The sequence below is a fragment of the Pleurodeles waltl genome, chromosome 12 (genome assembly GCF_031143425.1).
Source record: "Pleurodeles waltl isolate 20211129_DDA chromosome 12, aPleWal1.hap1.20221129, whole genome shotgun sequence".
NCBI classification, from domain to species: Eukaryota; Metazoa; Chordata; class Amphibia; order Caudata; family Salamandridae; genus Pleurodeles; species Pleurodeles waltl.
The window spans coordinates 419,745,864-419,817,952 of NC_090451.1; positions in this window are offsets into that span (position 1 = coordinate 419,745,864).

Consider the following 72,089-nt stretch of genomic DNA (forward strand, 5'->3'; position numbering starts at 1 on the left):
CATTTGTTTAATTTAGCAACCTTTAATGCTTTTATTGTGTTCAAGGAATGTTCCCCTGAGTCAAGGATGACATTTGTTAAATTTCAGGAGTCAGTGATAGAGGGCCTTGTTGTGGTGGATCATGCAAAAGTTCCTAGAGTAGCAGTGGTGGAGGATCTGGCTAGATTGGAAGATCGCCAATTTCCTGATCTGATTCCTCCTACTCCCTAAAAAGACTTTCTTGCTAAGAAATAGAGATTCTGGCCCTCATTATGACTCCGGCGGACGGCGGAGGCCGCCCGCCAGAATTCCGCCCTCCGTAATACCGCTCCGCGGTCAGAAGACCGCGGAGGGTATTGTGAGTTTTTCCCTGGGCTGGCGGGCGGTCTCCAAAAGACCGCCCGCCAGCCCAGGGAAAAACTCCCTTCCCACGAGGATGCCGGCTCGTAATAGAGCCGGCGGAGTGGGAAGGTGCGACGGGTGCTGTTGCACCCGTCGCGTATTTCACTGTCTGCAAGGCAGACAGTGAAATACATTTTGGGGCCCTCTTACGGGGGCCCCCGCAGTGCCCATGCCGTTGGCATGGGCACTGCAGGGGCCCCCAGGGGCCCCGCGACTCCCCCTCCCGCCATCCGGTTCCCGGCGGGAGAACCGCCAGGAACTGGATGGCGGGAGGGGGAGTCGGAATCCCCAAGCCGGCGCAGCAAGCTGCGCCGGCTTGGAGGATTCCTTGGGGGCAGCGGGAAACCGGCGGGAGACCGCCGGTTTCCCTTCTCTGACCGCGGCTAAGCCGCCGCGGTCAGAATGCCCCGCGGGGCACCGCCGGCCTGTCAGCGGTGCCTCCGCGTCCAGCGGCCCTGGCGGTTACAAACCGCCAGGGTCGTAATGAGGGCCTCTGTGTCCAAAGAGGTACCCAGAGGAAAAATGGGATGTACTGCCCCGATTGCCCTTCAAAGCCTGCGCTGTGTGTGGCCGGCTGTTTCAGGAGTTACCAAACCAAATAAAAGAAAATTTGGGGGAAAATACCAGGGCCCGTATTTATACTTTTTTTGCGCCGCATTTGCGTCGTTTTTTGACGCAAAAACGGCGCAAACTTGCAAAATACCATTGTATTTTGTAGGTTTGCGCCGTTTTGCGTCAAAAAGCGGCGCAAATGCGGCGCTAAAAAAAGTATAAATACGGGCCCAGGAGTGCAAACTGCCTGTTTTATATTTTCATATGTTCAGTTTCATGGTTGGCATTACTGTTATGTATTTAGTTAGAGCTTTTGTGTTTGTAATTTTGTACTTACTTATAATTAGTTAGTGTTTCTTTGTTGATGGTGATGTGCGTGAAGTGGCGCTTGGCTGGCGGTGTAAATAGTGACTTGCTGTTGGCCAGTGCAACATACTGCTAGCCAAAGGCCAGTCCACACACTCCCATCAGCTGGTGTGATTGCTGTGTCAGGCATGTGGGTGTATGAAAGTGATGGGCCCTTGAATGGTGCTGTCTGTTGATGCAAGTGTGGTAATGTGCTGTGCCTGCGGCTGGCGGCATGAATGGTCTTGTGCATATCATGTATGAAAGGTGTGTGAATGGACTGTAAAGTGGTTGGTGCCTTATCACGGCTTTACAGCTAACAAGCTGTGAGTCATTGGGTCATTTTTTTGGCATTTCAGTTATTACCAGTGCATTTCATTTTTGTAAAATCTTTTGTTTATAAAATCTGATCTACTGAACCACCCTTGTGTCAAAGCCAACCAGTATGTGTGGTAAAAATGAAAAACATGTGCTCCGCTGTAATCAGGTGTTGAAGCACACCCGTCACATGCTAGGTGTATCGGTTGGACCCCCGATGATGAAGCATGCCACCAACTTGGTTGGTGGGTGAGGGGTTGTTTTAACATAACCCAAGTGCATTTCTTTTAACAATTGTAGTGTTTGGAACATCACAGAAGGACGTGGACACATCAAAATGATCTATTATAAAACTACCTGTGTTTCTAGGGGTGGGAGGCGCCTGCGTTTTTAGTCCCGAAAGCGGCCTTCGTCTAGGGAAACCTACCAAACACAGATATTTTTTAAAACCAGACAACCGGAGGAGTCCAGGGAGGTGTGGCTTGTGTGGACCCAGTTTCTGCTGCAAACCTCAACATTTGCTTAAAAAAGCATATTTGACTCACTTCCCAGATACACCTTGCCAGCCCAGATCAGGCTAGGATTCAGACTTATAAAACAAACAATGGCCAGAAGTATAGACTTTGTCATCATGTGCAATAGGCTCAAGTCAGCTGAAGGGAACTCATTAAACTACAACATCTGGCTGGAAATTAATAAAACCCATTCAGCAGCTGTGAAATTTCTTAGAGAGTCCATCAACCGACTTGAACTTGCTCAGTTATGATCCACATCATCCACATTTTAGTCACTTAAAAAGACAACTGTCTGAATATGGAGAATAGCCTCACAATACAGGACAAGGCTTCCCTCACAAACCTCCACCACACATGGATGGTGTCAAACATTTACATGCAGCTAAGTCCACAAGCATACCTGAGCGAGGCTTTAAACAGTAGAATTGATGGATCATTTCTAAAATATCACCTAGGTGCTCTCCCAAATAACATGTAAGCAGCACCCTGGGTATGGGTTCTATCTGCAGAGGCAGATAAAACCTCCTGCAGGTTATGTGACCACTCAAAGGAAGACATCCACATCCTTTGCCTCTGCAACTCAACCCTTAATCTGTGGCGCTGCTGGCTTAGGACCTTCTGGAACCAGGCAGGCATTCGCTCCTGCAGACAAGCAATAATAGTCTCCCTAAACACAAAGGACCCAAGTGTAATATCTCAAACATCAAAATAATTACAGGGCGTGGACCAGGCCATAAAGAAAGCAACCAGCCAACCTGCACACACTCAATAACCAAGGCACTGGCTCCATAATGGAGGTGCTGCCCTGCAACCTTGCTGTAATTATGTTTATTACCTATGCAGGCCCCTTTCTTTTTATCCCCACATTCTGATTGACAGTATGCCAAATGGCCATCTGTTCCCCGCTTAAAACAGGCAGCAAATATCATCGTGGAACTCTGAGCTAGAGCAAAGGGTCCTTCTCACAGCATCACATTAAGAAAACTTCTGTTATATGTTTTAATGACTTGTATTTTTTATTGCTCTTAATTTGATTTTAATTAATCAAAACAATAAAGGACTACTTACTTACTAACACTAACATGACCTGGACTTTACCTATTAATAAGCATACATGTCAATCTCTATCAGAATAGATACATGAGCTGCAAACTTTAAAATCACAATTAGTGATAATACATTAATTGTCAAAGTATCCCCTGTTTTCCTCAATCCAAATATGTTTGCTGCTGTCAATCCTTTTCCTATCTGACTAAATAAACCTGTCTATTGCAGATTTATTTACCGCCAAGACAACTTCCCCCTTCAATATCAATGAGACACAATGGCCCTCATTCCGAGCCTGGCGGGCGGCGGAGGCCGCCCGCCAGGCTTCCCCCCTCCGAAATACCGCTCCGCGGTCGTAAGACCGCGGAGGGTATTCCGAGTTTTCCCCTGGGCTGGCGGGCGGTCTTCACAAGACCGCCCGCCAGCCCAGGGGAAAACTCCCTTCCCACGATGACGCCGGCTCGTAATAGAGCCGGCGGAGTGGGAAGGTGCGACGGGTGCAGTTGCACCCGTCGCGTATTTCAGTGTCTGCTTTGCAGACACTGAAATACTTTTAGGGGCCCTCTTACGGGGGCCCCTGCCGTGCCCATGCCATAGGCATGGGCACGGCAGGGGCCCCCAGGGGCCCCGCGACTCCCCCTCCCGCCATCCGGTTCCCGGCGGGAGAACCGCCAGGAACTGGATGGCGGGAGGGGGAGTCGGAATCCCCATGCCGGCGCAGCATGCTGCGCCGGCTTGGAGGATTCCTTTGGGGCAGCGGGAAACCGGCGGGAGACCGCCGGTTTCCCTTCTCTGACCGCGGCTGAGCCGCCGCGGTCAGAATGCCCCGCGGGGCACCGCCGGCCTGTCGGCGGTGCCACCGCGTCCCACGGCCCTGGCGGACTTGTTCCGCCAGGGTCGTAATGACCCCCAATGAATCTTGTTAAGCTGTAGTTTTCCTATTAAATTGAAAATAAAAGAATAATTACTCAACAAATACATCAGAAATATTTTCATATCCAAATTAATATTTAATTTAAATAATATTGCTTGTGAAGATCATACCAAAAAGATTATGATATTAATATTTTTCCATCACCTTAAATACTTTGCACTTTTGCCAATATATCTTGTGACAATCAGTGATGTCCTGGTGGAGTGATCAACATGGAACCTAGAGCGGTCACATAAAGCAGAGCTCTGTGGCCCTGTAGCAAGATTCTGTAAATATCTTATGGCCTCCCTGTCGAGGGCTACAGATGGTGTGTGGCCAGGGCTGGAAATCCAATGGATTTGACATAGGGTGCTATCAGCTGAATCTTGCGTAGGCCGATTTATGACCTCTCAACCACCCCTGGACCATGACTTGGCAGGTAGGACCCCAATCGGGGAATACCAGAGGCAGAGAAACCTAGAGAATGTCCTAGCTCAAGTAACTGATGAAGAAAGTGGCATTTTAGATGTGGTGTGAAATTCGCTGGTTAGAGTGTGACTTCTTCCGAGGGGGTGAGTGATGAAGGGGATCCTGCTTCTTTGAAAGGCCTCAAGGATCAAGGGCACACATGCAGCATTTGGCGGACCTGACTGCCTCACTAACTTCAGTGCCAGTAAGGTGCTTTAAGGGTTGGCCATAGGTGCTTTCTCATTCGAGACCTGGCTATCACAACCCGTAGAGTCTGGGCGAGCGACTGGCGGTCAGTGGTGTGGAGATGGACTCAGATTTACACTCAACTTAAACCAAGACCTTCTATGGTGAAAGACCTAATGGGTGAAGATTGAGTAAAGCAATGGTAAAACCATAGAATGCTAAAGTCAGGGAGGGACACCTTCAGTCATCAGTCAACATGTCAAAGACTTAATTGGGACCCCCAACCACTACCAGGGAGAAGACGTTACAGGAAGAGTCTGAGAAATTCTCTGAGCTCTTGCAGGCAATACTGGACAACCAATCCTCCCTGGTGTGACACATTGGTGGTAAATATGGGCGTTCTACAGAAAGACCACAAAAAACTACAGGACAGAGTAGACACAGCAGCGGAATCCATGTTAGCTGCTTTCGCTTTGCTTTTCCCTGGACTTCTTTGCAGCACAGTGCGACAGTCTCAGCCTTGCCCCATTTTAAAGTCACTATGCACCACTGCTGCATGGGTGGGATGGTGCTCACTTTCCAATGCATTGTTATACAGTTCTTGCCGCTGTAATCCTAGGTCAATGAATCTATTGGTGGCTTTTTGGGTTTTCCATTTCTTGTACAGGTTTAACATAACACTCTCCATGGTGAGTATATCATCCCACCCCGTTATTTTGGAAAGTGCTTATGTGACCTCTCTCCATCTTGATGGCACCTCAGGGCAGCTCCAGAACATGTTGACCAATTGCCGTTTGGCACCCAGCACCTACGGCAGTGGGAGGGAGAGCCAAACATTTTGTGCAAATTTACTGGGGTGGGATAGGCTCTATGCAAAATGTTGTGCTGAATATATTGGAACTTAGCATTCATTCAGTATTTATGTGGGTAGTGTAGTGCTCTGTCCCACTCCTTTGCTGTAAAGTACTGCCCCATATCTCTCTCCCATAATGTCTGCATTGCCAAAAAAGGATCTTGGGTATTATATGTCAGTGCTTTAGTAAGCCATGTATCGAGCCAGCCACCATTTCCCGGGTGTGCCCCAAAGCATGATGCTCCAGCTGCGTGTCTGTTATAAAATCTTAATAAACAAGTTGGTGTCCCTCTACAGTATGATTAGCACATGAGTACAAGGAGCTATCTTCCCCAAGATATCTTACAGTACTATACCACATACAAGATGACGTCTCCAAGATCCTGCCACAACATAGATTTTAGACTCTCCAATGGTTGCCTTAGGTCACAGCGAGGTGAAATAAAAGGCACAACTGCTTCTGCAGGTTGTGAATACACTCTTCAAAATGCGTTAGGGACTATTCACAAAGATAAATTTACAAGTGAGCAAATATACATGTGTAAGTTAACTTTTATACTTTGTAATAAATTTACCATGTTTGGTTATTCACCATTTACAAGTGTACATTTAATACAAATTGTAGACTTACATGTCTCCACCCCCTGAATTCAGGTGTGGAATCTAATTTACAAGTGTACAGATACTACTAATAACTTTTCACATGTAGGCAGGTGCATTAGTTGGTTGAAAGTGGAGTAGAGAATTGATTAAATGGAATTTAATTAAAAGGTTAATGAAGTATCTTAAAATTAAATAATTATTGTTTTACTTATTTTTTTAATATTCATTTAGAAAGTATTTATATTTGTAAATAGCTTAAATAGTTTAGTTTAGTTTAACATTATTTCTTACAGGATTTTATTTTTAATTCCCTTACCATATTTATTTCTAGGGTAGGGTGTTGCAGTACCAGTGATTGTTAATGTGTTGTGCTGTGCTTACTTCAGCTGCGAGCTTGCATACATCTCCTACATTTTTTGGGACCCTTTTATCTGAAGTGACTATAGAAGAACAGTTTGTGAACAGCAGTTGGCTTGCTGGCTTGTGGGTGGGTGTTTGTCCATCCTTAAACCCATCACTAACCCTCCCTCAACACCTCCTTCCTCCTTCCTTAACATTGCCCCATAAGATGTGTGTATCCCCATTTTCCATCCACTCCCCTCTGTCCCTCTCACATTTACTACCAGAATGTTTACTTAAAAGTGCAGAGATCTCTGAAGTGGGGGGCTAAAAATATAGAAGAATATAGAACGAGAGGAGACCTATGCATGTAGGGATATGAGCATCATCTTATAAAATGTTAGGAATAATGCATTAGTACTAAACATACTACATACCAGACCCCATTGTGTTAAGAGATTCTGACCTGCGGTGTGCGGTGGGAGGTTGGTTCATTTATACAAAATGTTCTTGCATCACTTGATAATGTGGCTCCCCAGGTATATGGGTCCAGGCAATGGTATGTGTAGTTGAATTTGGAATAAACACTGTTAAACATAAAGGCCCTCATTATGACCCCAGAGATCGGTGGTAATATGGCGGAAAGTACTGCCAGGTACTTCCACCATATTATGACATTGGCAGTTTGGCGACCGCCATGGTGGTAACGGACGCCGGACTGGAGATACCAATCTCCAGCCCAGCGGCCATCACTGTAGTGCCTGCAGGATCATGACCCGCCTTCTGCCACGGTTTTCGTGGCTTCCTTACCAACACGAAAACCATGGCGGTAGGCACTATCAGTGACAGGGTCTTCCCCACCCCCTCTCCAGATTTTCCTCCACCCCCCTCTTCCTCTCCAGACCCCCCTTCATTCACACCCCTCCCTTCACACATGCACACATGCATACACACACCCATTCCCACATTCAGCCACGCCTGGATACATCCATTCAAACACACATCTGCTCACACACTTACATACATACATACACGCAGACACGCATTCACACAACTCAACATACAAGCACTCACACCGACAGACAAGCACACACATACAACACGTAACACACATCCGCATATACGCATGCACAGACATACACACACACCACCACACACAAACAACACCCACTGCCCCCCTCCCCTGTCAGAGCACCCACTTACCTGTGTCCAGGGGGTCCTCTGGCAGGAGACGGGACGGGCACTGCTGCCAGCTGCAGCATCCGCCAGCAGAACACCACCAGGCCATATTATTTCTTATAATATGGCTGGCGGTGGTCTACTGGCATTGTTCTGTTGCTGGCAGCAGTGCCACCTTACCGCCACTAGCTGACATGGCCACAGCCATATTTCCGCCATCCTTCTGGCAGAAATCTGGCTGTGGTCATAATCTGGCAGATGGCTGGTAGCCGCGGCGACAGTCTTTAGCCAGCTGTCACCGCGGTGGCAGGCGGTTTTTACTGCCAAGATCCAAATGAGGGCCAAAATGTCTATTCTTTACTGTTGAGGAGTCACAATTTCCTCAGGGATTTGTCTCCTGTGATGTCATTATTCAAGTGTTGATAATGCCATGGTGGGTAGAATCCTAGCCTGTGCTGAGGATAAAGTTAAAAAACAAACCCCAGTAATAAGACTGAAGTACTCAATAGCCGTAGGACCAGAGGGTAATTTCGTATGGCAATCACCACGACTAATTGTGGAAGAGAGATTAGAAAGTTTCATGAGTGGATAAGTTAACTACTCGTAATGAACTGAACAAATGTCTGCGTATTATGCATATTGATGGGTGATGCCATTAACTACTAAAGGTTGGATCCGTGTGTGCTCAATTATCTGAAGAAAAGAAGAATGGTACAGTCATGGATTATAGCCCCATATTGAACGTGCTTCAGTTGAGTTCCCCAGTACAATGCAAGAGCATTACAGAGCTTGTTGGCAGTGAGCAAATGTTACTGTTCCAACCACATTAAGAGTGTATGTGAGAGAAAGAATACAGTAAATTGCTATCTCATTTTCTCTTCTTACAGGCAGAGAAGAAACCCCCATTAAATTTTAAAATTGAGATATATATTGGGAAGTTGTAGGTCTTTTTTGCTCGGTGAGAGGCTGGGTATTACAAGAAAACACAAGGGACCTCATTTATGAGGCCCTTGCACCACCAAAGCATCACTTTTAGTGAAGCTCCAGTGGTGCTGTGGCCTACTCCATCTTTACAAGGTGACATTAAACCACTTTTTGTGGAGTAACACTGACTTGTAAGTATGGGCCGCCCCACTCAGTTCTCTGAAGCCAATGAGCATGCAGTGGGTATTGCTGTGGGCATACCCACGCAAGACCCATTGCTTTTTGATGCTGCCCCAGATTTACAAGAAATCATAGGCCTGAGGCAGCACAAATAACTAATGCCTCCCGAAGGGTAGGATTAGAGTGGTGTAACAAAGATAAATACTTTTTTTCTTCTCGTTTTGTGCTCTTTCTGTGTGCACTGCATTGTGCAGCACACATAGAAGGAGCAATCACCATTAATGACTGTTTATGTGCAGGAAGGTGTCCCTTCCCACACATAAACAATCATCCCTGCAATGCATGCATCCTTCCACCATGGCACAAGGGTGCCTGCATTGGCACTAGGCAGCTGATTTAGCACTGGCGCAGGGGTAAACACGGGGATGCGCCATATTCTTGAAAATATGGTGCATTCCTGCATTTTGGGAATTACTCAGCTTGGCGTAGAAATATTGCTTGCGGCACCGCGCTGCGCCAATTACTAATAAATGAGGCTCAAAGTCCTTACAGTTTGACAAGCAGCACTGAAGGGCATTACATTTATGAAACGGTTTTCTGTTTCTAAAGCATTTTTAAAAATGGATAAAAATGCACGGCCGGGCACTGCCTGCAATCTTAGTCCCATATTTTTTTCTTCTATGAATGTAGGCTAGAACAAATGTCCCTGTTTTATGTCAAAATTATATTTTATATAAGCCCTCGCTGTTAATGACAGTTCACTTATTTGAATACGAATGACTGTTTCAGGAGAAGTGATACTAGCAAATTGATTAATGGTTCAATGTTTGTTCGAAGCAAAACTAACCGCATTTCTACTGGAGGATGCTTAAAAGTCTTGTTTTCTTCACGGTTTTTTCACTGCATTTTCTCTGTATGACTGATGTATTTCGTGTACTGATGCACCAAAGTCTTGTGATGTTATTTTGGAGTGTTTCAGGTGGTGCTGAGATGAGATGGGGTTGACCGCCAGTCTGCCTGCGTGGAATGAATATACGCTCGAGGCTAGATGCCTTGATCCACACTCTAGCAGATAGCCATTTGTCTTCATATGGGTAGCCCCTTGGTAGGACGGTCAGGCGAGATGGGTGGGTTGTGGGGAATGAAATACCTTTACCTGGTGCCTACCCTCTTCAGAGAAAGGGCGTAGGGAAGCTAGAGTGCCTCCTGCTGTAAAAATATTGCCTGCAAAAAGATTAGTAGCCACTCCTAATAGTTATACACTGAAGTCTTATCAAACATATCTAAGTAAGACAGAATGGGGTATTCATTTCATGAAATTGAGAGATACAAGTTAGAAATAACGTTATCCATGAACTCATCTCAAATCAAGTACTAGTGTTGATTTCATCGGAGTTGTAAATCTTCATAAGGTGCCATTTCGAAATTATTATATAGAAGAAGAAAGGTGAATTAAGTTAGGTCAAGTAAAGTTATTGACAGGTGTATTTCAGTTGCCTGTTTAAAAAGTATATTAATTCAAAAGAATGTCATGCACTCAAATCAAAATTGCAGATTACTATTTATTCTTCAAAAATACAGCTCACTGTGTATCACTTTGAGCAATAATATCTTTGTCTGTTTCCATAGAAATTTTAAGTACTAATCCTAGTGATCGAAATTAGTAAGCAAAATGTAGAGACTAGTGATCGAAATTAGTAAGCAAAGTGTAGAGACTAGAAAAATAATAAATACAGGTTTAAATAACATCTATAAGTTAAGACTATGTTAAATAATTTCTTATTCAATGACTGAAGTTAAATGAGAATAAAATGAAACGTTACAACACTAATAACTTGATTTAAATTTGAAACGTAATTATTTTGAATGAAGTAAAGTAAAATAATTTTTCTGAAGTTTAAATGAAAGAATTCCCACATACAGTAAAAAAATATATTTGTATAAAAAGTAATGTATATAATTATTTCACAGTAACTTAATGATATTTTAATACCAATTAATGTTACATTAATTTTTAAACTCCATCAAGGTTACTAATATATTTGGAAATAAATACATTAAAATGTTTTATTTTGAGCTATTTTTAACATTAAATGAAATATAACTATATACTTGAATAGTTGAAATAAATAATTTAAAGTAACATTGCTTCCAATGCGTTTTTATTTTAAGTCCGCCCTCCAAATATTTTCTATAGCAGGATCTTCCAATTCCAGAGGTTGGCCATTTCTGGGGTTAGACTTACTTCAGGTCCGAGCTGGAGTACATTTACTCTTATTTTGGGTCTTTTTTACTCTGTCTGGCCCAGATTTGTGTTCGTTGAGAAGTCGAGCAAACTGCATCTTGATCATCAATAACCCTGCTTTTTTAGCTGCTGCACTGCTTTTCATGGTTAAACATTGTCATAGATCGAATTCTTATCGGTATTTTTTAAGTACTTAGCGGAGGCATAGGGACTGCTCTTTTCTCATTAACCAAGACCAAATGTCCCGCCCTGTACATTTAGAGACGAGTTAAACACCTTAAGAGATATTTTTGTTGCAGTGAATACTGAAACAATGTCATTTTCTTAATTTGCTCCTCTACAGGCAATGCTCTAGGGAAAGACATTCAAAACACGGTGCTTAGTCCTGCAGTCAGCATGTTTGTAGCACCTACATCTTTGTAAGGGGCAAGTATAATTACATGGGTCATTTCTGTCCTGCTGATTACACGATGCAGTAATTGTGCTCGGTGTTATTAACTCAGCAAGCTCCAGGGCGATGTTAGAAGAGCACACAGTCTGAAAACCCAGAGGTTAATATCATGCAGGTTATGTGGTAATTAAACTCGCATTACAAGACAAATTCAATTTTGTGATAGTGACTAAAGTCAACCCTCTTCACGTGATGTCCTCTTTGTCACAAAAAGCCTTCTCTGGTTCGGCGATTTACAAGTAATGTGCCTTGTGAGACAGCTTTCTATTCTGATTTAAGAGTACCATTTAAGGAAAATATGAGAGTCCGTGTGGATAAGCACCTTCCTTTATGGTAAACCAAAAATTCTTTCCTGTGTTACCTTTATTGATTAAAGTGAACGTGTTCATGCCACATCACCTTCCAATCACATATAAGGTGTTGCACTGAGGACAAAATACGAATAACAAAGATTTGGCTGTGACTTATTCTTCTTGTACTCCTGGTTTACTACTGAATTCCAGGATTAAGCCAGTTCTTCGGGCTTCTCCCTGGAAGTAGAGTACTCCTGGCTGACTTCTAAAATTCAAAAGTAATTGGGTCTCCATCTTTCTGCCCCAAAAATGAACGTCGTTCTGTTCGTGATTATACCCATTTTGCACGCAGTCACAATTTTACATGTATTTAAGAAAGAGTAATTATTCGCTGTTTGCCACTTGCTTGGTGGACTTTCCGCCTCCTCTCTACTTTGTCTCGTTTCTTTTTCCCCTTGACTGAATGTCTGTTTCTCTATGCGTGTGTGATTTTTTCCACTTGAATGTTGTACCATATCATATAATTATTTGTAAACACTCCGGTGTAAAGACAGCTCCTTTAAATATTTCATGACATAAATAAATATTTCATCAGCAATTATTACCAGAACAGTTTTTAACACATTGAAATGTTGGGAGTGCCTCTAAAAATAACAGAACTGGAACTACTTAATAGGCTTTCTGCCCTCAATAAATCAGTGCCCTACTGTGCATGCTTTGGGCGGAGACTGACTTACAAAGCTCTATTGCCCCACAGTGGGAAAACAGAGGAAGGTGAGCAAGTTACAGAGTGTAACATATTTTTACCTGTGAGTGTGTCTGCTGAGTGCCTTGTAAGTTTATGTCACGTTGCTTTTGTAAGCTGTCTTTTGAAACTGCCAGATGTCACCAGGTTACAATGCAAATGTGTAGATGTTGAAATATGAGGATGAAGTGTAAAGGTATGTCATTAGAAGCACCTCAGCAGAGGCACAGCTAAACCTGAACTTCAAGGGGCGTAACACTTTACGAAATTGGGGTGAGGCTAGCGCTTCAAGCAATGGAGGGCAGTACTTTGCTCAGAGCCAGTGTGGAAAGGATCTTAACAAATTGCGCATTGTAATAATATCAGACAATTCCAGTAGGATTAGAAAAAACACGATTTCTAGATTAGATACTTTGCAGGCTGATGACAACGATCTTTGAAGGGGAACATACCGCAATGATAAATAAAATGCAGCTTCTACAGATTTCAATTCAAAGCACATTAAAACTGTTTTTTACAAAGTTATATCAAGGAGACAGCTCTTTTTGCCAAGTCCATCTGTGCAAGTACGAGGTGTGCATGAAATATGTATCATAGCACGTTGATAAAGGCACTCCTGCCCAAATGCTGACAAAAGGTATTGCCGCCCAGCCAAATATTTTAATATATGCATGTTTGCTGATCACATGATGGAGTTCATGTTCTGAAATATGACACTTCGAAGTGTACCTCACCTGGCGTTGCGGTGTAAAGAAATCAGTATGTGAGATGAACACTTCCACTGACATGGTCTTAAGTAAAAGACCCACAGAGCAATGCCACCTTTTTACTGTGTCATGTAAAGGAAAATAAACATGCAATATTTCACAAGCTATCAAAACCATCCAGTGTAGAAACAAGGTTTCCCACACACCAATATATTTTTACGGCATAAAAAAATATAAAAAATGTATAGTTTTCAATGTCCAACAGGACCAGATTTGCTATTCTTGTGGGATGTTTTTCTGTGCTTTGCATGGACACACTTATTTCAGCTTCTGCCTCTGGCCCGTGCCCTTTTATTTAGTTCATTTCATTTATTCATTTTTATTATTTCAGCATGGCTTCATTTTAGAAGTGATTTTTCATTATTTTTATCAGTTGCCCTTTCGACACATAATTTGTTATTAGTTCTTTTGCACAACATTTAGGCCGTCATTACAACTTCGGCGGTCTTTTTAAGCCACCGGCGCCAACATCCCGCCAGTGCTGGCGGTATGTTTGGCGCCCTATTACAATAATTCCTCTAGGACAGTGGACGGAAACAGCGTTTCCACCCGCTGGGCCAGCGGAAAAGTTACCACAACATGAATGCTAGCTTGTAATCGATCCGGCGGCAATGTTGAAGTGCGTCTGGTGCAGCAGCACCCATTGCGCGTTCCACTGCCCGTACTTCAGGCAGTGGAATGCGCGATGGGCCTGTGCATGGGGGCCCCTGCAGTGCCCATGCCAAGTGCATGGGCACTGTAGGGGCCCCAATGGCCCCCCTGAGTCTCCCATACCACCAGCCTTTCCATGACAGTGTTTACCACCATGGACAGGCTGGCGGATGGGGACTCATATTCCACAGGGCAGCAGTGCCTGGCGGGTTACAACCGCCGGGACCGACATGCTGCAGGCTGACAGCAGCCTGGTGGTATCAGCGGTATTATCATTGCAGGTCCGCCACAGTCACAATGTGGCAGTAAGTACCGCCAGCCTGTTGGCGGTACGACCACCACATTATCGCCACCCACTGGGATCATAATGACCCCCTTAATCTTGTTCTCTGCCTAAGGCTGTACATGATAATTTTCTGACTATTTCCTGTCCAAGAGTCTACAATGTCTACCTACACAGAAAAGATGCATTATAACATCAGGGCAGTTCTCAGAGCAACAACACATTTTGTTATTTAACAACAAGCTTCCACAAACCAGGTCAGAGGGGATATTCCAGTCAGCCATCTCATGCTGTACCATGTTGTTGAAGCTCTGCTGAACTTGGCCTTGTTGCTACATCCACTAGGGATGACTGACAGCAGCCTAACAGGCAACCCCCCTGCTTATTATTAAGGAATGGGGATGGGGCTTCCTTGCAGAGACCAGAACAGAGCAGATGAGGGCAAACACTGCCAACACCATCATGTAGGATTATAGTAGTGCAGGTAGGGATTTTAGATTCATTAGTATGACAGAAAGCTGGGACTTTTATCTGTTTCATGTTCCATGTCACAGTGAAAATTGTGTTGTTTCATCTTTCTAATAATCACAATTCATGCTTCTTTACGTAGAATGCAGTTGCTTCAATAAATGTATTGAACCAAATCCTGCTTCTGTTTGCCTTTGCAGGTATGAGGCTTATGTAGCTGAGAGAAATGGGCCTGTTCCACCACGACTTCCCTGAGGAATCTGAGCATCATGCATCAGGCTGCCACAGATCACCTCTACTTTTGGGTTTGGGTTTGGGTGAGGTGCCGCTAGCTAGCCAAACTGGTTAGGCCGACAGCTACCAGATGGTGTGGGATAGGCTCAGTCTCCCACACATGCTGGTGTTGCTGCCCCAAAACAGCAGTCTTATCCACTTGATAGGAGTCCTGTGACACTATACATATTCAAATGAAAAAGGGACCATAATCGGTGATTCTGTTAAGACACACACTGATATTGTCAAATGTTAAAATAATAATCTAGCCGATCCTAAGCCTTTGAAAACCTGTGTAATTTGAACTTCTCTGACTGAACATGCCCACTATAAGTGTCTGAAAATTCTGTTGGTGCTGTGCCTGTTGCTTTGTGATTTCATGCTTTCATAATCCAGATTAACATGGCACTGTTTCATAGCAAAACATGGGCATAGTTATTTCACTGCCACACTGTAGGGAGTGGCTATTTTCAACCAGAAAGAATTTCTAAACAACTTCACAGTGTGCAAATTGTTCAATGCTGGCTGGCATTCTTGGTCAAGTTTGAAAACAAAGCTGTTTATGGCAGATTAGAAGAGAGTCATCTTTCATTGTGTGATGCTATGTATGCTATCAACATTTGAACTGTACAGATCAAACTTTGTTTGGTCCTGTAGTGCTATCAAAATACGACATGTATGTACCTACAAGGCGTTTTGTTGAATGAATGCAAAATTGTACAGATTTTATATACCAAGGCATAGGAACTCCAGCCCTGTATCCCCCTGCTAACTTCTGCTGACCTCTGCTTAATATTTAGTCTGACCTACTTCCTAAAGAACTCTGCTCTGCTATTCATCAGATAATGTGTTGGTGTTTTAATTAGCTCTGTATACAACACAAAGGTTTCTTCAAAGTACCTGAAACAAAGACAGAGATAAAGGCTAGTTCGGGTCTGCAAGGATATAGATGGCAGGTAAACTAACATATTGTGCACAGTCTGGTCCTCCTTCCCTGCCAGCAATCTACATATTTATCCAATCTCAAGTATTTATTTAGAGACATTTGTATAGTGTTATATTGTATATTGCGTTGTATTACAGCTACATTTATATAGAGCTTCATACCTTTAGCAAGATATTGAACAATGTTTGTAGACTGAAAGCAGGGGAACAATATCAGTGGAAGAGCATGTGGCTGCTATGTGGCCTATATTGGTAGAATTTTGATGTCATGCTTAGGGCCCAGAGTTGAGCTCTTATTGCATCCTGTGCTACACTTATATATACATCTGAAGAGAAAAGCAAGGAGAACTCAGTCTCTTAGACATTAGACTCCAGTGTGTGGATGGATTCATGAACACAGTATGTCCTATGTGGAAAGTATTTTGGTGTATGTATATGACAGAGATAACAGCAACCATGTCATAAATAAGTACGCAGCTATACTGCGCATATTAGTATGGATGAAAAACAATAAGATGGATGCAGTCACCTATGTCAACACCGACTTTCTTTGGAGAGATCTTTATTTACAGTTCAAACAACATAAAATGTGGCCTCAGGAAAGTTTCCAGAGATGAAAGGCACTACCTTTGCAAGGTAGAAACTTGCATCAACTTCAGAATCTATTGGAGCATAACACGAAGTAGAAATTACATAACCAGTCATTCTATTTACCCTGGAATCTTTCAGTAGCAGAATGGAACAATGAGCAATATACTAGTGAGGGTCAAGGTGATTAAATTCAGAGGCAGAACTATAGGGGGAAATGTATGTGTAATACGATGCCCCACAATACCCATTTCTCTGCTCAAGTCCATAATTATAGGTGCAGGACCCAGTCATCAGTTATCAGGGAAGAAAAAGACTGATTTGGAGATGCCCTGAAGGAAAAACATCAAATTCACAGGTAACAAGAGAGATTGAACAAACTGAGAAGCACCAAATCTATGCAATGTTGCTGTCCAAGCTGAAGCACTGGAAACAAGGCAAGTCTGTTTCCTGCACATGTTATTTTACCTTGATATGCCATTGACTGCTAACAAAGAACGTGAACGTTGTCAGAGGGGAATTCTACAAGCCAAGTTGGACACCTTCTAATGTAAACTAGGACGATCAAGGGTCCCTGTGATTTAAAGAAAGCTATCAGGCTGGTATGGATGGGTCAGGTTAGATAGAAAACAGGAGGGTGGGCCAAAACACGTGTGAGCCGCCAGGGCAGAAACTGAATAGGAGCTTCATCTCTCACCCACACAATCTGGCTAGCATCCGAACAGAGACCCAACTAGGACTCAACTAGGACTGTGAACTTTTGGAAACCTTTGAGAGCTTGAGAGGGGCTTGGCATGAGCCTCTAGTCAAACTTCTGGCTTCCTTCATCCTTTCAGGAATAGGTAGAATATGGGATTTTTAAAGACTGCATAATGTCTTCTTAGGGTGCCAACCCTAACTGCTCTTCAACTTTTTCCTTACTCATGAGATGTATTAATGCAGCGGTAGGCAGTATCAATGCCTTTACAACATGTCCCGATCTTTTATTCTTGCCAATATGGCATCATTTTGCTGATATGACAGCATTTTTGCATTCCACATAAATTCCTACTAGCTTTCCTAGGTCCATGTACAACTAGTTGATCCAGTCCAAGTTATTTTTCATTTTGGTAGCTGGAGTGTTGTTTAAACTGTTATTAAACCACAGGTCTTAGGCTGCAAAATAAAAACCATAACTGGACTATCTACTTTAACCATGGTCCTGAGAATCGTGGAAGCTATGCACATGTTGCTAAATGGATTACTGAGCCATTCATGATTGCTCCGTTTTTGGTATAAACTCGCACAATAACCCATTGCTCTTCTGGCAACCAAGGTGTAGAGTAGCTGCCTTTATATCGCAGGCCACACTATCATCATATTCTGCATTAATTTCTCTCATACCTTCTCCTTCGCCACACTGCTAGGTGCGGCTCGCCTAAACAAAATAGGAGCATCTCCTCTCACTCATGCATAACACCCGTAATTTTTCCCATATAGGTTTACAACAAATACACAACTTCCAATCATTAACACCCATGTAAAGTAGCTGCTAAACCATATGAAAATGAACTTTGATGCAATACAGAGTTATAAAGCATTATATAAATGTTGCAATACAAAACACATTTGGCCCTTCACCATAAAGGTGTGCCTATAAGCCTGTAATTTTACCTGTTAACCCTTTGTTCATGACAGTGTACACTTAGATGGGCACTTGGACCTGTAGCCACATTCATGCACCCTTTAGCCATTGCCCTGTGTCTATAACTCTTGTCCTTGTGTCAATAACCCTGTACCTTTAGTCCTGCACTCTTAATCCAGTTTTAATAACCACATACCCTTACACATAAACCCTTTAGACCTAACCATGCATCCTGGACACTTAAACCATAGTCCTGTGTCCACAGCCCTTTATCATTAACACTGCCCCCTGTACTTCTACCCTTGTTTATGTGCCCATTACCCTGTACCCTTAGCCCTTTAACCATACAAATGCACTCATGATACTACACTTTGTACCCATAACCATACATTATCCTCCATCCCTTGTCCTGTGTTGTTATCCTTTAGCTACAAACAATAATATTGTACATTTACCCCTGTACCCTTATTCATGTATCCTGTACCAATAACCATTTGCTTTGTACCGACAATCATATACCCTTTGTCCTATAGTAGTGCATTCACAACCCTGTACCTTTTACCCTGTATCTAGCACTGAACCATGTATACAAACCCTGCACTCATTCCTATGTACCCTTATCAATGTATCTTCAATCCTGTATTGCCCTGCTATACATATTGATTAATCTTGTACAATTAACCCTGTGTCATTAACCCTGTGTCCTTGATTTTGTTAATTCTGTGCATTGGATCCTTTTTGAAGCAGGAGCAGGTTATGCTATGCCACATGGCTGGGAAGGAGTAATTTTAGCCCAATCAACGTTGCTTGCCTGCACCTCAATATTCACCTCACCAATGCCCTCAAAAGTGGTGATCACCAGAGCCAGTCACAGCTAAATGTCAAGGACTGAACGTGGTCTACAGCCTAAAAAGTGATAGGGAAGTTCCTGAGTTGTCCTCTGCAGTCACTGAAAGCCGTTGACAGATATGGCAGGTCAAGTGCACAGCTATGGTTGCTTCTGGCTTTTACTTGAACAACTGCACTGTAGACAAAGCCTCAAGTGCCTCTCTTCACCTGCCTCCAAACTATGCCTTGACAGAGTTAACCTTCAGATCAATATTGTATAGCCTTATAGGGGGATGCAGTTAGCTACTGGGTCATTAACAACCTGTAGCTTTATTAAAGTCAGTTGAATTGAATTCATAATGTTAATGGAAGTTTAGTCTGCAGTGGCAGAATACAAAGTTACATTAATATGTCATGTAATTCAAGCTAGATTCCACTTCATAATACTTATAATAGTTCTGTCTTTGGCTGGGGCATGTGCGTAAGTAATATGCATGAACACAAAGTACCATAATAAAATCTAGTTATTTAGTTATTCAGTACTCCAGAGTCACTCAAACAAGACTAAATCCAAGTTGGAGGTAAAACATATAAAATCACCTAACCATAGTTGAGTAGCTTCAACATATTCCAGAACCCAGTACTGGCAGTATAACATGTAACTGTAAAATAAGAATTGACAATTGTACTAATTATTTACTATATTTCGCTCATAATATCCATTGATATATATATATATATATATATGTATATATACTGTATATATATATATATATAAAACCTAGTGCTGGTCGCCACTAGGTAGTTATAGTTAGGACCATGTTTCCATACAAAAAGCATATTTTGATATGCCTACAACTTTAGCACCATTTGATGAATCTTCATAAACTTTCCTAAAGAAGTGTTGCAGCTACAAGCCAAATCACTGAACAGAATTACACCAAATTTGACAGATAGCTAGCTGTCAGTACACAGATTACACTTTTGTTTATTTGGAGTTCAATAGTTCAGTTCATGGAACATGATGGTAAAACAGTGTCAGTGGATTCAATAGTTGTTGAGAAATTTAGGAAAATTCAGGTTTGTATATCTCTGGCCATCGAGTAGTTATGAACAAAGACAAAATAATCTAAGAAAAGTAGCACCCAGGGCACTCCAAAAACATGAGTCCAAGAATGGAAAGCTTTGTGTGAAACGTTTTAATCCTTGGTGATCGGTAGTAAATCGTAGTTATAAGATGTTCAAGTCCACATATAAAAAAGTATATACGAGTTAAAGAAACAGTCTGAATCCTCAAAATGAACAGGTATATAAGAGAAACAAAACAGCCAACACGTGTTTCGTCCTCACGGACTTTTTCAAGGCAAAAATGTGATTAAATATTGAGAAGTCCAAAATGGTAAAAGGCGCGTTCCATCAATGTAGGGGACAGGTATTCCTTATGCGTCATGATACTGTATCCAGTGGTATATCCATAGTGAGGGACATACAATAATTGTAAGGTCTAAGTAGACCCTGCCTGTAGAACTGTGCCGCCCCGTAGACTCCGAGAGGGCAAGCGAAGAAACGTGTATGTACTCTCCCGCAGCGCCTGATAAAGCGAAAAAGTCAGTGAGGACGAAACACGTGTTGGCTGTTTTGTTTCTCTTATATACCTGTTCATTCTGAGGATTCAGACTGTTTCTTTAATTCGTATATACTTGTTTATATGTGGACTTGAACATCTTATAACTACGATTTACTACCGATCACCAAGGATTAAAACGTTTCACACAAAGCTTTCCATTCTTGGACTCATGTTTTTGGAGTGCCCTGGGTGCTACTTTTCTTAGATTCTGTAATGTACAGCGCATGACATAGGTGTTTGTTTACATCCACCCCTGTTTGTGTGCACCCCGAAACCCGTGGTGGTTGGGTTTCTTGCACCAGGCTGGCACCCGCCACAGGATTTATTAATGACATACTACCTTTGTTGTTATTAGTTACAGATGTGCGTCGCTAGGCATCAACCACCTCTCTTTAGTATCATTGACGAAAGACAAAATAATGCAGGGAAATGCACAGCTCTGATTGGCTGCCAACACGACAGACTAGGAAGTATCGGCAGCCATCCTGGGGCTCCGCTTGAGCTGAGTCTCAGAAAATACAGCAAAAATAAAATAAAAGGGGCCAGGGTAGAGACACCCTGACCCCTTAGCAATGGTGGGGGGGGGGGGTGCCCGAGGGACATCACCAGATCAAAAAAATATTTTTTTAAATATTTTTTTTGCCATGAGTTTGCAATATTTGTGAATTTGCGGCAAACAATTAAAAGAAAACAAGCACAGGCTCCTGTGCATGTGTTTTTTACAGGCACTCACGTGGGCCCTCATTATGACATTGGCGGTAAGTGCTGCTTACCGCCATGCTGACTGCCGCCAACATACCAGGACCACGGCGGTATACCGCTACGGGTAATATGACCCACACAGAAATCCACCACTATACAGATACACACACAAGTCCGCCAGCCCAAAGGTCAGTGATAAGCTGGCAGTACCAAAACTCCCACCGTTAAACCAACAGAAATACGACCACAGCATCATAACCCACAAATCACTGCGGCGGACATTCAACCGCGGTAAATCATTGGCGGTACAGACCCCTGTGCTCAAAATGCACACAACCTAACAAAACAGTGCCACATTGGACAATTCAAACCACACACACCTGATACACATACACACATTTACACACCACACCCACACCACTATAAAACACACACTACCCACAACCCTGTACGACCCAAAGATTTTGGCAAGTGAGAGAGAGAGAGACAAGCCAGGAGCACCCACTGAATCAGAGCCACAAAACACCATCACCCATACACCATCCACGCACCTCACAGCACACACCCCAACACATCACCCCACACATCCACACGCACACCACTCACAATACACCCATGGCACCACAAAGACACCCCAGGTTCTCTGAGGAGAAGCTAAGGGTAATGGTGGAGGAAAACATAGTAGAGCCACAGCTATTCGGATCACAGGTGCAGCAGACATCCATTACTAGGAAGATGGAGCTATGGCGGAGAGTTTGGACAGGGTCAACGTCGTGCAACAGCACCCCAGAACCAGGGATGACATCAGGACGAGGTGGAATGACCTATGGGGGAAGGTATGTTCCGTGGTTGCAAGACACCAGATAGCTGTACAGAGGACTGGCGGTGGACCCCCACCTCCTCCCCCACAACTAACAACATGGGAGGAGCAAGTCTTGGCGATCATGTATCCTGAGGGCCTGGCAGGAGTGCAGGAGGACTGTACTCTGGTAAGTCAAATTTGTACAACTTTATCCCCCACCCTACCTGCATGCCATCACAAACACCTACCCCTACCCTGCATGCAACACCAATGCATGGACCCCCATCACAGACCTGCATGAACACCCATCACCACAGCATGGACACTAGTGACAATCACTTAGCCAACCAAATCACAACTCACACAAGCCAAAGCTGTCTTGGTAATAACAACCATAGAGGGAAATATACCCATTCACAAGATGCCACACGCAGAAACAATAACACTGCATTTACATCCCCACAGGACCCCCACACAACGTTGCCAGAGAGGAGGTGCCAGCCACTTCCAGTCCCCCCCAGAAGAGGCCCACAGTGATGACAGCAGCTGTGCACATCTGGATCAGGATGACCAACCTGGCCCATAAGGGACTTCTGGACAGTCTTTGACCCAGCCACATACCGAAACTACCACAGAGCCTCCCGCCTCAGGAAACACCAGCACAGCACTCACCCAGCGGGCCCATCCCTCGGTCCCCAGGACACGTCAATCAGCAGTATGTCGACCACTACAGGGAACCCAAGCAACCCCACACAGAAAGATCAGGGACCTTGGGGTCAGTGGCAGTGGGCACACGGTGCAGGGAACAGAGGCACAGGACAACAGGGAAGCTGGGAGGACTGCTGCACGACACGTGATGGACAGGCCCAGGGAACCGACTCTCCACGAGGCCCTCACAAACATCCTGGGAGCATACCACCATTCCCAGGAGACCATGGGCCAGATACTGGCCAAGCTGCAGGAGACCCCGCGGCTGCAGGAGGGACAGTACCTGGGGATAAGGGAGGACCTGAGAGAAATCCACACCATCCTGGTCACCATTGCAGGGGTGATGACAGACATGGCCAACACCATGAGGGAGGCAGTATCACACCACTGGGCCCCTGACACTAGCCACACCGAAGAACAGCCCTCCACCTCCGCCGACTCTAGTGGACAGGAGGCCTGCCACAGGAACAACAGGCGACCAGCACCCCACCCCCTGCAGAAGGAGAACCACCACGCAAAAGGTCCCTGCAATCCAGGCAGAAGCCAGAGAACATTGCCAAGACCCCCGCCAGGAAATAGGACTTCGCTCATTGTCACCCTTGTGTCCCACCCTGTCACCCTGTCCACCTTGAACTGCCATTGCTCCACATCCTATGGCCCCTTGGACAATGCATCTGTGATACCAATAGACTGGACTCTATCTTGGACAGTTCTCCACCATCAACCCCGTCTATTGCACATCCCAATTTACTTTTCAGCACTGAAATAAACACCCTTGGAACTATTACAAGTATGAAGTCTGTCAATTGTTTGAAATATGTAGTAGTTTAACAAGCTGTAAACATTGCAATTCAAATGTACTTTAATATTTACATAGGTATGATCTGTAGTGGGCAGCAGTAAACACACCAGGAGCCAGAGTGGGGCACAGATTCTGAAAATAGAGATGCCAAAGGGTACAGTAAGTGGCCATAGAAATAGGGAAATCAGGCTGCCATGTTCAATGTCCAACACAAAACTGCAATGGAAGGTGAAGTTACAGTGTCTTACCTGTGTGTCACTGGATGTACTGTTGAATTATTGGAGTTCTGTTGTCCACATCCTCTTCCTCTGCCTCCTCTTTGTCACTGTCCACAGGCTCCACAGCTGCCACACGACCATCCCCAGGCTCATCCTCTTGCAGAAAAGGCACCTGGCATCTCAAGGCCAGATTGTGCAACATGTAATGATGATCTGGCACACCTTCTTGGGTGAGTAGTACAGGGATCCACCTGTCAGATGGAGGCACCAGAATCTGGCCTTCAGGAGGCCAAAGGTGCACTCAATGATCCTCCTTGTTCACCCATGTGCCTCATTGTAACGTTCCTCTGCCCTTGTCCTGGCGTTCCTCACTGGGGTCAGTAGCCATGAGAGATTTGGGTAACCAGAGTCACCGGTAAATATCGAGGGATACCTGTTAGCCACACACTCACCCTTAGGGTCAACCCCACACTCATATACCTACATCAACTGGGTGGGGACCATGGGCATGGGCTTGAGAGATCACATATGGAATGCTGCTATTCCTCAAGATAAAGGCATCATGCACAGAGCCAGGATACTTTGCATTGGGAAGATGTAATGGTCTGCCAATCACACCATCTGCACATTCAGAGAGTGAAAGCTTTTTCTATTTCTGAACACCTGTTCATTTCTCTGGTAGGGGGGACAAAGGCAATATGTGTACCATCAATGGCACCAATGATGTTGGGGATATTTCCCTGTGCATATAAGTCAACCTTCACTGTGGCCAAATCCTCCACCTGGGGGAAAGCAATGTAGCTGCGCATGTGTTTCATCAGGGCAGACAACACTCTGGTCAGCACGGTTGAGAACATAGGCTGTGACATCCCTGATGCCATGGCCACTGTTGCTTGGAAGGAACCACTTGCCTGGAAATGGAGCACTGACAGGAGCTGCACTAGGTGGGGGACACCTGTGGGGTGGTGGATAGCTGAAATCAGGGCTGGCTCCAATTGGGCACACAGTTTTTGGATTGTGGCCCGATCAAGTATGTAGGTTAGGATAATGTGCCTGTCCTCCATTGTCGCCAGGTCCACCAGGGGTCTGTACACGGGGGTGTCTCCATCTCCTATTCATCCTCAGTGGTTGAACTCTAGGGTGAAGAACAGTGAGCAAAAGGTCATATTCCAACATATTCTCAGATTATGCAATTTTTGCTTTACAGAAACAGGATGTGAACTTGCAAGTCAGTCAATGTGCCTATGTCTGCTGTGACGCAGTTAGGTGCCATGGCCTGTGCCCCCCTAAAATGGCGGCTGCCTGACCAGTGAGGAGGGACAAGTGGAAATGAGGTAATTCCGCTGGCGTTGTGCGCCGTTGCGGTCGGCACTCGACAACCGTCGCGCAACACTGCATTGGTTATCATTGGGGCCTATGGTTTCCAGGAGCGAATGGTGATGTACGCCGGCGGTGATGGTATGCACCGCCGCGGACGTGACCGCCATTTTCTATCTGTTCACTCACTTGATACCTGACCTTCAACAGGAGAGGACCTACACTGCAAGTTCTCCTGTGACCTGTGCCTGGAAGAGACAATGGCTTGAGTGTCTGGGGAAAGGGCCCCTGCCTTCACTTCAGAGGAGTTGGGGAGACTGGTGGATAGGGTCCTACCCAGTACCCTTTACTCTATGGTCCTCCAGACAAACAGGTGAGTACACTGTAAGCATGATGCGAGGGGCATGAATGTATGGAGTGCTGTGTGTGTAAGCCTCATGTGGGGGGGGTCTGAGGGTTCCTAGGCAGATTGCTGCATGTATGGTGGTCATTGTCTGTGCATAAGGGGATTGGGGCATATGGTGGGCCATGAGTATAACAGTCCGGACGGTATGACTAATACCTTTTCTGCTGTATTTTTTCTGCAGGTCAGCACCCATAAGAAAAAGGGTATTTGGCATGCCATCGCCAAGGAGGTGTGGACCCTGGGGGGTCTTTGACATGCAGAGCACCCACTGCTGCAAACGGTGGGAGGACTTGCACCGCTGGGCAAGGAAGACGGGAAGGCCCACCTGGGGCCGGCCTCCTAATGAGGAAGGGGTGCCCTGACCCCCCTGATGTTCAGCATCCTGGCAGTGGCTTATCCGCAGTTGGATGGGCACTTGAAGGCATCACAGCAGCCACAAGGGGGTGAGTACAAATTCAGAATCATGACTTTGCACGTGTTAAGGTATTACCTGGATGGGGGATGGGGGCTGTGGGAGCCCCTAGACCAGGGCGAACATGGCAGGGTATGTTCCATGATGGGCAAGCTCAGATTCACTCCAACCCCAATTATGTTAGTGGGCATCTACTACTGGGCAGGGTCCTGTGGGTTTCAGGTGTGCAGCTAATGGCATTAGGCATTGTACCCCATGGCCTGGGGCCTAGCATTGTAACTGATAGTGCATGGCCTAGTGCATAGGGCTGTTCCCTGTGAGTTGTGTATGCCAACGGTGGTGTTGTTGCTCGCATTGACCAAGTGTATGCTCTGTCTCTACCCCCCCTTTTAGTTTTTTCACCCTGTCCTTGTGTGCATTAGCATCATCTGGCGGAGGAGCAGAGGCACCGGTGACGGAGGGAGCTGCATCCCACATGGGCCTGGAGGCGGAATCCACCAACGGTGAGGGCACCATTGGGATGGAGGGCGAGAGGAGCACCACGACGGAGACAGGAGGGGACAGTACCGACAGTGACACCTCCTCCGATGGAAGCTCTCTGGCGGTGGCGGACACCTCTGTGCCCACCCCAACTACAGGTACAACCGCCACCCCGTACCAGCACCGCTCTCCCAGCAGCCCCTCAGCGAGTTTCCGTGCCTGCTCACCCAGGAGGTTGGGCATCTCCTTCACCCCAGGCACCTTAGGTCCTTCCCCAGTCAGCCCTGCTGCCCTCAGTGAGGAGGCTATTGACCTCCTGAGATCCCTCTCTGTTGGGCAGTCAACCATACTGAATGCCATCCAGGGTCTAGCAGGGCATTTGCAACAAACAAATGCATACCTGGAGGGCATTCACTCTGGCGAGGCGGCCCAACAGAGAGCATTCCAGGCTCTGGCCAACTCCGTGATGGCAGCCATTGTCCCTGTATCCAGCCTCCCCCTCCAACTTCCTCTACCCAGTCCCAATCCCCTCAACCCCAGCCTATCCCAAGCACACCTTCAGACCAGAATGCACCCTAATCAACACACAGAAGTGGCTCAGGCAAACACAAGCACCACACATCATCCCACAGGCAATCACACAAGCACCATCCAGATGCAGGCACACCAACATCCACTGCCTCCACTGTGTCCCCCTCCTCGTCCACCTCCCTTCCAGTAGCGTGTCCACTCACACCTGCATGCACTACATCCTCATCTACTACCTCCATCACCAGCACGCCTATCACTACACGCCCCTCACTGGCAGTCACCACCCCCACATCCATGCACACGTCCCCTGTGTTCTCTCCCACTGTGTCTGTGCCCCCTCCTCCAAAGGTACAAAAACGCAAGCACTCAGACACCAACAGCCATCCACCTCACAACAGTATCCAGCCCATGCACCTGCACCCAAACACAGCAGACAGACAACTCCTACAACTACTCTCTCTTCCTCCACTCCCAAACCTCCACCCTCTTCCCGCCCCAGTGTCCCTAAGAAGCTTTTCTTCGCCACCCTTGACCTCTTCCCTACCCGCCCGTCCTTCACTTTAGGCCAAGGTGGCCAGAACCCAGCCCAGCACCTCAGCCACCCAGCCCACGGCCACTGTGGTATCTAAAGCTACTGAAGGTGTGAGAGGCTCCATGGAGGTACCTGTCAGCACAGCCAGTGTGTCAGCACCACCTGCCAAGACCAAGAAGGGGCCGCCACCTGCCAAGGCCAAGAAGGGGCCGCACCTTGCAATGGGAAGGAGGTACCACCAACCAAAAAGGGGAAGGAGGCACCACCAGCCAGCAAGGGCAGGAAAAGAATACACCGTGTCAGAACGAAGGAGGCACCACCATCTGCCAAGGCCAGGAAGTGGCACACAACACCAGCCATGGCTGGAGCCTTACCCCACCTCTGCCAGCACCACCACCTGCACCGCCACCAGCAGCACCACTGTCAGCAGCCCCAGTGGGCAGCCATCCAAGGCTGCGGGGGAAGGACTGGAGCCTCTTCCCACCACTGCCAGCACCGCCAACTGCACCGCGGCCAGCACTGCCACCTGCACCGCAGCCAGCACCACCACCTGCACCACCACCAGCAGCACCACTGCCAGCAGCCCCAGTGGGCAGCCGTCCGAGGCTGCAGGGGAAGGGCTGCCAGCACTGCCACCTGCAGCGCAACTGCATCCACTGAGCAGCCGTCACCACCAGTGAGCAGTCAGTAGTTGTGGCTACATGGGCTGCAGTGCGTCCTGGCCCCTGTGACACCCAGGTGAGAGACTGTGACCTTTTACCATCAAGGATGAAGCACACTGGGCACAGAGCCCCCTCAAAAACCAGTGGAAGAAGGCATCCACTAACCCCCTCCTTGGCAGGATGAAGCACGCTGGGCACAAAGCCCCCTCAAGAACCAGTAGAAGAAGGCATCCACTTGAGAGACTGTGGCATTGCACTCCCCAGGACCAAGCAGTGGGCAAACCACCCACTTGAGAGACTGTGGCTTTGCCCTCCCCAGGTCCACGCATTGGGCAAACCACCTACTAGAGAGACTGCGGCTTTGCACTCCCCAGGACCAAGCAGTGGGCAAACCACCCACTAGAGAGACTGTGGCTTTGCACTCCCCAGGACCAAGCATGTGGGCATGGAACCCCCTCCAAGCCAGTGGCATTGTACCATCTTCCGGCTGAGGTGCCCCCCTATTCCCTGTCCCTCTGAGGTTCCTGTGTGTTTTCGACCTGATGCCACCGCATTGTTCTCTCTGTATTGAGGAAGGAGTCAAGTGTGGTCTTGGCCTATGTGTTATGGCCCCGTGGGCCACGGACATTTTGGAGTGGGCATTGTCCCTCCTTTTGTATAGATTGTACATACTGTTTCTTGTTTTGAGTACGTATTTATCTGAAATTGTACTATTACATTCATTTTACTCCATTCCTTTTGTCCTTATGTTATTCCTGAGGGTTACGGGGTGTATATGTAATGTTGTTGCATCTGTTTGTGTGTATGGTGTTGGGGGTAAGTGTGGGGGTGGGGGTGTTGAGTGTGTGTGTGTCACTCTCTTTTTTGTCCCCCTCCCTTGTGCGCTAGGTGCGGTACTCACCGTGTTCGTGTCTGCCAGCATTCATGTTACTGGTCTATGAGGAGATACACCAGCATTGGGAAAATGTGAAGCTCGGGCTCCATGGCGTCGTGGTTCTTCCTTGAGTGTCGAGAGATGAGTTGTTTCCCTTCAGAGTACTGTTTCCGCCGTGCTTTTGATGGCTTTGGTACCACTCCGGAAAAGGTGGGCGGATAGGCCTGTTGTAATGCTGTGGGTGGTACATTGTCTTCCGCCTGGTTGTTGCCGGTTACCGCCACGGTGTTTGTTGCTACCGCTGTGGCAGTCGGAGTGTTTCAGTGGCTGTCTGTGTTGGCAGCTTCCGCCGTGGTCCTGATTCCATTTTTGTTAACGCCGGCCTGTTGGCAGCATTACTGCCGCTTTATCACCGACCGCCAGGGTTGTAATGAGGGCCTTAGTGTTGCGGGGGCTCCTGGCCCCCATCACAGCTCCGGGAACCACCACCTCCCCAGAGCTTTTATTTTTTAATATGAGGGGGACTGTGCCCCCGTTGCTCCGGGAACTGCAACCTCCCCAGGGTTTTCCTTAATGAACATGCAGGGGACCAAAGACCCCCCACTGCTCTGGGGACTGCCACCTCCCCAGTGCTTTCCTTTTTAGGTATGTGGGAGGACCCACACCGCTGCCGCGCCCTGGACACCACCACCCCCTTGTGGCATAAATACAATTATATGCGGGGAGCTGTGCCCCCCCCCACGGCCTGGGGACCACCACCTCCCAAGGGCTCTCCTTTTGAAATATTTGGGGAGCCCCTAGCCCCCGCTGTTTTGGGGACCACCACCCGAGGCAAATATTTAAAGAACGAGAGGGGGTCCCTGGGGCTAGGTCCTAGTTGGAGAGGAGCCACAGAGACCCGCTCTTGGAGCCACTGGAATCACTCCCCTGAGCTGGCTCCTGCTATGTCCCTGGGACATAGCTATTTGCTGTGGCTTGTTTGTAGCTGAAGCCAAGCCACAGCAAACATTCTGCTGTTTGACAGTGGGACCTTTAAAGCAGGTCCTGCTTTCAAACAGCTGAGCTTTTATCTCTGTCCACTGCACGCATGCAGAGGACAGAGGTGAAATGCTTCAGCAAGCAGGAAGCTGCTGTCTAAGCAGCTTTCTGCTTGCTGAAGCAATGGCATGATGGGCAGGCCTTAAGGCTTCTCCCACAGTGCCAGGTACCCTGTAAAGGACATTATTTTTTTTTCTAAATAATAAATGAAAAAATATATAGAGACCATGGGAGAGCGCTTAAGGGCTCCCTCGCGGTCCCATATAGCCCATAAAGGGGTAACAAAAAAATCAAAAAACCCGTAGCTCAGTGTGAAGGTTGCAGACCTTCACACTGAGTTTAGGTGTTTGAGTCCAGCTGGACTCATTTCATTTTTTTGTATTATTATTATATTTCAAGTATAATATACTGTATATATATATATATATATATATATGTATATATATATATATATTAAATTGGAAACAAACAACTCATTCTAAATATATCAGACATCAAAGACTAAAAACTTTATCTTTTGCCCTCTCATTTTCTTTCGCTCTCTTTCAATCAATTCTCCCACTCATACACCCCCACAGACACTTGCACACCCACTCACAGACCGTCTCAGACACTCATGCACGCACTCAGAAACCCACTCAGACACTCAGGCACCCTCTCACATACCCACTCAAACCTTCATGCACTCACTAAAAGTAGCAGTCAGACCCTCAAGCACCCACTCAGTCCCTCTAACACAGTTACATACCTACTCACACACCCACTCAGATGTCACACACCACTCACAGACCACCTGTCACCCTGATCCACTCACTCACAGAACTGCACACATACTAACTCGCCCATTAAAACACTGATGTGTCCACTTCTACACCCAGACAGCCACTCTGACAGTTACGCTTACCCCCAATACAGCCTTTCAAACCTATTCTCACACCTAGAGAGGCCATGGACAACTTCTGCCATTTATGAGCAAAGGGCTGTGCACAGCATTTGATTGGGGGATCAGGGGGGTTGGCCGCAGGGACTGGCTACAGGCCATCCCTTGCAGGCAACCCCTACTGCATACAGGAGTGTCAAGCTCTCTAGGAGATATGGCACATTGCTGGCCCTTACTGGTGATGCAGGGCAGTGCAGAAAAACAGCTGATGCCTTGTCCTGTGCCACAGGGGTTTATAAAGTAGTTACATACATGTTGATACATTTCAGGATACTATGCCACACTTTGCATGATCTCTACATACACACATGCATACTAGTGAAGAACCATCAATAACAGCTCTGAGTGCAAGGGAGGTATACCTTACCAAAGAGGCTCGGGTAGGAGTACATGTGCCACATCCAGGGCAAAAAAACAGTCTCATGGCACGCACCACACAAAATAGATACAAACTTACACAGCATGGCACTTTGCAGATCAAACGTTATAGGACAAATATACAATGATTTGCAACATCACACATATCCTGCAGGGGTGAACTGTCATGCCAGACAAATTCTACAATCACCATGCCCCTGAGGCTCAACCCTAGACTGGAAAGTGTACCACCACACAACAGTACAATCATGCATGCAAACAGGAACCCACACAATGCCAGATGCTAGTCAGATTCTCCCCTCCAATGACAAACACTGTGTCAGGACAGTAAGAAAGAAACACCAATGCAAGTCTGACACTGTTTCTCACTTTCCATTGCAGCAGACCAAGGTTACGGCATCCGCCATGGGTCATGACCCCATGTGGAAACCCACCTACAGTTGCCTGAGAAGGCTTACAATGATGCAAAAGAAAGGACCAGAAATGTAGTGGAGAGGACATTTGGCATTGTGACATCCAGGTTCATTTGCCTAGATGTATCTGGAGGAAGGCTATTATATACATCACACCTATGTAAAATGAATGTATGTCGGAACGACGCCTACCGGAACAACGAGTGCCTGAACAACGAGGTCGGAACAATGACCTCGTTGTTACCACTAATGCCTTTACCACGAATGCCTGAAAAACGATTTTTCATTGTAAAGGCATTCCTGGTAAAGGCATTAGTGATAGGTATCCATTGTTCCTGCATGCGTCACCCCGAACCCCCACACCCTGCCCTAAACCTTAAACCCCGTCCCCCCATCCTGCCCCCCAACCAGAAAATACCTGACCCCCCCATCCCTGCCCCTAAACCTTAAACCCGACCCCTACCCTGCCCCACTTACCAGAAAACACCCCGATCCACCACCACCGCCCCAAAACCTGAAACACCCTGACCCCCCACCCCCACCCCAAAACCTAAAACACCCCTACCCCCACCCCCAAACCAGAAATCACTCCACCCCAAAACCTAAAACCCCCCAACCCCCGCACCCAAACCAGAAAACATCCCGCCCCAAAACCTGAAACACCCCGATCCCCCACCCTCACCCCCAAACCAAAAAATACCCTGACCCCACACCCCGCCGCAAACCAGAAAACACCCTGACACCCCACCCTCGCCCCAAACCAAAAAATACCCTGACTCCCCACCCCGCCCCACTTACCAGAAAACACCCGAACCCCCCACCCGCCCCAAAACCTAAAACACCCCGACCCCCACCTCTGCCCCAAACTAAAAAATACCTCGACCCCCCACCCTTGTCCCAAAACCTAAAACACCCCGACCCCCCACCCCACCCCCAAACCAGAAAACACACCGACCCCCCACCCCCGCCCAAAACCTAAAACACCCCAACCCCTGCCCCCAAACCAGAAAACACCCTGACCCCCCATCCCCGCCCCCAAACCAGAAAAAACACCCCCACCCCAAAACCTGAAACACCCTGACCCCCCACCCCCACCCCACCCCAAAACCTAAAACACTTCGACCCCCCATCCCGCCCCTAACCAAAAAATACTCCGACCACCCACCCCCGCCCCAAACCAGAAAACACCCTGACCCCCTGCCCCAAAACCTAAAACACCCCGACCCCACACCCCCACCCCAAAACCTAAAACACCCCGACCCCGCCCCCAAACCAAAAAATACCCTGACCCCCCAACCCAGCCCCACTTACCAGAAAACACCCCGACCCCCCACCCTGCCCCAAAACCTAAAACACCCCGAACCCCACCCCCGCCGCAAACCAAAAAATACCCTGACCCCCCACCCCCACCCCACATACCTGAGTCATCGCCTCGTCATCCTCCTCAGCCGACTCCCTTGTTTGTGCCTTAACCACGCATGTGCGTTGTTCAGCACATGCGTGGTTAAGGCACAAAACAACAAAGTTGTGGTTAATGAAAGCGTTGTTCCGCTTTCGTTAACCAGGACTTTGTTGTTCGGGAGTCCAAACAACTACACACAATGCACTAACAAAGTAATATGCAGGTGAAATGTATGTATAGCTTGTGGAACAAATTATTTTGTATAGCAGCACACATATCACACAACTGTGTCTGGTTGATGTTTCGCAGCAGCCGCATTAAACAAACGTGATGACTGCTGGTCAGAGGTCTGGCCTAGGGAGGAAAATAGTTGTCAGTACCTACAACAGAACGTCAGTGTCTCCTATGTGTCAACTCAATGTCTGCATGTTACAATCACAGTTGACAACTCACAATATACCCCTCAGTGGCACTCACAGGTATGACTAATAGAGAGTTAAATACAGAGTACAATGCACCTGAATTCCTAAGTCTGTCAGGCTCTAATCAGTTGGTATATTGCATGCATGTCAAGTAATGTCAGAGCAAATCATATACCCTTGGCCAGCTGCACATGTGAATAAGGACACATACATGTTGAAACATGCATGTCCAACTCATAGCTGTCAGGAGTATTCACTCAATCCAAACACACTAATAATGTATGCAACCAAGGAACATGAATGCAGCTGTGTGTGACTGCTCATGTCAAGCAAACACATGTGTAAATACAGCTGAGACACTTCTCTATTTACCTTAACCAGCCAATATGTGGAGGTGACTCAGACACTACACAAATGCTGCTGTGCCTAGTGTTGAGAGATGTGTGGGGGTCAGTCATCCCATCTTGTAAACAATTGAAATGGTTTGGCAAATATTGCTTAGCCTGCAGAAAAAGCAATGTCCCTCATAAAGTTCACATATATGAATTACTGTGACGTGCATGAAGGACTGGACAGTGAGGATAAGGAAGATGTGTAACAAGGAAAATCTGCACAAACTGTGCCAGCAACGTTGACCTGGAAGCCTACAGTACACAATCTGCCTTCAATGTGTGGAAATAATCACACGTTGTCAAATACTCACTTTACAAATCACATTGTAGGCAAGTAAGCCCATACACATAATCACAGAAATTGTATGGAACAGTAAATATCCCAGCCACATTGCCAGCAACTCCACCTGTGCGCTTGACAAGCAAAACAACATGTGAGTGATGCAAGTGGAAACTGACAATGTCTGTACCCTGGGCCTGCAGACATGACCCTTTTCCACCATTCACCAATGACCTAGCAATGCATTAGAGGAACAATTACCAAATAATACAACATAGGCTTGTCAATCCCTAGTATATTATGAGACACGTCCAACACAAACAACCTGTACATCCCTAGTACATATGAGGGCAAGGCTGACAACAACGACCAGTAAGTTCCTTGTACATAATAGGGCAAGGATGATATCAACAACCTATATGTCCCTAGTACATAATAGGGCAAGGCTGACATCAACAACCTGTAAGAGCCCAGTGCATAATAGGGCATGGGACTTCAGTTATGCAGTTGGATTTCAGCAGTTGACTGTGCATTGTAGTGGCTTAACAAATCTTGAGGGTGCCCACCACCACCCCCCCAGCAAAATCCCCTGAGGGGACTCAACCTCTCTGTACACAGACAGGGGCCTGCCATCTGTGCAGAGTGAACTATGCTGAGGGTGCCACCTTGATCTCTGGGCCACACCACCACCAAGGGGGCTGTGGGGACATTTCAAATGCCACTGGTGCACTGTGGAGTTGCCTGGTATCCCTTTCTGACAGCAGCCCTGCCATTCAGATTGTGTGCTAAAAGGGGCATCCTTGCAAAACAATATGGTGAGGAATTGTGCAGTTAAAGTGTATGTGCAAACAAAATTGACCCAAAACTCATCCTACATGTACCCTCCACATGGCCAAGGCTTGGTGTGGACTATAACTTTGTGCATGGACAGATGAAAAGTTGCAACATATGGCATGGTGCATGTGAAAAAACACCTCTGAACAGATACAGTACACATGTATCTACATAGGGTAAAATGTTTGAGACTGATTTGAGCAAACATTTTTGATCTGATGGTGGGTAATTACTCACAAAGGATTCAAAGGTTTGTAGAAGTAACATCCCTAAACACACCACTGTAGTAGGCTTTACTGATCACACATGAAGAACGCATACCACTCACTAGCATGTCACACATAAACCAACCATGACACGTCAGTCCACAATATCCAACAACTTGCATGCACGGGAAACTGTAATTTACATGTGTTGCATTACAGCATGATGTCTAGCCCTTGGGATGTACCATAGATTGTGACACATGCACTTACATAGTTCTGGATTAGCCAACCACATACCAGGTTAAGTCACCAGCATCCCTAGGTATAGAGTTGTCAAGGGTACCATGTGCATTAACCTGTTTCCCACATGGGCCAACTCACCTAAGCTGTGTGGCTAAACAAACAGAGGAAATGTAAAAAATGCATAGAGTAAGAACAACAATGCAAGTTTCCCCACATATGTGCACTCAGTACAAACAGTGTACAGATGTGAAGACATGAATGTGGAAAATAGTATCTTACATTTGCGCACTTGCTCTCCATATCACTCCTACCATGCATCCCACAGACCAACACACATTATGAAACACATTTCAATGTTTGTGCAAAAAAAACAACACATGCAGGCATTTTCTGGCATCAGGTATTCAAAAAATTATGCACAAACCTATGCGTCAAAAATAATATACTGTGCCCTGCCAGCCGTCCATCTAATATACACGCATGGCAGTCATGCATCAAAAAACAAATGCATCACATAAAAACGTGACTCGTACGCCCAGGAAGTGATGCAATTGAACTTCCGTGCTGCAAACAAGGTAAAGTGAAGTTACTTTCACTTTCCCTTTACAGTCTTTTAGTCTGTGCTTGTGAGAGGCTGTGTGGTGCTGGTGTGAGGAGTGGTTAATTGTGAGTCTTCTGTCTGCTGTCTGTGTTTTGTCCCAAAAGTCTTTCTTGTAGTGTGTTTGCTCATTTTCTGTTGTAATCAACTGTGTATTGTTGGGTGCCTGTCTCTGGGGTAGATTAGTTTGTTGGGGGAAGTTGGAGCTAGTTTGGGATATATATATATATATCAACACGAAATTATCGTGGCCACTCCACACCAGAACGCTGGTGGTGCTGAATTTGAATGCGCGCCACCGCGTTCTTCAATGCACACGTTCCTCTTCTATGATCCTCTCATTTTACTAGAAGAGGAAAGTGTGTGTATGTTTTGGGTTGCAATGCAGTTTGGGTGAGACATGTCAGGGAAGGGAAGGGCAAGGCATATAGCTACAGGTGAGCTAGGAGGTTTTGTTTGGCTTCTCTGTCACTACCTCCCCAATATGTTGGCCATGGGGGAACGCGTCATCCTTGACTATAAGACGGAGGCATGGAAGCTGTGATGAGGCAAGGTCCACCGCCAGCTCACCCACATATTTGATGTGGAGCTCACAGACCACCAGCTGAAGCACTGGTGGGCTGACATAAATGCCCGGGAACAGGACTTCCTGGACCACCTGGGAATCAAGGTCGGCAGAACTATGGGTAAGTACACTTTATATGTGGTTGATTCCGACTTTGCTTTTGTATGTCTGTTGGCCAGAGGGGTTACTTTACTATGTCATGACAAAGACCAGGACTGAGAGTAGTGTGTCTGAGCCAAACTGCATCCATGGCAAGGGCAGCAATGTACAGGTAGTCAGACAAATGGCATATTCCTGTCTATCTTCTCTACGTTTAGCCATGAGATTTTGAAGTGTACCATGGCCAACACACGTGTCATGTGAAAGGGTACATGGTAACCAAGGACAAATGTCCAAGTCCATCAAGGGCCTGACCACTGTAGTATGTTGTTTGGCCATGTACATGTGATGTCACAACTGATGCAGGAGTACAGGGAGTCATGGATGAGCTTGTTCCATGAGTCATCTATGTGCACAGTGACACAACAATGTGCTATGCTTGCGAAAATTGTCAGCAGAATGTCCAATGTAGCTGAGACATGTATGTATGGTTCCAGCCCATATCTAAATACATTATCCTGCCCTACTAATAGCTGTCACTGAGACATATTGAGGGCTTACTAGAATATTTCCTAATCTAACTCTCATATGTCCATAGGCAAAACATGGGTAATCTGTAGCATTTGTCCATGGTGTTAATTGTTTAGCATTCACAGTGCCATGTCTCATGCCATGTCTTATAGGTGGACCCTTTCCCTATACAATTGGAGAGGTGGCAAGCTTTGAAGACCCCGATGCTACCAGTAAGTGTCATCCTGTATGTCTAATGTGTAGTGCAAGGGCTATGTGTGATGTTGTATGATGTGTTCAATGCAACTTAATCATTACATGTATGTCAATTTGAACACCATTATCCACACTTGGATATGGACAGAATGTCAGATGTGATGTCCAGGATGTGGATTAAAACAAAGTGATGCACTGGTGGCAATGTGTGCTGCAAGGACCTTGTGATTGTTGGACATGGTATATGCAAAGGCAAACTCGGTGATGACAGTCAAGACATGTGTTACAAGTCCCGGGTTCAAAGCATATATACATAGTTGCAATATGTTGGTCATGGTACATGTTACTGCTCTGTGTGCCACATGTAGCAAACAGTTACGTAGGGCATGTTAGCATTAATGCCCATGTGAATAGGTCACTAAGGGGCTTAATATTGAGCCCTTTGCCCATCAAGTGCTTCACCTTTTGCCCTATGAAAAGTGACACACCAGCAGTGCAAGTGGCTCTTAAATAAGCACCTCAGATAGGCAGGACATAGCTGTAGATGCACACATGAACAATGCATTTGATTTGCACACCCATGTTGTTTATATCACATACTCTATGTTGGATGTGGCAACATAGGCAAGCAATGTCATCCTCATAGATCTTGACATGTGCGTATGACATGGGGGATGTTCATACTACATTGGAACATGACATGCCTGTACTCAGTACATCTTTACATAGTTCAGGTCCTGAGAGTGTCCATGATGTAATTCAAACAACTTCACACAGTGAACAGTATTATCCAGTGCTGTTAGATCACTGTGCTGATAAGATGTGGGGTATGCATGCCCTCACGTATGAGATGGAGGTGCTGAGTGTTGTTGTGCAACACATTGACCTGAACTTATTGACACATATACAGGCATTGGGCAGCATAGTGTGACACATCAAGGTGCTTTGCTACGATGCTTGTTGTCATGGCACAGCCCAACATGTATTTAGCTGAGTGGACTTTGGAGTGGACCCATACATCTCTGTATCACACGAGTGAGTATTCCACCCTACATTCTCACATACAATACCTGTCACATGTAGATTCAATATTGCTGTGTTTCCAGACATCTGTCCTTTTCATATCAGGCACATAGTTTGGTGAACCAACATTTAACTTCCAGGCCTTATTCTGATGAGTGTGGTACATGTCAACGGTTCTAAGGTAAATGAGACACTCACCAGCTATCCAGCATAATGAGTATGACCTACCATGGTCACATAACTGGTAAATAAGATTAGCATGGTGAATTTTGACCTGGTACTTAGATGTTACAAGCTTGTGCACTGGCATAGTGCAACATCGTATAGCGTTGACACTTTGGACATGAACAATATGTAGAAGGTGGTTGTGGTGTAGATGTGTATTAACCTTGGCCTTGATGCTGTTTTTGTGAGTTGTGGTGGCCAACATATGTGATCTGATGATGCTGTTTACATTGTATGCTGTTCATCCCCTGCCTAATGCACATTTTGATGACATGTTACATCCATATTTCAGCAGCTGACATGTCAACAGCACAGGAGTGTGCTTTTGAAAAATGTGCTGAACGGTACTGGCAGATCTGTGCTGTGGAAAAAGGATTCAGGAAGATGGGCCGGCGTTACATGAGAGACAAAGCATCGGGGTCCTGCCAGGCATTTCCCCATGGATGACCATCAAAACACCGAGAAACTAGAACCCACACACCAGGCAAGTCAAAAGGAAAGGACAGCGGTGGCTCTGCAGGTTCCGCACCCTCTACCTCAAGACACCCAACAGCTGCACCATCACGTCCCCAGCCAGGACCGCCACCATGCCACAAACCTCGATATGGCTGACCTGAATATGAAGATGGACAAAGTAGAAAAAAACAGACAAGATCTACAAAATGCTCTGTTCAATGAAGGGAAAAATCAGAAGGAGCTAATTTTGGACCCTATCTTGAGGAGCATCTCTTCCCTTCACCTTGTTTTATAATTTTCTTGGGCAGTTGGGGTTTTAGATAGTTAGGGTTAGTTTAGTTAAGGTAGTGTATATCAGTTTTAGGACACCGTTTTTATTCTTATGCCGCAGGTTTTTGGCTTTCAACTATTCTTGTGTGTTTTTAGTGGGGTAGGCAATGTTTTCGGTATGTGTGTTACATAACAAAAAATATATATATATATATTACAAAAATACAAAAAATATATTTATGTAGGCTAAATGTTTGGTTACTCAATGTTTAGCTGTAGTCACTCTTGTCCTCATATACCAATGTCTCTTATGGTGGCTGGGGGGTTGATGTTTATCATGGGGCGTTACATGTATAAAATACGTTAACATAAGTTAGCTGTAGGGATAAGTTTCAATAAGATAGTATAAGTTAGGTTAGTGTAGTCAAGTCAACTCATCCTTGCAACGCAGATCTCCTTGCAGCATGGGTGCAATGATGCCTGCATTTCAGTGCTGAGTGTTATTGTACAGGATGGGAGACCTTTCTGTTTGAACACATACACAAGAGGTGGTTGATCCTTACAATGTGCGTTGAAGAATGCAGAACACATAACTCAAGATGACAAGGAAGATGCATGGGGACAGCTCACCCTCTTCCATCAGTCTTACAACAAAAGCTTGGTGGTATAATGACCTAGCACATTTTCAAAGTTGTTTATGTGTGGATGCATCAGGTTGTTATGCCAGTCAGGGTTGTCATTGTAGTAGTGCTCCAAAGGATTGACGTTGTTGACATAGTTTTTGCATCTTTCAATGTGTGTTGCAAATATCAACAGTCATTGTAAGTGCTGGGCAGAATCTCTGTTATTTGATGTGGCAGGATGTGTTCCTTCCTGCACATGTGCATTTGGACCTGGAAAAGAGACATACCTACACCATGCAGATTGTGTGGCTGTGTTGGTGTTGGACATCGTTTATAGGCCCATTAATAAGGGTAGTAAAGGAATGCTTTCCATCTCGGTTACAACTACTGATCCCTACACATTTGAAATGATTCAGCACAACACAGCAAGCTGGGCTGCTGCACTGCACTGCATCATTTCATCATACATGGGTGAATATATTCCACATGTCCCACACACTGACATCATATTGCCCCACCACAGCATATTTTTTACATTACACTGCAGTGGTGCAGTATACTAGTTCACATTTACCATGCTAAGGAGAGGCACCTTGCATGCCCTATCATGGCCTGGTAATTATGTGCCCCTTTTACACCTGGCACTGCATGTACTTGGCATTCCATGTGTACTACTGGAGGTATTTCCATGCAACACGTGTAACCCACCCAGATTCTAATGCATTCAAATTTTTTAACATATGAGTTTGTTTCAGCATTGTTCAAAAGCTCAGGGATGGGGTAGCAGTGACAAGAGGGTGTCTGAGATCTTTGTATGTCCTGGTAATTTAATTGTTCAATGTGTGTTGCATTGTGCATCATGCATAAGGCACAGTTTATCAGACAATGGTGCATCGCTCCAAAAGCACCACTTATCTTGCGCCCCCCTCATCCCATCTAACGACACCATGCTAGCACATATTTGCAATATGGCACACCACGACAGACATTTCCACAGATGCCTCATGGGTTATGGCACTGTTATGGTGCTTTACTGCATTAGCGCCATAGATTATGACGCTAATGGAGCAATGCACAGAGAGGTCCACCGATTACAATGGGTGCATCACTTGAACATCTGCCTTTGGCAGGAATTACAGATGACATCAAAAGATGGTACAGTGAAATCTTGTAGATATTACTGCACCATTTATTCCGCCCTCACTGCGTGTGTACGTCGTCCTTCCATACATCTTATCTGGGACAGGCATATTGCGGCGCAAGGATTTACAATGTGGAGCTAATCATGAATTTTGGCACTTTGTTCATATGGCGAAAGGGGAATGCACACTTTAAGGCCACGTTAGCATAAATGGCAATGATGCTAGTGTGGTACTAAGGCCTTGTAAATATGGCCCTTAGTGTGACGGAAAGACCATTTGTGGCTGATGTTATTCATGAAGGTGTCCTTAGTGCACAACACCAACCATCCCCACTACACAGGCACCCTTGCATCATGGGCACATGGCAGTAACTTGTACAGCAACACAGATGGTACTCAGAGACATGCCCCATATGTTGTGTATCAATCAAATTTGTGCTCATTCCCAGTGGTTCAGAAGGGCATATCCCAGTTCTTGCTGCCCCAACTTTACGCAACAGGCCTAGTACATGTTTCCAAATGAGTGTTATACATGGGCAGATGGTACAGTCACAACAGTGAAGGGAGAGATGTGAGGATTAAAAAATGGTCTGTGCATATGGGGGGAAGGTTATTGCCCATTACTTGTGTTTAGCCATTATTGTGCCCCCATGCAACCATTTTACATGCATACTGTGGGTCCTATGTGCCTCCCCTTCTGCCATTTGTTAATTACCAGATGTCCCCGCTGCAACTTACCCTGCATTTGTGTTAGTTCCTGATATGCTGCACTGTACTATCCTGGGACTCCTATCACCAATTCCTCAGAGATGACCGCTGCCACCATCTCCCCCAGTTCATCTAGCTACTCTTAGGGTGCTGGAATTCCACCTCCAGTGTGCAGTGCTGCCTTTCGGTTGCTGGCCAGTTTCTCTTTGGTTCCGCGCTTGCAATTGTGCCAGCCCTTTTTACAATCAGTCATAGACCTCTTGACCTCAGCCACACTTGATTTTATCTACTATTGACTGCCGTATGGTCTCCATCCTACCTACTGGAAATTTAGAGGTGACAAAGAGCTGGTGTTGATGCTTCGCCACCTTTGTGATCAATATGTTGTTCTCCTCCTCACTGAAGCAACACTTCCTCTTCCTTTTCCCCTTCTCCTGTGAGTCTGTCTGTCCATCCTGGCTTGTACTGCACTCACTGGAGTCTCTCCTGTCCTGCTTTCTCCATCTTGGGTCCTCCGGGCTTCTGTTTGGCGTTTAGGTGGGCTTTTTTCTATGCTTTTGATGCTAAAATGACATTAGCATGATTAGCATAAAAAAGTCCCACAAAACATGCTGGTGCCACTTTTGCAGTATTACCGTAATTTTTTATTACAGCATGTCATGAAGGTTAGTATCTTTTTTATGTTAGCCTTTTCGTGCCATCTTGGTGCGTCATTTTTAAAATAAGCCACATGCATGGTGCTAAGAGAAGTCGCTATGCAGCATTAAAAATGTAGGCACACAACTGCGTTAGCACAGTTGTGCATACTTTTTCATAAATATGGGCCAATGTGTGCTATTGAAGGGACCATGCAGCAGGTTAAAGGCTTTTGGAAGTGCTAAGTTGGAGTAGCCTTTACCAAGTTCTGAAGCATGTTTTTTTAGACTTTGACTGGCCCTGACGGCTGCGGTATTGGAGCTAAGTGAACTTTTAGCCATTTGGTATGAAGCTTGCTCATCTTAAATGGAGAACTTTAAGTTAAATTCAGATTTGCATCTGTATACCACCTCCTCCCTATCCAGTATCCTCTCCTCCACTCTCACATTATTAACTAAGCCCAGGGATGGCAGACTATGAAACTGAGCTTAAATAACACAGTATCCACGATGAAATTCAGAGAGAGGAGCAAAGCAGACATAGCAGCAGGTACACACACAGAGGAAAAATAGATACAGTCAAGGGGAATCAGAAGCCCTATTGAATTCTTTCTTGTTTGTTTCTCTCAACTATGTTAAGGAGCATCAGATTGTCTGTCCGAGCATGAATACATGAAACAAATTGATACTCTATCACTGTTAAGAATGGGTGGAACTTGTGGAGTTTCACTCTGTGGAATTATATGGTGTTACGTAAGAACTCTGTGAGATTGTGCAGTGATCTGTGAGTGGGTGAAACTTGTGCACATCGTGCTGCTTGTGCTAATTTTTAGCATTGGAGCTTGTTCTGTGCTGTAAAATCATGACACACTGAACCACCTGGTGCACTAGAGGGTGCTGCTTCTTTCTGCAACATGAGTAGACATTCTACTCAATAGTAAGCTTTCTCAACGAGAATGGTTGCAACCTACCAGGACCTCCTGCATTGAGATATTTCGCCAGGAGGCATTCTAGCATCCAACAATCATGCTAGGGGAAACAAATTTGTGTTCACACATGCCACCGTAATGGTGGTGAGCTTGCAAGGTGGAATGTGGAGTGGTCAAACCTCTGCAAACTTAGCCAGCAGAGCAGAATTTTTCACCCACCCCTAATCACTGTTTAATCATTATCACCCCACCAATGTTAACTACACAATTGACATTCTTTCACAAATCTCACAAACCCTACCAGCCTCAGCAGCCCTGCAAGGGGTCTGGTGTCACACAGGGATGCTAGTACAGTGGCTGAATTAGAAAATTGAACCACATTTTTAAAGTAGCCAACATTAGGGGAGGCATAACTTGCATACTTCAGTGTAGCATAATCATGTGGAACTATCAGAAAATGCTGCAAAATTACCCTGAATTTCTCAAAAATTGGACATAAGCATTCATGTTGTGCTAAGAAATAGTACTAAATGCAACAGAACATGAAAAGAGAGCACAAGCAACCACTCACGTTCGCTAAATGGGCACTCGGGGTAGGAGTTTCCCCCAACTTGCTCCCAGCATTTAGTGCTAGTTTCTTAGTGCAAAATACACCCTTATATCCAAAATGGATGCAAGGGTGCATTTTGGGCTAAAAAAACAGAGCTAAATGCAACAGACTATAGAAAGCAGACAAGAGTAGCCTCTTGCAAAATATGCTCTTGCAGTGGGATTTTTTGTTTCTAAATTACTCTTAATTACGTAACCAGGCATAACCACAAAGTTATTTATAATTCCATGTCAAAGAATGACACACAATTACAGAAATTACTCCCATTATGTCAGTGTAATTGAAATTCTGCCCAAGCTTTGCTAAGATCTGATATTGTAAAAACAGGACATGTTGTGACGGCTTTATCCTATGCCAAATTAATACTTATATGGCAATTGCATTCCTTACCCAAAATGCAACTACATCTACAAATGCTGCAGAAAAGGTTCCAGCTCCCACTTCACATCATATCTAGCCCCTTTTACTGCATTAAATGCAGAAAGGCAGCTGAGAATGTATTTGCAAACTAGGGGAAATGCGATTGTTCATTGACTGGGGTATGGGCCCTGGTTAAGCAGCAACCACAATTCTTGTCAAGGTAATGCACACCCCATATTAGAATGTGCTCACCTTCTAGTAGCTTGGCACAGAGCACTCAGGCTTAACGTAAAGGCAATGTGTAAATTATTTGTGCAACACTTCAAACAGTAACAGTGAAAATACCACACAAAATGGATCCTAAACAAATTAGAAGATTTGAACCTAATTCAATAAATAAAACAAGACCAACATGACAAAAGTCCAATCAGTAGAAATTGAATTATGAATTTGTAAAGAACAAACTGTAAAATAGGACTTAAAAGCAAAAAGCCCAAAGCGGGAACAAAGTACTAAGTTTAGGCAGACCACAATAGAGCACGGGCTGGCAACAGGGACCCAGTTAAACCTGCTGAACAAACTGCCTTAACCCAAGTTGCGGAGCATTGAATCGATCTGCGTTGAAGATGTGTTGCACGTTGATGCAATATGTTGGTTCCAAGATGTGGCGAGGTTCTGTTGTGACGTCCTGTTGCATAAATGTCAACAATCCCATCAATTTGGCATGTGAAGCGAAGGGCAGTGCCTGCAATACGCAGCTGAGGTGAGATGTCCGTTCCAATAAGGAGTAAAGCTGCGATGAGGAAGTTTGGTATCATCATCAAGGCTGCCGCCGACAAGGGATGTGAGGACCTACTCCAGAGAAGCATCACAAGTGGTGTTTTTTAAAGTTAATGCGTTGAACAAAAGATGCGCGATGTGGCGGCAATACAAATCTTCTGCATTGGGTCCAATTCATGCAGCAGCGACAATGAGTCGATTTTGCTCAAAGATGCACTGCTCTGCTGAGAAAATGCAATGGTTCTGAGCAGGGATTTGCCACTCAGAGGCAAAATGCACCAGTTCCCCTGGGAAGCACCCTATGCTCCTTAGGCTCCATACTAACTACAAGGGGGTATGCATCCCTTTTTGTGGAGACAGGACAGAGCCTATTCAGGTGTAACTGGGTCCAGATTCTCCCTCCCATCCTGCTAATAATGGTTCATTAAGTCTTACCTAAGATCCCATTGTGTGTGGCTGTCCAGGGGGAATACACAAAGCCCACCTGCCAGATACACCCAGTCAATGTCCAGCGTCAGACTGCAGGCACGAAATGACTAAGACAAGAAAAAGCAAAATTTCCAAAAGCTGCATTTTCAGTATTGTAATGTCAAATTCAACTTCACCATAAGTTAGGATTTTAAATGATGATTCCAGAGATACCAAACTTGATGGCTTCATCACTTCCCATTTAGAAGACACACTTTTAAATTGTAATAAGGCAACTCCAATGGGAGACAGAGGCCTTTCAGTGGTGAAAAGTTAATTGATATTTTTTCACTACCAGGGCATGTAACACTTAAACATACATGTCCTAATTTTTAAATGCATTGCACTCTGCCTGCTGGGCTTTCCAGGGCTTATCGTAAGGTTAACACATGTATTAAAAAGGGAGGGTTGAGCCTAGCAAAAAGTTTATTTTGGGAGGTTGAATTGGCAGGCGAAAGCTGTGAATGCAGGCTCTTAAATGCCAGGGCTGAGACATATTTAAAGGGCTACTTAAGTGGATGGCACAAGCAGTTCTGCAGGCTCACTAGCAACATTTAATCTACAGGCCCGGGACACATGTAGTGTGCACTTTACTAGGGACTTATAAGTAAATTATATATGCCAGTTGTGTATAAGCCAATGTTGCCATGTTTTAGGGAAAGAGCAAAAGCACTTTAGCACTGGTTTAGCAGTGGTAAGGTTTTCAGAAATCTAAGACCAACAAAATGAATTCAGCAAAATAGAGGGGCAGGAAGGCAAAAAGTTTGGGGATGACTCTTCAGGAAGGACCATTTCCAACCCAAACACTGCAGAGGGTGGTCTCGAAGTTGTATTTACTCATGTCAGTGAACTGACCAAGAACACCATCTTACATGATTGTCTATGAAAATTGATCCATGTGTCATTTAATACTTTCAATTTGGATAATGTTTGTAAGGAAATGGAGTATTAAGTGAGGAGGGATGAGAACCCACCTCAAATAATAATTAAAATCCTTGTCAGGCTTAAGCACAAAATCACTAAACAAACCAATGCCTAACCATCTAGTAGCTTGGCAGAAAATCAGTCAGGCTGAATTCAGAGGCATTGTGTTCATTATTTATGCAGTACTCAAACAGTAATAAAGTAAACACACAACACATGAAAAATCCCAAACCAATTTAGAAAAACAGAGAATATTTTAAGATATAAAATGACACCACAACTATATAATTGAATAGTAGACCCGGAGAAATTAATTTTTAAAGCTTTAGGTAAAAATAATGCTACGTGGCACCAACTGTGGGCATCTGGTCACACCGGACTGAGACAAAGTCACAGGTTTAAGCTGACTGTGATGGATCATGAGCCCAACCCAGGCCTAGGTTCATCTGCTAGTTATTTTACCTTCTGACTTTGAGGTGAGGAGTCCATTGCAGAGCCTTTTGGGCTCTGAGTCACTCTGTGTTGGATCCCATGAAGTTCTCAGTCAGGAGCTGCACTGCATGGCTCTATAGGTCTCTGTGTCAGATCTGGTAAAGTCTTCAGCCAGAAGAGCACAATGCAGCTCTGCAGGTGTCTGCGTCTCATGGCGTCTGATTCAGTGAAACCTTTAGTTGGGCAAGGAGATGTACACTCTGAATTTAGTCACAGGTCCAGGACATTGAAGACAGTGCTTTGCTGTCAGCACGTACTCCCACAGAGGCTAACAGAGGGGGACTAGGCCACATTCAGTTGGGTCTTCTCAGTTGAAAATCAGGAAAGGCCTCCAGAAACTTATTTTATCTCTGTAGTTCACATAGGAGGTCATCCAACTGAACCTTTTTGCCACTTCTGGGGTCCTATGGCAAGCAGATACAGTCTACAGTAAGGTTTCAGACAGCACAGTAGCCTTTCTTCTGAGTCTTCACAGGTACAGTAGTGCTCTGATTTTATTCTCTGGGAGGGCACTTTTATACTCAGTGCCAGCCTTTGGGTGGGGGACACCCCTTTATTTAACTCTAAAACCGGTTTGGGTCATTTTTTTCCCTCCCCTCTGGGCATGGCTCCAGGGTGGCTAGTAAAACAAAGGCAGGGGCAATCATTGTGTCAGGTTTCTTTGTGTATGATAGAGGCAGTTTTCTTTGAAGTGTAAATACGGCAATGCACAGCTCCTATCCATCCAGCCTGTCAGGAAAACCCACACCTACCGACAACCAGATCCTTTGTCCAATGTAAGAAAATGCCTCTTTTTGCATGATCCCTCTTATAGGTTTTGGACCGATGCTGCTGGTTTTTCAACTCAGAGAGTGCACTGATGACTGCTGACCAGACCTCAGCATAAGTGTTCTAAACCTGTGCAAAATATATGTTGCATTAGCTGCCTCCAATTGGCATAAGCTAACACTTATAGGTCCCTAGTACATGGTACCAGGGTTGCCCAAGGCATTTAATTTAAAGTGTCCACCCAGGGCTCCAGTACTAATTGTGCCACCCTTTGATATATCTTAACAGTTAGACCTCTAAATTGTCGGTTTTACTGTAGAAAAGCAATTAGTCCCATTGACCACTACAGAGTGAGAGGCTAACGTCTCGGACCTGATAACTGCTAAATGTGACTTCTTAAGTTGGTGCTTCAAGGTATCAAATTAATTGTGACATTAAACCTGACTTAATACCCAAGTCAAAATAATAAAAATTAATGTCACTTTTCAGGAAAAGAAACGTTTAGAAAGTTTCCACTCTGTTGCCAAGTTTATCCAGTGGCCATTCACATTTGATGGCCACCAGACAGCCTTCTGCCCTCCTGGGGAGTTGTGTGAATGACTACTCTGCCCAGAAACAATAGAGGTCTGCTCAGAACGAGGCATTACCTCCCCCTCCTAGAAAGCCATTCAGGGTGCTGGCACAAAAGGGGAGCTTCAAAGGAGAATCCGCCTATGAAGGGCAAATGGTAACCACACTTGAGAGGGGGTGCCCCTTTGTTCAGGTTGACAGTCTTGCCTCAGAAACAGAGAAGGGAAACCAGTGAACAAACCATTTTTTCTGTGGGCATGTATCCCACATGTCGCCAAACCTTTAAGGTGGACTAATAAGCTCCTTACAACGAATGAAGGGTTCAGCCATCTTAGAAGTGGGTAGAATAGCGTACTATGAGATAGCTAGATGGCCCACATAGACAGAAGTTGTCATAAGGCGTCACATCCTGGTAGACCATTGGCTAGTCACCGCATGATCCCCCTAGGTCACTTTCTGCAGCTAAATATGGCACCCCTGCCAACTGAACGTCAGGCCACATTTGGACTGGCAAAGGGTTGCCCTACTGACCCCTGGACCTGTCAAGAGGTATTGCACTAACTGCTGGCCCACACTTGCTGCTCACTGGGCTAGTAAATAGAGGTATGTGTCTGCCTGGCTCATAAACGTCGCTCCAGAGCTCCAGACAGTAAATGTGAACTTCAAGAGTTAGCTGACTTTCTGTTCCAGGCAGGTGGGGGACTCCACCTCCCACTTACCCTTTTTGTGGAGGAAACCCGATTACATCCTTCTTTCTGAAGAAACCAGGAACATTCAGTAGCAGAATATTTAACTCCCCTTTGGATTATTCATACTTACCTTTTGCTATGAGACATATCTGAGCGACACCAACTGAAAGATAATATTGGATCAGTCAGCGCCACTATATTAAAACAGCGTTTGAAATGCTTGGAAATGTTCTGCCAAACCAACGCTCTTGAAATTAGGACTGGAACAACTACTAAATGACTCATATTCCTTCAAAGATACAAAGCCACTTACCATTTTTAAAACCGAAAAATCCATAACTGAATTAAAGTACATAAATACACAGTCGACGTCCTTCATAAGATCTCTTTTGAAAAGGGTAACTTTGTGAATTTGTTCCTACAGAAGAAGATGAAAGAGTTTCCTGTCAGACCACATCTAAAACTGCTGACGATGAATCGCTTATGTGAAAAAACACACACAGTTTATGTTCTGCTGTTCCTAGCAACTGGAAGTTTTTTGAGATTTTTCGCTCTACGTAGGTTCCAAAAATGGACAGATGCCTCTTTTCAAAAGGTGACTATTACTGTTTCAAACAAATACATATTTGCAAATTAAGGTGAATCTTAAATGGATTCGGATACTGGAAAATGCAATACGGACTGCCAATTAGTAAATGTGTGTTTCCAACCCAAAGCTTTGAATCTTATCCTTACAAATCTTCAGTTACAAAGACTTCTTGATTGTAAGCAAAGCAAGTCTCTCCGAAAAAATCATTGTTCCTTTCGATGTTTGTAATCAAAAATGAGTAACAAAGAATGCCACAAAAAGGCATAATTTATTTTCAGTTTTGGATTTGCACTTGTGGCGTTCCCATCAAGTCAGTAAACCACAAATGCTTTGGTTATGTCTCCCTTTGAACTCTTCACCCGTACCACCCTATCATTAGCAAGACATTGGAAAAAGGAAGTAAGTCTCTGTTGCACTTTTGAATACTGCTAGGGACAGTTATTCCAGACTTCCTTAAATAAATTTATCTTTGGAGCTGTAGTTTCTACGTTTTAAGTACCCTGTATTACACCTACAAGAAACAGTGACACATTTGATTGCCACACAATTTCTTGGGAATTTTGGCGGAGTGCTACGATGAACTCAGTTCTACTCGATGCACAGACGTGATGCCACACCAGAAAGAGGAAAGATCGGCTGCACTTCTTAGAGAATGGATTTTCCCCCTGTCCCTTGTATTCGTATTCTAGACTCTGTTCAGAGTGTTGAACGTGACTTTCATTTCTATGCAGATCCACATGTCCAAAAGCAGCGGCCAATAAAGGTGATTCCAGAATGATGAGCTCACATGTTGCCTTGAACGCAGTCCAGCCTGCAGAGCAACTTTATTTCCTAATAATGTCTCAATGGCGTATGACGTATTCATCACATAGAATACCAAAGACAATTACCGGGACACAATTAGCATAGGTTCATCTAATTGGGAAGTGCCATGCTAAACAGTTCAAAACTGTAATGTAGGACAGAGGTGCTGTGAGTTAATACTTTGAGTAAGGAAGGGCATGGGAAAGTTGTCTTTCATGTGCTCTGACACTGATGTTGGAATCAATAATCCAAGGGAGACAGTAGACATCGCAGGTGCCAACACTATATTGCTGTTGGCCATATCTCTGGACAATTATGACTGCTAATTGCCCTCTACTGCAATTGTGGGACAGAGGCCACAGGCAAGAGCCCAAAATGTGATAGCAGATATTTTACAAACCCTTATTGTTAAGCAACAAATATCTATAAGGCTACTTGCACCCCTTGGCATCCAGCACAAAACTGAGCAATTGCAAAGCAAATAGCTCTTTTGTTGACAGCCAGTCTTTTGGCTTTGTCAATGCTTGTTTTGTTGTGTTGTGGTGTTAGTAGAATATTATTGTGGTGGCAGCTGCTGGACCGTTGTCAATATTCAAAAGAACTTGGCTAAAAACTAAAAATTGCTTTACTGTCAAAAAGCACACATTGCCATAGTGGTCCCAAGAAGCTACTTCTTGTGAGGAGTTGATTCTTTTGAAAGAGCAGAATGTTGTCACTCACAATGAAGTTAGCGAGTGGTTGAAGTTGGAGGACCCATTGCCCATTGCTCTGGAGATGTGTGTGGAAGAAGCATATGAACGACAAAACAACAGACCAATGGATGAAGAGGACTTGTTACAACACCATACCAAAAAGCATATTACTTATATAAAAGGAAAGCAGTGTGGATATTGCAGCTGGGATGTTTTTCACCAGAAGCCTACTGACATGAAAACTACTCCCCATCCACATATTTTGGGCCTGATTTGTGTATTGGCAGAATGGTAACTCCCTCACAGCAGTGGGGGATATCCCTTTGGCTGAAAGCTAGATCCCATTATATTCTATGGGATTTTGATTTTGGTGGTCAGGATATCCGCCACAGTTGTGACAGAAACCCGTCTGTCAAGTTCTGAATCAGGACCTTTGTGTGCAAGCTACAACCTTTGCTTTTCAAGGCAGAAAGTAAAACAAACAACCATCAAGTAGCATAGCACAAATAAGAAAATATATATATTTTGTTGATTATTTTCAACAACTCATGAGCAACAATACTTCTTTAATTTGCTTGCTCTTCTCAGTAGAAAATGAAGGCCACAATATTGTGGAACACAAATTCTGCCTGGGGTGGAGGTGTTCCAGGACACACTGGGACAGGGTGCATTAGCATTGAGAGAGCGTAGCTTATATAATCTATATTAACATGAAATGTTTATGAATTAAGGTGTGATACTGCCGCATAGAAACTATAATAATAGTAATTTTGCTTAGATATATACTTGAATTGTGACCACGAACAGTGGCCACCAATGTATACGTGACCCAATAATGATGATCAAAATGTTTATGTTACGTTCAAATGAGCTTATACTAACATTTGCGTTATTAAATCTGTATTGAAAACCTCATAGCCTTAAGTTAGCATGAGCTGGAGCTTAGTTGCCCGGCTCTCATATTAAATGCATTTTTCTATTTTTCAGTGTGCTGACTCACAGGGGACATGACCCTGCTTGTTCTTTTCCTTCAAACTTGGAAGATGAATGTAACCGTATAAATCCGTTTCTCACCCGCTTCTCATCGTCTTGCAAAATAAATGTTAAAATGAATTGAAACAGTGTAGATTAATGTAATGTACAAGGTCATTCGAACCGGTGAAGACAATGGAACTGCTGACTGAAAGAGGTGCAAAGAATTACAGAAGGATGAACTCATACCGGACGTGCCACCTCTGGAGACGTCAATTAAGAAGACCAATCAAAAACTTGTAAAACAATATGGGGTGAAGATTAGGATTCCCTAATGCTTAATTTGATAGGTTAAAGATAGTGGGGTATAACAAACGACCAATAGAATTTTGGGGGAATGAACTATGGGAAAGAGCTAAAAACCCATGTCACGAGAAGTCATTTAGAACTAGGTAGGGAATGCTATTGATTTTATCCAGAAAATCTGTCACTCTGTTTGGTGATTTTGGTGGTTTACTTAAATCATCCACGCCCTTAGAATTGCCCATTTTACACTTTTCCTCCTTATGAGGGAAGTGCCCATTTGCCCCAGAGCTGAGTTCTGACTGATGGCGATCTGACTGATGTCCTGAAGACGAAGACTGAACCTGTGTGCTGACCTAATCCTTGGAGGGTAATTATGACAATGCATTTGTAATTTGTCTGTTTGCTTTTCCTTTCTAGGTACCAACTGCTTACTTTTGACAAAGACCATAGTTAGATGTTTTCCAAATTGGTGTTCAAATCGTTTTGCATGAAGCCCAACATGCTAATGCTAATTAGTGGTTAGGACAGGCGTTCACCAAAACTGACACAAATAGACAAACGACCGAGACCATGCTTTGTTGAACTGACGTTTTATTGACATTCTGCTAAATTGATCGATCTTCACGCCGTGTTACGAACTGATGTTTGTGATTCTCGCCTTAATGAAAGCTTACCAAAGTTGCCATATCGTGACTATGCTAATATGTTTCTTGGTGTTGAGATTAACGCATTTGATATTAGACTGTAATTAACAGGGAATAAAATTCATAAAATTCTACTAAACAAGGTGTGGTTATTCATGGCTGAAAGGTCATGGTAGCGTCTCTGAATTGATTAATGACTTTGACTAAAGTGAAATGCATTGTCGTGATAAATATTGATGACATTATTGATGTATTGATTTATATATTGATTAGCTAACTCGTCCTAAGGTGTCTCTCAACTGGGTCAAAAGATTCATTGGCCTAAAACGAGTCCTGAAGTGAAATAAATTATCATAAAGAAACGCGTTATCAGTTCTGGTAGCAGAGGATGGTTTGGCCCTTTGGGGCCCTAGGACGAAGAATTATTGTTTAGACTGTTTTTCTGAGATAATGCAAATTGGAGGTATGATGTGTTTCTAAATTCACCATGACTTTCCCGGCATCTCGGAGCCTGCCTAAGTGAGTTGGGAATATTCTCAGTGTCATAGTATGTGTGGTATAGGGTTTTGCGCTTGCTCAGCTTATGCCTTTCTGCAAGTGATTGTGAAATCTGTGTGTATTTAGGTCAGGTAAATGTTGTTTTACTAGGAGTAGGCGTACTCCGCAGTATGAGAGTGGGAAGTCGGCGTACTTCATATGAGTGTGGCGCTTTGTGCTCAAAATTATCCACGTGGTTGGTTGTTCATGTACAGACCCGTCGTGGTCTAAGACTCCGGAGTATATTGACAAGTGTAGGAGACATGGGTTTATGTTGTAATTTGTGCGGTTTAATAGGTCAATCGGGCGTGGTTGACAAGTCGAGTTCGAGTCTAAATGTATCTGTGAAACCTTCGATGGAGATTTGGCAAGTTCTAAAGTGCACTAGGACAAACCATTGACAAGTCGAGAGTAGGATTTGCAGGTCGAATTCTGCTTGCGGGTGTGTGGACTGAGAAGGAGTAAGTAGCGGGCGAGGCTTCAATTGAAATCTCTGTAAAGTTCTGAAGCGGATGTGTTACCCTTCCTGTAGTAAACCAGCAAATTTGTGTTATTGTTAAGGTGCTTGCAGTAATTTTTGCATTAGTTTGGTGTGGATCCAGTGTGGGGCGGACGAGCCGCAAGACTTTGTCAGCTGCAGTGTGTGAGTGTGACGTCAGTGGTGCCGCGCTGAGATAGGTCAGTTGTCGAGAGGGCTCGCGAACGGATTGGCTGCTGCCCGTGAGAGGCAATAGGTTGAGAAAGGTGGGTGAAGAGTGTCCTGGGAACTAAAGTAACTTTCTGATCAAATACAAATAAGAGAAAACGCTAAGATGAATTTTGCCAAAGCTTTTAAGAGTGCTCTGAAAGGAGATCTATACATTATGGCGAGTGAAGGGGAGCCTACACAGCCTGAGGGTACTCCAGCTTACATAGTTTTGGATGAGAAAGGTGTTGCGCCTTGTTTATGGATGAAACAGTGGCGCAAATTAACAGAGAAAGAGAGATGTTTAGCATTCCCAGAACATGGGACATTCAATACAAGGGTGCTAGAGAATTGGAGGTGAATGTTAAGCGTACAGAAATCACCTCCGAGGCCAGCTCAGTATGAGGATTTAGCGATTTGGGATTTAATGTCCCTTAAACATAGACAAGAAAAATTCCAAAGAAGAATAAAAAGGGCAGAAAAGACTTATGCAGAAGCTAGGTGGGATAACGAGAGCAAAATGTGGAGGCGGGGAATAGTTGATGGATTAAAATTGTTCCCAGCAATAACACAGGGAGAGGAGACGCAGGGAAAGAAAGCTACCTGTAAATCAGACAAAGACTCTAGTAAGCCTAAAGAAACTAAGAGGCCTTGGGAAGCCACAACTGATACCAGGACATAACCCAACAGCAGGTCCCCCATTAATACCTGCCCCAGCTTCAGAGGAGCAGACCTTTGGAGTCGCAGCTCCACGAGGTTTGGGACCAGGTCAGACACCAGCTGCAATATCGTTACCAATTACTGTTGGTCCACCAGTGCCATTGTATGCACAAGGTAAGCCTGGTGTATGTGATCAGGGAGTAATGACCCAAGATGCAATAAAAGGAGGGTCCATAGGAACTCCCCAGTTAATGGCCCCAGGAGAGCAAGCGGTTGAGAAACCGAGGTCCTTGTTAAACCTTAGCCCAGCTGAAGCACCATTGGAGGCAGTGAGACAGGCAGGGCTAGGAGTGCTAACCCCACAGACGATAAGTATGAATGCTTCACAATAGCCAATGATGCATGCAGGGAACATTTCACTACAGGGTTTTACAGTACAATAGTTGAATGAGTGGTTAGAAAAGACCTATGCTTCACAGGAGACTACAGTAACTGCATTAGAACCGGAGAGGTTGGGGAAAGATGATTACCTGAATTTTGTGAGACTGGGTGTGGAAGCTGCTGAACTAATGGACGGAACAATGGGGGTAAACAGATTAGAGTCATACACAGAAGTAGAACTGAGATATCTGTGTCCTAAGATTACTAAAGAGGTAGGCAAGGTACATCAGAGATTAGCGAACCTGGCAGACAAGTACAACATTGATATTGAAAACACTAAACATTTGAAAAGAAGTTACAGGTTAGACTTTGATTCAGAAGACTTTGAGCATATGAGGTCTGCCGGTATGAAAGCGCATTTAAAAGAAATACTGCAAAGTGCGCAAATCTGGGGAGCGTTAGAAAAATGGGAAGGCAGATGGGCAAAGAAAAGAGATAAGGAGAAAGGTGACAGTCCGGGGTCAAGTCAGGCTAAAGCTTCACCCAATATGGAATCAGTCAAAATACTACCCATGAGAGAAACAGCTGGTGGGGTTTTAATTCATGTGCCGTGGTCCAGAGGAGACATCCTATCCTTTACAAATGATTATCCCAGATTGAGGGAGAAAACGATCGAGTGGTATCAACAAACAGATAGGTTTGTGAAGCTTGTGTGGGAAGACTTGAATACCTTGTTTGAGATCATTGTTCCGCCTGATTTGTGGCTCGAGTGCAAGAGAGGGGTAGACTGGCCGACGAAGGAGCCGGCAAGGGATAAGGGGCCAGATGTAGCAAAGGTATTTACCCATTCTGTGTCTATGGGAAAAAGTGTTCGTACATATGGCCCAAAGTGACCTGAGCACCCTCTGAGGAGGTGATGAAGTACTATCATAAAGTGATTGAGTTTTTGAAGCAGAAAGTGTCGCCGAAGGTGACTGATTGGCAGAAAATCGACCTGACCTCACAGGAGGTTAAAGAGTCAATCCATGCTTATTATGAGAGATTGTTGAAGGCATTCAAACATCACAGTGGTACTGAGACCATTGAGCCGAAAGACATGAACCATCTCGTGTTCAGATTTGTTGAAGGGCTGAGACCAGAGGTTAGCCAGATGATTAAGAATCATTTGATTTGTTGGCAAGCAAAGCCGATTGATGAGGTGTTGCAGTATGCAAAATACTGTAGTGATGAGATTGAGCTGAAGCAGAAAAAGTTGAAGGAGAAAGTGATGGTGATGCAGATAAGGGCAGCGCAGGCAGGAATGCAGGGAAATGGAGTTCAACAGATGATGCAGCAGCAACCGCAAGGGAATGGTATGTTTCAGGCACAACCAAGAGGTCGAGGTTTTGTGAATCGTGGTCCAGACTTAAATACTGTTGTGGTTCAAAATGACGCACAAGGGATGAAAAGGATGTCACCATGTCACGCAAGCAGAGGTGTGGGGCATTGGAAGCGGGAATGTCCGAATGTGGTGCAGGATGGTGTCGTTCAACAAAGCACTAATGTCGGTACATTGCAAAATGTGAGAGGTCCAAAATTGAGAAATCAAAATTCGAACTTCCAAAATAACATGGTTCAGATGCAGGGGCTAAAGCCCATGCAGCAAATGCAAATGCCGCGTGTTCAACCAGCACAAATACAGCAAGTACAACAGCAGGTTCCTATGGTACCTAGACAGCAAATGCAATTACCACTAGCTCCGATGGGACAGCAACAGGTGATGCTTCCTCAGCAGGTCACAGGTCAAGTGATGAGCCAAAATAATACAGTACAGCAATTCCCATTGCGTGGTGAAGATGGAATGAATGAGGAGTGGTCGGATGACAGCTCAGATAGCGAAGAGTGCAGGCTTGCAGGGTCCCTAGAGGTAGATCAGAGGGACTCTACGTAGAGGGAAAGGTAATGGGTCATAAAGTTTCATTCTTGGTCGATACCGGAGCTACACGCTCTACTGTCAGAAGTGCAGAGGTTCTAAAATTACCACTTTCAGGGCGCACCATAAGGGTGGTCGGAGTGGCAAACCAGTATTTGACAAATCCGATTACTGATCAAGTACAAGTTGGGATCAGCAACTTCCAGGGACTGCATAAGTTTGTAGTCTGTGATTCAATTCCGGTATCCCTACTGGGAAGAGACTTACTGTGCAAGACAAAATGTTCGATTACCTGTTCCAATGATGGAATCGAAGTGCAGACAAACAGTGATGATGAAGGGGATGATGGTCAGTTCTCAGGGTTAGAAACAGGAACCACAAATTAAGATTACCCTTTGATTATCTTGTTCCCGATGCTCACAGTGATCGACTTACCTGCCGAATTACAAGGGACTGTGACAGAGAAAGTGTGGGATTTGACAGGTAAAGAGGTGGGATTGATAAAAGGAGTAGAACCGGTTAGAGTACAAGTGAAGCCAAATGCAGTGTTTCCCCAGGTGCCACAATATCACATGGCACAAGATGTTCTTATTCAAGTGTCACAAATAATTGCGGACTTTGTGAAACAGGGGGTCCTAAAAGAAGTGTTGAGCAGCCCATGTAATTCACCGAAAATGGGTCTGAAAAAGCCTTGTGGGAAGGTTTGATTTGTGCAGGTCTTAAGAAAAATAAATGAGATTGTGGTAAAATGTTGCCCCATAGTGCCCAATCCAGCAGTGATTATGTTTCAGGTCCCATGTGATGCTGAATGGTTCACCGTTGTAGACCTGTCACAAGCCTTCTTTTCGATACCTCTTCATGAGGACAGCCAGTTTTTATTCAGTTTCAAATTCCTGAACAAGGTGTACAGTTGGTGCAGAATCCCTCAAGGGTTTTCTGAATCACCGTCCATCTTCAATCAGATATTGAATCCTTAGCGCTGCCTTTTAACTCGACTCTAGTGCAGTACATTGACGATTTGCTGATCGCATCCAGAACAAGGGATGACTGTAGATATGACACAATTGCCTTACTGAATCATTTGGAAAAGAATGGACATAAAATGTCACCCAAAAAGCTGCAGTACTGTCAGAAAGAGGTGAAGTACTTAGGACATCTGATTGAAAGAGGGTCCAGGAGAATATCGAAAGAAAGGATAACAGTCATTTTGCGAATGAACCCCCCAACAACAAAGAGAGATGTCAGGATGTTTTTGGGAATGGTGGGCTACTGTCGCCAGTGGATACCCAACTTCTCAATTATCTCAAAACCTTTGATAAAACTGACAGGAAAAGAGATTAAGGACGAGCCATATACCATAGCCTTATCCAAAGAAGAGCTTGAGTCATTCATGGAATTGAGAGAGTGCATGTGCAGGGCACCAGCTTTAGGTATGCCTGATTACACGAAGCCTTTCCTACTGTTTTGTCATGAACGTGATGCTTGTTCTTTGTCTGTCTTAACACAGGTCCATGGAGGTGCAAATCGCCCTGTAGCATATTTTTCAGCTCCCTTGGACCCCGTCACAGCAGCCTTACTGGGTTGTTTGCGCGCAGTTGCAACAGTTGGTCAGAGCCTCACGCAGTGTGAAGGCATAGTAATGGGATATCCCCTGACTGTAATGGTTCCGCCTTCAGTTGAAATTTTGTTGACTCGAACCAAAACTCAGCACATGACAAAATGCTTGAATTACCAAATATGAGACAATTATATTAGTGTCACCTAATGTTTCTTTGAAGCAATGTACTGTGTTGAACCCGGCAACTCTACTTCCTGCTGAGAATACTGAGGTTAATAATGAAGAGGAAGTTGAGCATGATTGTCTTGAGGTAACAGAACTATGTACCAAACCACGACCTGATATTCAAGATACACAGGTAAAAGAAAATGACTGCATTATGTTTGTTGATGGATCCTGTTTGAGAGACTCAGTCGGAATGCTGAGAGCAATTTTGTACCATAGCTGGTATCATTGAAGCTTCCTGGTTCAAAAGAGTGTATTCCGCACAGGTGGCAGAGCTAATTGCACTTACCAAGGCATGCCACTCAGCTGAAAATCTGAGAGTCACTATCTATACTGAAAGCAGATACGGATTTGGAATTGTACATGATTTTGGTCAATTGTGGTCACAGAGAGGGTTCATGACCTCTTCTGGGTCACCTGTGAAAAATGGTGAACAAATTAAGGATTTGTTACATGCGATTCAGTTACCTCTTGAAATTGCTGTGGTGAAATGCAATGCTCATGTTAAGTCACAAGACTTTGGGGGTTATTCCGACCCCGGCGGGCGGTGGGCACCGCCCGCCGGGCGGAGACCGCCAAAAGACCGTACCGCGGTCAAATGACCGCGGCGGTCATTTAGACTTTCCTCTTGGGCAGGCGGGCGACCGCCAAAAGGCCGCCCGCCCGCCCAGCGGGAAAGCCCCAGCAACGATGAAGCCGGCTCCGAATGGAGCCGGCGGAGTTGCTGGTGTGCGACGGGTGCAGTGGCTTTGCAGACACTGAAAATCTTAATGGGGCCCTGTTAGGGGCCCCCTGCAGTGCCCATGCCAGTGGCATGGGCACTGCAGGGGCCCCCAGGGGCCCCACGACACCCGTTCCCGCCAGCCTGTTCCTGGCGGTGTAAACCGCCAGGAACAGGCTGGCGGGAAGGGGGTCGGAATCCCCATGGCGGCGCTGCTTGCCTCGCCGCCATGGAGGATTCCCTGGGGCAGGGGAAAACCGGCGGGAAACCGCCGGTTTCCCTTTTCTGACCGCGGCTTTACCGCCGCGGTCAGATTTGCCCCTGAAGCACCGCCAGCCTGTTGGCGGTGCTTCCTCCGTCCCCGGCCCTGGCGGTCCATGACCGCCAGGGTCGGAATGACCCCCTTTGTGTCCATGGGAAACGGCTATGCAGATCAAGTCGCAAGGTTTTGCGAATTGAACTGTATATCGTTCAAGGATCAGTGGGAATTGTTGCCACAAACTGAAAATGACACATGCCTGAATCTTGCATTAAGGGTGGTGGATACACTAGAGGAGTTAAAGACATTACAGGGTCGTGCTAGCAAAGAAGAAAAATGCTCCTGGCAAAGAATGCAATGTGTACAGAGGGCTGATGACTTGTGGGTCTCAGAAGAGAGGAAATTCGTTTTGCCAAATAGCCTTCTGTCACAATTTGCTAGGCTCTATCACGGACAAGCTTATCTTGGAAGAGATGCAATGATCAGGTCATTCAAAATCGATTGGTTTAACCCAAAATTCAGACATGCCGCAGAGGTTACCTGTCACAGGTGCATCATCTGTCAACAGATGAATGCTGGAAAAGGGACTGTGATAACTTTGAGCCACATAGGGAGTGCTGGCGGTCCATTTAGCAAGATGCAGATGGATTTCATTGAGATGCCTGTTTGTGGAGGATTGAAATACGTGTTGGTGATTGTGTGTGTTTTCAGTCATTGGATTGAAGCCTACCCCACAAGTAGAAATGACAGTCTCACAGTCGCAAAGTTGCTGCTTAGGGAACTAATACCCAGGTTTGAGTTTCCGGTCTCTATAGAATCAGATAGGGGCAGACACTTTGACAGTGAGGTGATTAAACTCCTGTGTGCCGCATTAGACATTGAACAGAAGCTGCATTGTAGCTACCGTCCCAAAGCATCAGGACTAGTAGAGCAAATGAATGGTACCTTGAAGTCGAGAATGGCAAAGATGTGGGCAGCTACCAATATGAAATGGCCAGATGAATTGCCCTTAGTGCTGATGTCGATGAGGAACACCCCTGATAAAAAGACAGGACTATCACCCCATGAAATCCTCATGGGCAGAACTATGAGGTTACGCGCAGTACCTCCAAATGCTCTAGTAAATATCACGGATGATATGGTGTTGGACTACTGCAAAGGCTTGGCTGATGTGATTCGCTCTTTCTCTCATCAGGTAGAAGCTAACACATTGCCTCCGATCGGTGATCCAGGTCACACCCTACAAGCCGGTGACTAGGGGTTGTCAAGAAGCACTTGAGAAAGTCGTGTTTGGAGCCGCACTGGAAGGGGCCATATCAAGTAATCTTGACACCAACCACTGCTGTGAAATGTGCAGGCATTCCAAACTGGATACATGCCAGTCACACAAAGAAGGTAACGTGTCCAACTGATGAGGAACTTGAAGTTACTGGCACAACAGTTCCAGAAAGGGAAGTCTCAGGGCCAGAAAACAGCCAAGAAGGAACTGAGACTGTAGGAGAGCCCACTGAGAACAGCCTAGTCCCTCAAACAGTGAACGAGTTTGAGAGAGGTGACAGTGTGCCTATCTCAGTAGAGGCAGCAGGTGAACTAAAGCAAGGAGAGGTTCTCCCAGAAGTAGACTGATACGTGTTAGTACTTGAACCTGTTACAGATCAAGAAGAAGAAGAAGAAGAAGGGGAAATAATAGAAAGAGACCAAAGTACTCCGGCATCCCCTGAGCCAGTTGCAGGTCCATCAAGAGAAAACACCATAGTACAAGAGGAGGGTGCTGATCAGCGTCCTGAAAGAACAGGCAGAAAGAAGACGCGTAAGGGAGATAACTGGCCAGAGAAACAGGCTGCAAGAGAAAAGAGTGTACCAGGTGAAACAATAACAGAAGAAACTGATACATCCCGAGTAGAGGATCTGAGTGAAGGAGAATTGCAAGGTGAACGCAGATTGAAAAGAAAGAGAACTGCAATTAGAAGGTACGCAGGTCCTGAGTGGGCGTATGCAACAACATCTGAATGGCAACAAGAATTCTTAGCATTCTGTTTTGATTGAGAAGTGCCAGGCCAATACTACAGTACCTGAAGTAACTCAAAGAAAGAGACTTTGTTAAAAGGAAACTGAAAACTTATGAAAAGAGACTTATAAATTACTTGATGAGACACTGATAACTTGATTTGACTTGGGAAACCTGATTATGACAAGCTGCTAACCTGATTTGACTAAGGGGTCCTGGAGTGATTGAAACGCTGTAAATACACGCAGAGAGAAAGAGACTTTTTGCATCAAAGAAAAAAAAAGAGAGTTTTATATCGTCCTCAAGTTGATTTTTGTTCTGCTATCTGATTCTTTACAGACATAGCTTATAATAGAGGTAGTAACAAAAAGGGTAAAGTGTGTGGTTGGTTGAGTCTTATAATAGGTATTGTGTGTGCAATAATAATTGTGGGAGTGATTGTGGGAATGCCGTGGTTGGATACGAAAGTGACTAACAATGCTTCAAAACCTGAAACTACAACATTAACACCGTGGGAAAAGTTTGAGCAGGATGCTAAACACTTGAATGAGGGAACTAATTCAAAAGGGGAACTTTCTACTAATGTCTTCTATCACTTGCTGAATGAGTATGTTGAGACCATGGATGCGAAAAACTGTTATGTGTGTACAAAGATTCCTTCATCAGTACAAGAAGGGGTCACATATCATAGCTTGCCACTAACATACGGGATAAGTTGTAGCTTGCTATTAACAAGATTCTATGATCAAGAGCATGTGCAATATTTTTATTCAAATTTAGATCTGGTGTTTTTCTTTGTGCCTGTGATTGAGTTTCTGAACAAGCTAGCTAAGGAGCATAGTATAAAATAAGTTAGGGGCTTCTTTCAACTGACGCTTACAATTGGGACAGCTTATGCACACCGCAACAATCTAACTTGCTTATTGACACCTGTAGAGAAAAGCTTTTTAGATCACATTGATGATAGACGCAAAGCACTAAAGGAAAGATTAGAGAAAGGGTCAGAAAAATGTACCTATGCAAATGATTTTGCTTACAATGCAATAAAGACGCAAGGCAAACTAGCTATAGATGCACTACATGTAGGGAGGCTTTTTATATATAGGCCAAAATCCGAGCATGACACTTTATTTGAGGGAACGAGTGAATGCAGACATGTGTTTTTGTTTCAGAGTAAATGGACTTTCATGTTAAATGGACAGGATCCAGCGATCCCTGGGATTTATTACATCTGTGGACTTAAGGCTTACTACCGTCTCCCTAAGGGATGGTATGGGACATGTTATTTGGGAATAGTTTTCCCAAAGATTTATCAGATTGATGAATTAAAGCAAATACCTAAGACGTCTGAATTGCAACATGCTAGACAAAAACGACAGACAGCGGATGCTGTTGTTGGAGACATATTAGGATCCATAATTCCTTTAGTAGGGGTTATTTTAAACTCCATAAAGATTCAAAAGTTGTCTACTATTGTGGATAACATGCTGACAAATTTTACAGGGGCTATACTCCTGATGGATACTGAACTTGCTGCAGAAAGAGCTATGACTCTTCAAAATCGGCTTGCTTTAGACATTCTTTTAGCAAAGAGTGGGGGGGTCCGCAAGATGCTCAACGAGCGTCATTGTTGCTCATATATACCTGACAATAGTAAAAAAGATTAGAGGTATGCTTACTAACCTGACTAGAGATAGTGCAGACTTGAAGGATTTGAAGGAACCTGGAGTGTAAGAGAAATTTGGAAAATGAATTGCCAGAGTAGGGAGCTGGGTTAGCAATATTTGGAATGGGGTACTTGCAAAAATATTAGGGGGTCTGTTAATTGTTCTGGCCTGTCTATTAGGATTGTGGGGAGCATGAAAATTAATGATAAAATTAAAAGAAATTGGACAAAGAGAACCAGGAAAAATGAAGAAAGTGAAAGGGAGAAGATGTTCAATGAAATTTGGAAAAGTTCACACAAGGGACAAGATGTTGAAATGCGCATTATGCCAAAGGTGAAAAATCAAAAACGAAAGGTCAAAGGGATAGGTTTGTGTGATGACAAACGTCATCAGAGGAGAGAATGAGAGAGCGTAGCTTCTATAATCTATATTAACGTGAAATGTTTATGAATTAAGGTGTGATACTGCCTCATCGAAACTAATAATGATGATCAAAATGTTTATGTTACGTTCAAATGAGCTTATACTAACATTTGCGTTATTAAATCTGTATTGAAAACCTCATAGGCTTAAGTTAGCATGAGCTGGAGCTTAGCTGCCCAGCTCTAATATTAAATGCATTTTTCTATTTTTCAGTGTGCTGACTCACAGAGGACATGACCCTGCTTGTTCTTTTCTTCAAACTTGGAAGATGAGTGTAACCATATAAATCCGTTTCTCACCCGCTTCTCATTGTCTTGCAAAATAAATGTTAAAATGAATTGAAACTGTGTAGATTAATGTAATGTACAAAGTCATTCGAACCGGTGAAGACAATGGAACTGCTAACCGAAAGATGTGCAAAGAATTACAGAAGGATGAACTCATGTGCCACCTCTGGAGACATCAATTAAGAAGACCAATCAAAAACTTGTAAAACAAAATGAGGTGAAGATTAGGATTACCTAATGCTTAATTTGATAGGTTAAAGATAGTGGGGTATAACAAACGACCAATAGAATTTTGGGGGAATGAACAATGGGAAAGGGATAAAAACCCATGTCACGAGAAGTCATTTAGAACTAGGTAGGGAATGCTATTGATTTTATCCAGAAACTCTGTCCCTCTGTTTGGTGATTTGGGCGGCTTACTTAAATCATCCACGCCCTTAGAATTGCCCATTTTACACTTTTCCTCCTTATGAGGGAAGTGCTCATTTGCCCCAGAGCTGAGTTCTGACTGATGGCGATCTGACTAATGTCCTGAAGACGAAGACTGAGCCTGTGTGCTGACCTAATCCTTGGAGGGTAATTATGACAATGCATTTGTAATTTGTCTGTTTGCTTTTCCTTTCTAGGTACCAACTGCTTACTTTTGACAGAGACCATAGTTAGATGTTTTCCAAATTGGTGTTCAAATCATTTTGTATGAAGCCCAACATGCTAATGCTAATTAGTGGTTAGGACAGGCGTTCACCAAAACTGACGCAAATAGACAAACGACCGAGACCATGCTTTGTTGAACTGACGTGTTATTGACATTCTGCTAAATTGATCTATCTTCACGCCGTGTTACGTACTGATGTTTGTGATTCTCCCCTTAATGAAAGCTTACCAAAGTTGCCATATCGTGTCTATGCTAATATGTTTCTTGGTGTTGAGATTAACGCATTTGATATTAGACTGTAATTAACAGCGAATAAAATTCATAAAATTCTACTAAACAAGGTGTGGATATTCATGGCTGAAAGGTCAAGGTAGCGTCTCTGAATTGATTAATGACTTTGACTAAAGTGAAATGCATTGTCGTGATAAATATTGATGATATTATTGATGTATTGATTGATATATTGATTAGCTATCTCATCCTAAGGTGTCTCTCAACTGGGTCAAAAGATTCATTGGCCTAAAACGAGTCCTGATGTGAAATAAATTATCATAAAGGGACGAGTTATCAGTTCAATAGTGTGACACGGAGATAACAGCCTCATAATCCTCCACGAGTCCATCTATACTAGTAATTTGTGGCTACAAGTGAAGCATTCTGATTGGCAGCCTAGCTCTGAACATTCCATTCTGGTTACTGGTGCATCATAAATTAGCGGTGGGCATCCAAAAGATTCTGACACTTGAACAAACCATATGTTGAAAATCTTAAACCTAAACTGATCTACTCTAAGAGGCCTAGATTATGGACATCAAGCATATTTATGTTCAGAAACATGTTGGGCCTGATTCACAAACATAACTTACAACGTTTAGAAAGTTTACACATTTGATTAAGTTTATTACTTTTTGGTATTCAAAAAGTGCACTTTTTTGTAACACACTCTTCTCTAGTGCCTTACACTATTATAGTAAGTTTGGCACTATACGTGGCCGATCACTGCCACTGTAACACCTTCCCACAGATAATAAAGGCGGTAGTGACTTACTATAAACTTGTAAGTTAGTACAAAAGTGCATTTGTGAATACTGAAATGTAGTGATCATACTGTCAGAACCCCCTTCAGAAGGCTGCGGGACAAGTAGGAGCAACTGGGGCCAACTGTGGGAGTTGAGGCCTTTTACTCCTGATGTTTCAGGACTGACCTACTATGGGTCCTGAGCAACTGGTCCAAGTACCCCTTCAGCACTTGACTCGCATTTGTAGTGCAGTTGAAGCAGTCCAAGGCTTTTTGGTTGGGAGATAAAGAGAGGGGGGTGAACACAGGTTCCCAACTCAAAATATGTTTAGCAACAGCAATAATTATTCATCTAGTCAAATTCTTGCTTCTATGTATTCATGATTATAAATGAATAAAAAGTAATATATGGCATTTACAAACAATACATACAGTTCCCTGAGGTCAAACCTCTACTGTTTTAACAGCCCGGGCTTTGAAATGTCCCCCCCTCCTTGCTAACGGTAGCAGTTATTCTCTAATTACTTTAGGTGACATTCAGGTTAAATTCCTCCCAAAGTCCAAGTCTAAGGAGTCCCACTCTGACTTTTCATTAAAGTCAAAAGTGTTTCAGTGCTGAAACAATTTATGGCAGGGTAGTTCCCCTAGAGCAGCCTGGTCCATAAATCAGTCTTACATGAACCAGCAGGATCGGAGTAACAGGAGTCTCTGAGTGTGCCACCTTTACAAACACTGAACCAGCAGCAGCTGCCTCTGGTAAATTCCTCACACGTGGCTCAGGAGGGACAGCTGTTGAGTGCAACCGAGCTCCTCATACATGAAACTGCAGAGGCAGCAGCCAGGGGTTCCTTGATGCTTCTCTAATGCTGGTAAGTGTCTTGGGATCCTTCTCAAATGTGTGGGGTAGTTGAGATACTCCTGGTGCTGGTGCTGGTCCTCTGTCAGGATGTTGGCCACTTTTGGACACTACAGTAGACTCTTCCTCATGACTATGGTCTCAACCAGACAACACCCTTTGCTTTGTCCTGGTGCCCCCATCGCATACAGGGTCACCATCTCCACTACATGGACTATGGCCTGCTCAGCAGAGTAGCAATCTTCATGGTGACCCCACCTCACCTACAGGGTCCATAACTTACCCCACACAGGCTACAACTCAATCAACACAGCAGCACTCTCATCAGCGGCTCCCACCTGGCATATAGGGCCTCTTTCCGACCCTGGCCGGTGGCGGTAGCCGGCGGCCTGGCGGGGCCCGCCAGAATACCGCTGCGCTGTCAAAAGACCGCGGCGGTTATTCTGGGTTTCCCGCTGGGCTGGCGGGCGACCGCCAGAAGGCCGCCCGCCAGCCCAGCGGGAAACACCCTTCCATGAGGATGCCGGCTCCGAATGGAGCCGGCGGAGTGGAAGGGGTGCGACGGGTGCAGTTGCACCCGACGCGATTTTCAGTGTCTGCATGGCAGACACTGAAAATCTTGGTGGGGCCCTGTTACAGGGGCCCCTGCAGTGCCCATGCCATTGGATGGGCACTGCAGAGGCCCCCAGGGGCCCCACAACACCCCATACCGCCATTCTCTTCCTGGCGGCCAGAACCGCCAGGAACAGGATGGCGGTATGGGGTTCGGAATCCCCATGGCGGCGCAGCAAGCTGCGCCGCCATGGAGGATTCCCCAGGGCAGCGGGAAACCGGCGGTGCACCGCCGGTTTTCCGTTTCTGACCGCGGCGTCAGAATGCCCATGGGAGCACCGCCAGCCTGTTGGCGGTGCTCCCGCGGTCGTCGGCCCTGGCGGTTTTTACCGCCAGGGTCAAAATGACCCCCATAGGGTTGCCGACCTAGCTCCGCAACCGAACTATGGCCCATTCGGCACAGCAGCACTACTTCATGGTGGCCCCTGCTGAAATACAGAGCATCAACTTATAACCTCCACAGGGGTGATAACCCAATAGGTGCAGCAGCAGTCACAGCTCACTTCACTATGGCACTTGCTCAACATTGGGGGAGTTGCTGACTTTTCACTGCACACAGAAAATGATCCAATTTGTGAAGCAGCCACAACCTCACACCTTGCTACAGGGATCCAATGAAAAGGATCCCCCACTGGACCTTGCACCCTCCAGTGCTCTCCTTTTTCTCACATGACACACTGGTCTTGACAAGCAGGCAGGCACTGGTGCTTTAGGCTCCAAGACAGGTGGTCTTGAAGCCCATGGTTGATGTCCCCTCACCCAACTGTGACACTGGCAGGCCTTTCGCCTTCAGTCATGGTCACAGACAGAGGTCTTGCAGAGCACCCCCTTCTCGCACAGCCTGACTGGCTGCTTGATAGTTGATAATTCTGGGGACGTTGAACTCCTGTTCTTATAGGGCATTTCCAGACACCAATTGTGATTCAGAGTCTCTGGGGGTCATTACAACATTGGCGGTAAAAGGCGCTGACCGCCGTGCAGAAGACTGCCAGTGGAAATCCACCACAGCTATTATGACCCACATCTCGGAATCCGCCGAAATTCAGACACCCGCACAAGACCACCACACCAAAGGTCAGTGATAAACTGGTGAAAACAAATCCTCCACCGTCACGCCAACAGAAACACGCCCATGCTATCACGACCCACAAATCCACGCGGAGGTCTTTCAACCGCGGTATTCCATTGGCGGTACACACCGCCGCACTCAAAATACACACACATCTCCAAAACACAGCCACATTGGACAATTCAAAATACACACACCTGATACACATACAAACACCACTCCCACACACCCATTACAAAATAAAAAACACACCCACATCACCCACAAATCCCTACAACGAAAAAATTATTGACGAAGGCCAGAGAGAGAGCACAGCATAGACAACCCAACCACACAGAGGCACACAACACCATCACCCACACAACATCCACGCACAAAACACCCCACACCACTATACATCACCACACTCATCACCACATACACCACCCCACACATCACCTACACCACCCCATGGCACGGCAAAGACACCCCAGGTTCTCCGAGGAGGAGCTCAGGGTCATGGTGGAGGAAATCGTACGGGTAGAGCCACAGCTATTTGGATCACAGGTGCAGCATACCTCCATAGCTAGGAAGATGGAGCTATGGCGAAGAATAGTCGACATGGTGAGCGCAGTGGGACAACACCCAAGAAATCGGGAGGACATCAGGAAGAGGTGGAACGACCTACGGGGGAAGGTGCGTTCCGTGGTCTCCAGGCACAATATCGCGGTTCAGCGGACTGGCGGCCGACCCCCACCTCCTCCCCCACAACTAACAACATGGGAGGAGCAGGTCTTGACCATTATGCATCCTGAGGGCCTCGGAGGAGTCGGTGGAGGAATGGACACTGGTAAGTAAAATCTTAACTATCATATCCCCCACCCTACCTGCATGCTATCACACACCCCCACCCTCACCACCTCCCCTATCACTTCAACTCCTCACTAATGTACTAATAACACAAACCACCGATCCCAACACCAAGCCCTGCATGACACAACTAAGCATGGTCACCCCTCACTAAAGCATGCCCACTGCACATACCCATAACACCCCTCCAACCATCATCACACAAGCCCCCACACAGGAATGCTAGCACTGGGGTACACGCTCACCCAGCCATTGCACACCATGACACACACAGATGCAATAATCATGCTTTTACACCCCTGCAGGACCACTATCCAACGTCACCAGACAGGAGGGTCCAGACATCTCCACCCCACCCACAGAAGAGGCCCACAGTGATGACAGCAGCTCTGGCCAACAGGATCCAAATGACCAGCCCGGACCATTGTGGGCCTCGGACAGTTGGTTCCCCTCGCACAGGCACAGCCCAACACAGACCTTCCACCCTCTGGAAACACCAGCACAGCACCCACCCAGCGGGCCCATACCTCCGTCCCCAGGACACGTCAATCAGCTGTGTGTCCACCACTACAGTGAACACAGGATAACCCACCACCCCAACAACAACAGGGACCTGGGGGCAGTGGTAGTGGGCACACGGTCCAAGTGACAGAGGCCCAGGAACACAGGGGAACTGGGAGGGCTCCTGTGCGACAGGGAGCAGACAGGCCTAGGGAACCCACTCTCCACAAGGCCCTCTCCTCCATCATGGGAGCATACCACCACTCCCAGGAGACGATGGCTACTTTCCTGGCCAAGTTTCAGGAGACCCAGCGCCTGCAGGAGGAACAGTATTTGGGGTTCAGGGAGGAACTCAGAACCATCAGCTCCGCCCTGGGCACCATCGTAGGGGTGCTGAAGGACATACAGAACACCATGAGGGACACCGTGGCACTCCAAGGGGCCCCTGACACTAGCATGGACGATGAACTGCCCACCACTTCCCCGGCGCTAGTGGACAGGAGGCCCCGCCACAGGACCACCACACCAGCACCCCACCCCCTGCAGAGGGAGAACCACCCCGCAAGCGGTCCCTGAGATCCAGGACAAAGCACGATGGCAAGACCCCCGCCAAGAAATGAGACCACCCTGATTGTCATCCCACTGTCCCACTTTGTAACCCTGTCCATATTGGAACTGCCCCAGCTCCACTTCCTATGCCCATATGGGCAATGCACCTGTGAGACTAATAGACTGGACTCTGCCATGGACATTCCTCCACCATCACCCATCACCATTTTACCACCCCCTCCAACAATTAGCCCTTCAATAAACACCCTTGAAGCACAAAACAATCTGGAGTCAGTCTGTGATTTAGAAAATGTGTATTAGCTAGGACAGTGACAAAATCCGTTCTCAAATGTCATGTCAACATACCTATGTCACACATCACAAGTCCATGAAGGATGCAAGCAGACGACACACGTTGGTAACCACACCTGTGAAACCGTAATGGAAATGTACAACTCAGTTACCAAATACTGCTTGACATTGACAGACAGGATAAAGGTAGAAGTGTGAAAGTACTTGTAGTAGGCAAGAAAGTGTTCTCACCTGTGTGTCACTGGAAATATTGCTGGATTACTGAGTCCCTGTTGTCAATGTCTTCTTCCTCTGCTTCCTCCTCATCACTGTTCACAGGCTCCACAGCTGCCACAACACCGTCATCTCGACCATCCTCCTGCAGAAAAGGCACATGGCGTCGCAAAGCAAGATTGTGAAGCATACAGCAGGCGATGATACTCTGGCACACCTTCCTTGGTGAGTAGAATAGGGAACCACCTGTCATATGGAGGCACCTGAACCTGGCCTTCAGGAGGCCGAAGGTGCGTTCGATCACCCTCCTAGTCCGCCCATGGGCCTCATTGTAGCGTTCCTCTGCCCTGGTCCTGGGATTCCTCACTGGGGTCAGTAGCCATAACAGGTTGGGGTAACCAGAGTCCCCTAATAGCCACACCCGGTGCCTCTGGAGTTGACCCATTACATAAGGGATGCTGCTATTCCACAGGATGTAGGTGTCATGCACAGAGCCAGGGAACATAGCATTTACCTGGGAGATGTACTGGTCTGCCAAACATACCATCTGTACATTCATGGAATGATAACTCTTCCGGTTCCTGTACACCTGTTCACTCCTGTGGGGGGGGACCAGAGCTACATGGGTCCCATCAATGGCACCTATGATGTTAGGGATATGTCCAAGGGCATAGAAGTCACCTTTAACAGTAGCCAAATCCTCCACCTGAGGGAAAACGATGTAGCTCCTCATGTGTTTCAGCAGTGCAGACAACACTCTGGACAACACGTTGGAAAACATAGGCTGGGGCATCCCTGATGCCATGGCCACTGTTGTTTGAAAAGACCCACTTGCAAGGAAATGGAGCACTGATAGCACCTGCACTTGAGGGGGGATTCCT